Source organism: Saccopteryx leptura, chromosome 1, assembly GCF_036850995.1.
Source record: "Saccopteryx leptura isolate mSacLep1 chromosome 1, mSacLep1_pri_phased_curated, whole genome shotgun sequence".
Taxonomy (NCBI): domain Eukaryota; kingdom Metazoa; phylum Chordata; class Mammalia; order Chiroptera; family Emballonuridae; genus Saccopteryx; species Saccopteryx leptura.
The window spans coordinates 91689068-91761156 of NC_089503.1; positions in this window are offsets into that span (position 1 = coordinate 91689068).

Below are 72089 nucleotides of genomic sequence, written 5' to 3' on the forward strand. Positions count from 1 at the left end.
TTAGTATTTCGCTTCTCCCTTAGGCTAATTGAGTTATAAAAATGGGATTCTTAGAGCTACAATGCCTTAATCTCAAGAGAAAAATCCCAAATGATTGAAATTTGGAGTACCTGAGGAGACTTGTTCTTGTAGGACAGGAGATATTTTAGTAGAAAGCAGTCATCAAATGAAGGCCAGGCCTGATTGTATAAATACATCAATATATTTTGTTTTATTGTCTCATTCACTGAATCTTCTATGTTCCCCTCACTTTTGTATCACTAGTGATAACTCTTAATATTTGTTCCCATTTTATAGCTATAGAATCAAAGACTTGCAGAAGTAATGCTTTGCCCTAAGTCTCTTGGAGAGTAATGGAAAGGGCTGAGATGAATGATTGCTGCTTACAGCTCAATAGCTGCCCCGTAACCAATAGAGCTGCCCTGCTGTTCTTCCCACTTCTGTCAAAAACCAATGTTTCTCATCAGTCTGCTTTATGGAGGCTCAGCACACTTCAGCAGGATCTGAAGGTATTATGTTCCGATTAATGACATTTGCTTTTCAAACCAACAGTGACTCTTTAGTGGATAAATACTATATTCATTTTAAACTCCTACCCTTTATTTAGTCTTAGACAAAGCTTCCTTGCAGCATGAAGACGTGGGATTAAAATATAACCACTTCTCTGGTAATACGGAACACAGAGTACAAGCGAACAGCACTGTGGTACCCTGTCAATGATGTGAGCTCTGTTTAGATCCAGTTGGTGGTCCTGGGAAATACCACACACTCCTGCATCTGTCTGGGGTGAAGATGTGCTTTCCTCAGGAATCACAGACCTTGAGGTAATATCAAATATTATAGCTACGGTTCCACATATCACAAAAGCCTTTTTTTTCATGGAAGACATTATGGGAATGGGGTAAGATCTGTTAATACTAAATGTTTACAATTCATGTAAGGAGTACATCTAGAACCAAAAGATGTCACTTGGTACTGACGAGGAGGTAAATAAATAAGCAACTGTGTAGTGTCTTTAGTTGGTATTAGAGACCCCCAAGTAATCATATTTAATATGAGTCTTTTTCCATATGCCAGACTCAGTGATAGAAACCATTTATTAGATACACATATTTCTAATTCAGACAGCAACACATCACAAGTTAGATATACTATATCTGTTTAAAAGATAAGGAATCCAAAGCTTAAGGATGTTATATTTATCAAGGTTGCCTGTCACCCATCAAAGATAGATTTAAGATTTGAATTCTGTTCTCTCTGACCCAAAAGTCCCTGATTTCTTTTTCTAAACCAATCTAACGCCTACAATCTGTATGTAATATATATAATCTCAACCTGTTAAGAGACTAAAACAAATGCTAGAGAGTATCCTGTATTACATTTTAAAGAATTAATTCATATTCTACAGCAGTATATGGGCCAGCTGAGCTATGAAACATAGATAGGAGTTTGCAGGCCTGAACTAAGAAGAAAATTTAAAAAAAAAGTGAATCTGTGTATAATACAATTTGAGAAACAATGGGAAGGTCACTCTTGCTTCAAAATAACACATCCTGTCACATGGCCTGGGACTTTCACAGAATTTATTGATTATCAGAACTAAAAGAAACCTCAGATATCATCCATTATAATAAGTAAAAAAATACTATTATTTATTGTAATAGCAAAAAGTCATGGCCTAATGCATACAAAGTTTTTAGGTATCTCAGGGTCCTGATTAAAAATACAAGTACCTAAAGTAGGCATTGACAATAGACTTTATCAGCCAACTCAGATTCACAGGTAGTAGCTATTTGATTTATTATGTTGACAAGGATTTGGAGGCTGCATCTAGAATCAGTGGGAGAGAATGCCATGATTCATTATTGATGTTTGTTCTATCTACAGGTAGTGAAATTTAATAACACATGTGCTATATATTATATTTTTTCTGATGTATGGGATAAAAAATTCTCCCTAATTCCTTGCCAGCAGAGTGAAGAAAGTCTAACTCTAGCAAACCTGCTTTCATGTCCTGACTGAGATGAGTCCTTGGATGAATCACAATGTCCCTAAACCTTAGTTTTGCTGCTATTTATAAAAAGGACTAGTTATAGCTGCCCTGTCTACATTCTATGATATCTGTGACAATTAAAAATAGGTAGTACTTGTACCTGCAGATGTATGTTGTAATTTTAAGAACTACTCTTTATAGTTGAAAGCCCAAGAAATTAGCAGAACCAGAAGGAGGAAAAAGGAGCTCAAACCTGAAGCAGGAAGATCTCACTTTCAATTTTTACTGAAGCTAGTCACGCTGCCAAGACTGACCTGAAATACAGAATTCTCCTAGAAGGAATAGGATCATGTCTGGGTGTTAGAGCAAAGAATTTAACCCTATTGACAATGCTCTGAGTTTGATCTCACTGAACAGTGGGAGAAAAAGGGTAATGTTTTGAGAGCCTTCACTAACTTTTCAGGTTCTAGGGGTTCTTTTCAATATAGGCTCTCATTTCCTTAGAAAACAAATATTTTCACTCTTTTCTGACACCAAGGGTGGGTGGCTCTGATTCTTTCCAATAATGTTTTCATTTGAAATAATGCATACTTTGCTCTGGCCTGGATTTCTAAGCCCTCTGGTCTAGCTTTGGCCTTTTTTGTACTTCTCTCCTCTAGTCTCTTACTCTCCAGGCAGACACTTCATTTAAGAGGCTTTCCCCTCTTCCCTAACTCCCTCCCTTTCTCTCCATGGAAACCAGCTTTGATGGCATGTTTTTCAGAAACCTCAAAATCAATCTATTCAAATCAAAGTTCAGCATGGTTTTCCCACAAGCTTCTGACTCCAGTAGTTTTTCCCATCTTTCTCGGGAACTTGAGAAAACTGTATTCTCGACACTTCCACATTCCACCCATTTTGCTCATGTTGCAATTCACACCACAGGCATTCTTGTGCAAGGAATGAGGCACATTATACAAACGAATTATAGTAACAGTACAAGCCATACAATTTTAACAATTACAAAGGTGTCCCTCACAATGTCTCTCTGAGCACTTTGCCCAAAGTGTAAAATGTCCTTGGTGCTTCTCTCCACCTGGATGGAAATCTTCCTGGTGCAGGAGGGCCTCCACTAGAGGCCCCACCCCCATCAGGGTCTTTCATATTATCCAAAAGTCATCTGTTCATCCAACAAGGGAGCTGGTGTCCCCTTTGGTCGCAATCCAAGGGTCAGTCCATGCACATGGGGCCTCAGGCTTCCCCCTCATCCCTGCCATCATGGCAGTTCTGAAGATGCTTCCCCAAGGAGAAGCACATGGCAGTGGTGGCCAACATTTCCACTTCTGCTCCAGAGATCATGCTGCCATCCACCCCTATATCCCAGAATCACATACCTACTAAGGGCTTAGTAGGTACTCCTTGCTTCCAGGCTTTTACTTTCTGGAGTTTGCAGATGGCAGTTTCAGCCCAAGTCTCTTCATTCTCAGATGAGGAGCTGGAAATGCTTGCTTCCCCAGACTCAGAGCCACTCCACCACACGGTTTCATCTTAGGCTCCAGTGGCTGCCAGCTCCCAGCAACTTGCAGGGAAAACTGCAACTCATGAACCCGTGCAACCTCCTTCTTCACAGACTACTCCAGTTCCAGGATCTGCATCTCTTTCTCCTGTGGCCATTCCAACTCTTTCCATTGCTGCTGCTCAGTTTGCAGGCCTCAGGCAGCCTCTTGCATAGCACTCTCGGTTCCTCTCGCAGGGCGGTAAAAAAGAGCCAGCCTATAGTCCTCAAAAGTACAGCCACGGGGAATCATAACAACAGCCAGTCCTCTACTCCACCCCTCAGGTGTGGTAGCAGCTCCATACCGATCTGATCTGAGTCCTGCCACAGACTATACCAGATGTAGAGCCAGGGGCCACCACCATCAGGGCCATGCACATGTAGGTTCCCATTGAATTCAGACAGATGGTGAAGAAACAGTGGAGCCAAAAAATGGTAGGCCATTCCTTTATTAAGGTCCTGCACCAGCCGATGAGCAAATAGGCAGGGAAAACTCTCCCCTTTCATTCAGGGCTCCCAAAGCCACTGACATATTCTTCAGTTCCACAACCGAGAGAATCTTCTCTGATTTCTCTTAGAATCAAAGACTCCACCAGTCTTAGTGGAGCTCACAAAGCCCTTCAGCTCTGGTTCCCCATCTGCATACCTTCTCTTTCCCTGCCAACATGGCTTCTCCTTCCACACTCTGCATTCTCTCTTCTCTCATTCTGCAAATATGGTTTCTTTCTCCTTCACCTTCTTCTCTCTCTTCAAAACTTTCTGGTGTGAAAACCTCTTCTCCAGCAAACATTAGCAAAACAATGGCTCCTCCCAAGGAGTAATGCAATCCACAATTTACAATCAACAGCTTTGCTCTGAGAGCAAGCACACATGTGGCTGCCCAGTGCCATTTTAACAATAAAAGTGAGCAAACTCAAAAAATACAAATTTTACAAACTCATTTGAGCAACATTCACACCCCTCACCTTCTATTAATTACCATTAGCATCTCCTGAATCAATTCACTTCCTTCCACCACCACTAATATCACCTTGGCCACCATTATTTGTCATCTAGACTCCTTCATAAGTTTCTTCATTAGTGTCTTTACTTCTCAAAGCTGGAATGTTCCTTCCCAAATACACATCCGACTGTATTACATCTCCATTTATATTCCTTCAATGGTTCCATTGCTATCTGGAAATAGAGCTTACAAACCCACCCAAGGTCTGTGTCCAGTGACATCTCTTGGTACTCCCTTCTGCTCTTCAGCTAACATTCTGAGTTTAGTTCAGTTTCTGTAAGTCACATGGTATTTTACTCTGGGGTCTTTGAATTCACTGTTTCTTTAGTCTGGAATAGTTTGTCTGCTTCTCTTCACCTAGCTAACTTCTTATTAATCTTCAGGTTTTAGCTTAAATCTTAAGCCTTACCCGAAGCTCTGAAATAGATTTCATCCCCCTCCTTCCACCTTTCCCAAAACAGCATTTATTTCACTGTTACCATATTTTATAATAATTATACATTAATCATTTACCTTTGTTACTAGTCCATAATTCTATTAGGGTAGGGAGTTATGTGTGTGCGTATCACAGTATCCATGATTTCCAGTTGCGTGTGTGGATAAAAAAAGAGCTACATGCTGAACCTGACAAGCTCAGGGAAAGCCTGCAAGTTGGCTTACAGACTTAGAGACCTAAAGTAACCGCACACAATGGTCTAAAATGAAAACTTTCTAACTAAAAGCCGTTCATGATGGGTAGTCATGTTCGAAGGAGGTACTTTTCTCTAACAAAGGTCAATACTTACCTTAATCAAGCTTGCCTGTTGTCTTTTGCATCTACAATAATGTACCTGATAACATGCAGGTAATCTTCTTTTCCCACCCCCTTCTCAGGGCCGGTATTTCACCAACAAATTTCCCCATTGTTTGTTATTATCATGTTAATTAATTATTAACCATCTTATTCCTACCTATGTAAAAAAAAGGTTCAGTATATACATTTTTACTTTTTATCCAATCCCAGAGATTTTCCCTGTTTTGTTGTTTCCTGCCTCCCTAATCTATCACCAATCAATTTCATGTAACCTCCTGCCATCTTCCCCTTTGATTCTAATGTATAAAGTAAGTCAACCTGGTCCTTACCGCCCACTAGAGGGTGTTTTAGCTTTCATGGTAGGTGGTAGCGGAGCAACCAAAGTATAAATAAAAAGATAGATTTAACTATAGTAAGTTGTTTTATAAAGATTTATTCTGCCAAATTTAGCAAAAATCTGACATAAAGTACTTGGTAAGTAATTATTATATGCTTTAACTTGCTGTAACTCTGCTTTATAAATTTTATAAAGTAAAATTAGTTCCCTACTTTATAAGTCACCATTACAGTGGAACCGGTGGGCGGTTAGAAAATTTTACTACTAACAGAGATACAAAAGAGGGCAGTAGATATAAAAAGGTTGACTACCCCTGAAGTAAATGGTGAAACCACCATTTTCTGAAGCACTTCCTGGCAATTGTCAACAGTTTGGTTCAAATAAACTCATAAAAAATACTTACAGGTTTGGAAATTTCTTAAGTTGACACTTGTCAGTGCTCAACAAGTACTTATTAAGTGAATGAGTAAATGAATGATTGAATGAATGGATTTTTTTCTCATTTCAGTGAGTCTTGATCTTACTCATTCTTCAAAGCCCACCCTGTAAAGCCAGTAGCCATGGCCACCATCACAGCCGCCTGGCCCATGTGGGTTCGCATTTGATGCGGACAAATGGTAGTGAAACAATGAAGCCAAGAACTGGTGAGCCATTACCTTTAATCCTAGCTTACACCCAGTGGGCAAGAAATGTACACAGTGGGAAAACACTTTCCTTTCCATTCAGGGCTCCCAAAGCCACTGACTTATCCGAGTTTCCTAGAATCAAAGGTTTCTACCTCACCAGCCTTATTCACCTCTGTTCCCCATCTTCTCTCTGCACAAACTGGCTTTTCTTTTAGCACTCCACCATCTTGGCTGCTTCTTCTCTGCAATACTAAATTCAGAAACCGTGTGAGAAAGACCCTGGTCTGTTGGGCAGATAAAATATATTATGCTCACTTTGTTAAAGATGACGCTGCCCCCGTGAGGCCATCGCCCAGGTGATATTAATGTGTTTTGAGAATCCTTGTAGCCTGGGGCTTGGTTTTGGGATTAAGCCTTTCCCACCCTTTTTGATGTAGGGTGGTACAATCCAATCATGCCTCAGAGAAGTGACTTTGTATCAGAGACTTCCTTGTTTGTATATTGGATTAAGGGATTTTGGTTTTCTACAGTATAAAATAGGGGCAGAACGAGAGTTTGCTCTGTTGGTTCCTGGGATCATTAGAGGAGAGAGCAGAGCAGAGAGCAGAGAAAGGCCACGTGGAGTAGGCCAGGAGAAGCAGCCAAGATGGCGGAGTGCTGAGTGAGATGCCAGTTTGTGCAGTTTGATGCTGGAGAAGGAAGGAGATGGGGAACTGAGGAGAATAAGGCTGGTGAGCTAGAAACCTTTGATTCTAGGAAACTCGGATAAGTCAGTAGCATTGTGAGCACTGAATGTGAGTGGGTTTTGGAGCCCAGTGTGTATTTTTACTTGCCCGCCGGGTGCAAGCTAGAATTAAAGACTATGGCCCATCAGTTTTTGGCTCCACTGTTTCTTTACCGACTGTCCGAATCCAATGCGAACCTGCATGGGCCAGGCTGCTGTGATAGTGGCCCTGCCTACTGGCTTTACACTGGTCTATCTCATTTTATAGTGTAGAAATCAAAACCTTTAAGCCAATATACAAATAAAAAAGTCTCTGATATAAAGTCACTTACCTGAGGCATAAATGGGATTCCTCATAAGAGTACACCACCCCACATCATGCAACAGTCAAGGGTGTGGGGAAAAGCTTAGTGTTGGGAAGATTTTAGGATTAAAAGGATGGTCCTTAATACAGTCCTTAAGCCTTAGGCAATAAGGATCCTGCCTGCTTACAGCCTGTCTCCCACACCCAATTGAAACTATAAGTGAGCAAACATATACATTATATTTGCAAACTTATTTGACCCACACACCTTAAGAACCTAATCTATAAATATTTTCTGTAATTTTTATCCTTATGTGATATTTACTTAGAATTCTTTTTTTTTTTTTAATATTTTTTTTTTTTTTTTTTTTTTTTTTTACAGAGACAGAGAGAGGGATAGACAGGAATGGAGAGAGATGAGAAGCATCAATCATTAGTTTTTCATTGCGCGTTGCACCACCTTAGTTGTTCATTGATTGCTTTCTCATATGTGCCTTGACCGTGGGCCTTCAGCAGACCAAGTAACCCCTTGCTGGAGCCAGCAACCTTGGGTTCAAGCTAGTGGGATTTTGCTCAAACCAGATGAGCCCGCGCTCAAGCTGGTGACCTTGGGGTCTCGAACCTGAGTCCTCTGCATTCCAGTCTGATGCTCTATCCACTGCGCCACCGCCTGGTCAGGCTAGAATTCTTAAGTACATCATTGATTTTACTTATATGATACTGCCTTCTTCCCCTTTTTTTCTGTTTTGGGTTGTAGTTTTTGTATGGCCAGTGGCCTATGCTGTCATGGCCATGCAGGTTCTCATTGGATTTGGGCAGACAAATGTAAAAAAACAGTGGAGCCCAAAAATGGTGGGCCATTCCTTTTTTAAAGTCTTAAACTGACTGATGAGTGAACACACAGGGAAAACACTTTTCTTTCATTCAGGGCTCCCAAAGCCCTGATGCATTCTCCAGTTCCACAACCAGGAGAATCTTCTCCAGTTCCTTCTAGAATCAAAGGCCCCACCAATCTCAGTCGACCTCGCAAAACCCCTCAGCTCTGGTTCCCCCGCTGCACTTCTCTCTCTGCCAAACTGGCTTCTTCTTCAGCATTCTGCATGGGCTCACAAAGACCGCTCCTCCAGAAAATATTAGCAAAACAATGGCCCCTCCCAAGCAGGAATTCAATCGGCAATTTGCAATCAGCTGCCCCACTCTGAGGGCAAGCACACACATGGCTGCCCAGCACCATTTTTAATAAAAGTGAACAAACTCAAAAAATACAAAATTTGCAAACTCATTTGCCCAACATTTTTGTTATTTGTTGTCACCCACTTCAGTCTATTGTAAGAGTAATTTACCTTGAATTACCCTCCCAGTGTCTAGCCCAGAGCCTCATATACTGCTCACAAAAATTAGAGGATATTTCAAAATGAATATGAAGTGATTAAAAAAAAGCATTTGATTTTTTTATTAAAAAACAACATCATAAAAGCAAATGACAAGTCAAAGAAAGTTGTTTGATTATGCAAATGAGATGCAAACCCAACTTTTATTTTATTGGTGAAAATGCACTATACAAAAGGCTGTAAATACTGGAGTATCCCCTAATTTTTGTGAGCAATAATAAGATATTTAAGCAATATATATTGTTACAGAAGAATGGAACACAGAAAGCCAAATGACACACAGAGAGGTGGAGAATCAGTTTATTACGTCAGCAGGCTCAGAGGAGTTGATTCTTCAAAGTCTGAGCCCTGACTGGCAGGATCTTTGGGGTTTTAAGATAACATGGTTGGGCGGGGTTATAAGGTATGTGGAATGTGGAAGCTGGTGTACAGAAGAAGCTTAAAAGGCAGAATTAGTTAAAGAAGAACAAAGAAGTAGTAGCAGCCACATTAAGGTGAAGGATTTTGCTTTGTCATCATGGAGTCAGCTATATCAATATAATTGCTTAAATCAGGCCCTGGCCGGTTGGCTCAGCGGTAGAGCGTTGGCCTAGCGTGCGGAGGACCCGGGTTCGATTCCGGCCAGGGCACATAGGAGAAGCGCCCATTTGCTTCTCCACCCCTCCGCCGCGCCTTCCTCTCTGTCTCTCTCTTCCCCTCCCACAGCCAAGGCTCCATTGGAGCAAAGATGGCCCGGGCACTGGGTATGGCTCTGTGGCCTCTGCCCCAGGTGCTAGAGTGGCTCTGGTCGCAACATGGCGATGCCCAGGATGGGCAGAGCATCGCCCCCTGGTGGGCAGAGCGTCGCCCCATGGTGGGCGTGCTGGGTGGATCCCAGTCGGGCGCATGCAGGAGTCTGTCTGACTGTCTCTCCCTGTTTCCAGCTTCAGAAAAATGCACAAAAAAAACAAAACAAAAAACAAAAACAAAAACAAAAACAAATAATTGCTTAAATCAGCCAGAACTGCTCAGGTCGAACTGATAATAAACTGCAGGTGTTTTACAGAAGTTGGGGTTAGATAAGCACTTTTCAGTATATAAACATGACTTAAATGAAGATGATATAGCTAAAGCTTTTTTTTCTCAGATTTTGGCATTTTCATAAATGTTTTAAATCATACAAAAAAAGAGATAATAATTTATACTTTGAAAATATACCTTCCAATATGCAACAGTTTCCCAGGTCATAGAAATCATAAGAATCAGCAAGTACCATTTATCTATGTACAGGTTTATTCCAAAGATACCATTTCTGATCATTTTTTTTCCACCTGAAAATAGCAATGAACCTTTGTGCATATAAAGATAATTCTATACAGACTATTTTATTTCTTATATTAATGTTTATCTGGAAACTCTATGTGCTCTAAGATCCCTTCTAATTCTAAAAGTTTAGATTTTTTTTGTTATGAAACAGTGAAAAAGCTTTTATTTTCACTTCAAATCTTTGTCAAGAATGGGAATATACCTATGTTAAGATAATTACAGAGCCTGACCAGGCGGTGGCGCAGTGGATAGAGCGTCAGACTGGGATGTGGAGGACCCGGGCTCAAGACCCCCAGGTCACCAGCTTAAGTGCGGGCTCATCTGGTTTAAGGAAAGCTCACCACCTTGGACCCAAGGTCGCTGGCTCAAGCAAGGGGTTACTCGATCTGCTGAAGGCCTGTGGTCAAGGCACATATGAGAAAGCAATCAATGAACAACTAAGGTGTTGAAATGAAAAACTGATGATTGATGCTTCTCATCTCTCTTCATTCCTGTCTGTCCCTATCTATCCCTCTCTCTAACTCTCTCTCTGTCCCTGTAAAAAAAATAAAATAATTACAGAGTAAAAATTAAGAATTTCACACAACTCTCTACTCCAAAACTATTTTGTGTACTCTAGTCTATGAAGAAATAAATGTAGAAGTTTTTTTTTTGTTAGTTTGCTTTTTGGAGGTTCTTTTTGCAATGAAACTTTTAAAAAACAGTGTGTTAAGTCCTTAGCCTGATAGCTTGATTGGTTAGAACATTGTCTCAAAGCTCAGAGGTTGCTGATTTGATCCCCAGTCAGGGCACACACAGGAGCAGATTGATCTTCCTGTTCCTCTATCTCTCCCTTCCTCTCTCTCTAAAATCCATACAATAAACATTAAAAAAAAAATAGTGTATTAGATTCCTAGTACTACTGTAAGAAATTACAATAATCTTGGTGGTTTAAAACAACAGAAAACTATTCTCTCTTAAGTTCTGGAGGCTAGAAATTTGAAATCAATATCTTGGCAAACTTTATTTCTGTGAAGTCGCTGAGGGAGGATCTCCTTTTCTCTTCCAGCTCTGTGACACCTGGTGTTCCTTAGCTTGTGCCTACATCTTCACATAAGTGTCTTTTCTTGTGAGTCTGTCTTCAAATGGCATTCTCCTGTCAGTGTGTTTCTGAAATTTTCCTTTTCTTTTAAGTACCCTAGTCATATTGGATTAAGACTCATCCTAATAACCTCATCTTATGTTGATTACATTTGCAAAGACACTGTTCCAAAATATGGTCACATTCAAGGTTCCTGTGGTTAGGACTTCAACATATCTTTTCAGGGAACACAATTGATTTCATAATAATTAGCATTCCTTTCCTTTGTCTTATGAAGTCCTTTTTTAAAATTAATTTAAATGGAGTGGCATTGATAAATCAGGGTACCTATGTTCAGAAAAAACATCTCTAGGTTGTTTTGACATTTGATTATGTTGCATACTCATCACCCAAAGTCAAATTGTCTTCCATCACCTTCTATCTGGTTTTCTTTGTGCCCCCCCTTCCCCCACCCCTCCTTCTCCTTCTCCCCCCCACCAGTAACCACCTCACTCTTGTCTGTGTCTCTGAGTCTCATTTTTATGTCCCACCTATACATGGAATCATATAGTTCTTAGTTTTTTCTGATTTAGTTATTTCACTCAGCATACTGTTATCAAGGTCCATCCATGTTGTTGTAAATGATCTGATGTCATCATTTCTTACAGCTGAGTAGTATTCCATAGTATATATGTACCACATCTTCTTTATCCAGTCTTCTATTGAGGCTTTTTGGTTGTTTCTATGCCTTGGCCACTGTAAACAATGCTGCAATGAACACGGGGCTGCATGTGTCTTTATGTACCAATGTTTTTGATTTTGGGAGTACATACCCAGTAGAGGGATTGCTGGGTCATATGGTAGCTCTATTTTTAATTTTTTGAGGAACCACCATACTTTCTTCCATAATGGTTGTACTATTTTACATTCCCACCAACAGTAGATGAGGGTTCCTTTCTCTCCACAGCCTCTCCAACATTTGTTATTACCTGTCTTGTTGATAATAGCCAATCTAACAGGCATGAGTTAGTATCTCATTGCAGTTTTGATTTGCATTTCTCTAATAGCTAATGAAGATGAGCATCTTTTCATATATCTGTTGACCATTTGTATTTCTTCCTGGGAGAAGTGTCTGTTCATGTCCTCTTCCCATTTTTTATTGGATTGTTTGTTTGTTATTGAGTTTTATGAGTTCTTTGTATATTTTGGATATTATGCACTTATCTGAGCTGTTGTTTGAAAATATCATCTCCCATGTAGTTGGCTCTCTGTTTTGTTGTCAGTTTCTCTTGCTGTGCAAAAGCTTCTTAGTCTGATGTAGTCCCATTCATTTATCTTTGCCTTCACTTCCCTTGCCTTTGGAGTCAAATTCATAAAATGCTCTTTAAAACCAAGGTCCATGAGTTTAGTACCTATGTTTTCTTCTATGTATTTTATTGTTTCAGGTCTTATATTTAGGTCTTTGATTCATTCTGAATTAATTTTTAGTACAAGGGGACAAACTGTAGTCGAGTTTCATTCTTTTGCATGTGGATTTCCAGTTTTCCCAGCACCATTTGTTGAAGAGACTTTCTAAAAGTTTAGAATTCTATACACTAATTTATTCAAACAGAAAGCTACCCTAGAGTTTTGGAACACATACCAGAATCAGGAGACATGAATTCAACCCCTGACGTGACTGCTGTACTGTCATCTTAGTCTTGGCTAAGTTCACACACTTGATTTTTTTTTTTGGGGGGGGGGCACACATACTCTTTTCTTAGAATTGGGGATACAATATTGTACCATAAATTCCATTAAGAAAATAACCTAGCCTCTCTGACCTTTAGTTTTCTCATTTGTAAAACAGGGTTAAAATGAGATGTTGGTTGCCCTACTAGACAGGTGACTAACACAAGGCTTTTAGGATAGGCTTGTTTGGGAACTAAAATAGAGGCTTTCTAAGTTATAAAACACTAAGCTTGGTTCTGTTAGTGCTTGAGAGTAATATAACAATGTTAAGCTATTGAATTATTTTCCTCCCTTTATAAAGAATGGTCTTCTCAACCACATATGTGAGCTCCTTAAGATAAGGACTTTTTTTATTTTTCTGACCCTTCCTTATACCCAATGTTTAGTATATTACCCTATAGACAGTAGGCATCTAGTACTTGCTGGGGAAGGAGAGTTCAGTCCCAGCACCTGTGCAGCCAGTGCAATAGACATATCTTCTCTAACTCTGCTGTGAGCCTGACCTTGAGGATATTTGGAAGCCTGAATATTTTTCAAAAACTGAATTGCTTCCTAATCTTTTACTTCTTTTTTCCCAAAGAGCAGCACTCTAAGTAGCATCTACTCTCCCACATAACTGGGAAGCAACACAAATTAAAATAGCTTCAACTTAAAGAGCTCTGGCCAGGGGATACTCTTCCATGAATGTAACACCAGGGAGTGGCCACCTATGCCTTGGAAACTAGCACTATAGGCAATGCTGTTGCCCTTATACCCTGCTCTCGGGAGACTTTGCCCAGACTCTTGCTTTGAACAACGTTCTTGCCTAATTGAACTTCCAGAAATCAGTACCCCTCAGCCATGATCAGTTTCTTGACATGCTGCGATTGCACTTGAAAGTCCTCATGGACCTGACCAGGTAGTAGTACAGTGGATAGAACATCAGACTGGGATGTAGGGGACCCAGGTTCGAAACTCCAAGGTTGCCGGCTTGAGCATGGGCTCATCTGGCTTGAGTGCGGGCTCACCAACTTGAACACATAGGTCACTGGCTTGAAGCCCAAGGTCACTGGCTTGAGCAAGGGGTCATTCACTCTGCTGTAGCCCCCCACCCTAGGTCAAGGCACATATGAGAAAGCAATCAATGAACAACTAAGGTGCCGCAACAAAGAACTGATGTTTCTTATTTCTCTCCCTTCCTGTCTGTCTGTCCCTACCTGTCCCTCTCCCTGTTTCTCTCTCTGTCTGTCACAACATAAAAAAAAAAAAATGAAAAGAAAAAAAAATGAAATCCCCCTGGATCTCTAGACAAAATAACAGAAAGAGTGGCTTTCATGGAGGTGGATAGATTGGACTTTTAGTTTCTAGCCAGTTTTAGAGGTTCAGAATTTGTGATTGTGATGCTGTGGCTTACTTGGGGCACTTTTTTTAGACACATAACTATATAAAATGACTCTGAGGGAAGGAACAATGAATAACAAAGCTATAAAGTAGCCTGCAAATATATGATTAACTTGTGATTCATTTAATAGTGACATAGTTATCAATAGTTTTATCCTGCTAACACAGCCTCATCATGCCAGTTCATCTCCTTCACCCCTCAGAGCGTAACAGTCCTGATGCACAGACAGACTAAAAAGATATGACACAGGACTGGTGAAGGACTAAAACCATTTATCTCCTTTTCATGTAATTACTTTAACTTACTCTTTTGTTTTTTCCTTAAAGTGCACAAAACTTTAGTGCCCCTGAATGTTCAGGCTATCCTGAAAGGTTTAACTTTTGTTTTAGTTCATCCCAGTTGATTTTAGCTTTAAGAAAGTGTGTTGTCCTATATCTTATTAAATGGTAAACTAAAAGGAGGAATTGGGAAAATGCTCACATTTAGAAGTTAAGTTTATATATCTCCTGTGCCTTTCTTTCTTTCTCTCTCTCTCTCCTTCCTCTCCTCTGTTCTCTTCTCCCTCTGTCCTTCACTTCTTTCCTTCCTTCCTTCCTTTTTCTTCTTTCTTTTTCTTTTTTTCTCATCCTTTCTTCCTTCCTTTTCCTTCTTCCTTCCTTTCTTCCATTTTTCTTTTCCTTTCTTTCTGTTTCTCTTTCTTTCTTTCTCTTTTCTTTTTCTTCCTTCCTTCCATCCATCTTTCTTTCTTTTTTCTTTCCTTTTCTTTCTCTTCTTTCTCTCTTTCTTTCATTTTTTCCTTCTTTTTCTTTTTTTCTTTCTTTCTTTCATTTTTCTTTTTTCTTCCTCCTTTTCTCTTTCATTCTTTTTTCTTCTTTCTTTTTTCTTTGTTTCTTTCTCTTTCTTTTTTCTTTTTCATTCCTTCTTTTCTGTTTCTTTATTCTTTCTCTCTTTTATCTTTCTTCTTTCTTTCATTTCATTTTTTCCTTCCTCTCATCCATCCATCTTTCTTTCTTTCCTTTTCTTTATCTTTCTTCTTTCTCGTTTTCTTTCATTTTTTCCTTCTTTCTTTTCTTTGTCTTTCTTTCTTCTTTCTCTCTCTTTCATTTTTTTCTATCTTCTTTTCTCTTTCATTCTTTTTTCTTTGTTTCTGTCTTTCTCTTTCTTTATTCTTTTTTCTTTTTTTCTGTCTTTATTCTTTCTTTCTTTCTTTTCTTTTTTCTTCCTTCCTTTCTTCTTTCTTTCCTTCCTTTTTTCTCTCCTTCATTTTTCTTTTTCCTTCTTTCTTTTTCTTTCTTTCTGTCTTTTTCCTTCTTTCTTTCTTCTTTCTTTTTTCTTCTTCTTTCTTTTCTTCCTTTCTTCTTTCTCTCTTTTATTTTTCTTTTTTCTTTCTTCTTTTCTCTTTCTTTTTTCTTTTTCCTTCTTTCTTTCTTCTTTCTATCTTTTTTATACCTTCCTTCTTTTCTTCCTTCCTTCTTCTCTTTCTTTCTTTCATTCTTTCTTTCTCTCTTTCTTTAATTTTTCCTTCTTTCTTTCTTTCAGCAGTCCTGCCACATAAGTATTATCTAGTTTATTTCACAAAAGGTTAAACAAACATACTGAAAGGTGGCTTACTCTTTAATACATGCTAAGACACAGAAATAGAGACAGCCCCAGTCACTGTGAGTTCATGGTTTGTTTGAACATACAGCTGTTTATGGCACTTGTTCACCATAAATTTACATCAGCCAAAGGCAGATGCTCCATTTTCTTTTTGCCTTAACCATCAGTCTTATAGGATATGAGGACTTTGGCCATGAGGAAAGAGAAAGGAGAAACCCTGTGGCTACTGAACCCCAGTTGACCTGAAAGTCTAAAGAGAAAAGTCAGAGGCAAAGTCCTCAGTGATGGTAGCTGTCAGCAGTCTGAAAAGGAAATTTAGGTGCCAGGGTCTTACAGCAACCAGAGAATCAGCAACTTCCCATGTTCAGCAGGAACATGTACCATTCTGTGACAGACATTGTGTCATTAAATTTCTCTGAAGAGCCTGCAACAGATTAGACATGTCAGAAAACAGGAATATTTTAAGTCAAATAAAAGGACCTAGAAAGTTGATGGACATTTATAATTAAAAGAAACAAAGCAACTATGAAATCATCTTAATGAGAATCAGGCCATTTTGGAGGAGCGCTGTGTCCTGAGCCCAATGATTAGAGCTGTAAAATATATTCTCTGCCTCAAGAACATTGGAATTGTCGTTCTTTTGAAAATGACAGTAAATTAATTTAGGTAAAAAACCAAAACAAATAATCTTTCTTTTAGTCCCTTTTTATTCAAAATAATTTCATGCATCATGAAAATAAAACAGATGCTCAATTTTAAGCCTCCTCATCATTTTAAACATCCTTTTTGAGAAGCTTTTTTGTATCTTTAATGACCCAGTTTTGACATTGGTTATTTAAAAGATAGAAAAAGAAAACTAGCATCCTTAAATATCAGTAAATATAGACAAAGTGAGAAGGCACATTTTAAGAAGTGGGAAATCTATTTATAGAAAATCTTCATCAAGGTCAATTTAATAGAAGTAAGTTCTATTCTAAAACTTAGAGGAAACTTCCTGAAGTCTGGTACTGTTGATCCTATGGATGACATGGAAGAAAATGCGATATAATACCTGCCATTTGGCAGTTTATGATCTATTGATATACACACTGAAATAATTAAAAAGTAATACCCTACAGAATTTGATTAAATTTTTGAGAAATTATTTAAGGTAATCAGCCAGAGACTGGAGAAGTAGCCATCATCTGAAGCAGAGGACAACGGCCTCATGGAACAGAGTAGTTTCAGAGGAATCTTGAAGGAAAGGTAAGATGAAGACAAAGAAAGAGGATGACTTTTCAGTCAAGAGGATAGAGGATAAGAAAAAAGAATGTTATAGAAGGGGTGGTAAGACCAATTTGATTGGTTGTATTTATTAATTCAAAAGATATTTATTCACTCTATAATATTCCAGGCTCTTTGCAAGCATTAATATGCACAATGAGAGAGAGGAGGGCCTGGAATAGAATGTTGAGGGTTACAAGCTCTTAAAGAAAGTGATGTTTGGAAGAACTGGAGAACTAATATTTTGTCTTTAAGATAAGAAAAGAGAGCTTGCTCAGTAATGAGCAGACTGTTGTATCAGATTCTATATAAGAAAAGAGGAGAACTTGAACTGAAAAGTACAACTGTAGAGGAGCAACGTGGAGTTTCTTGGCAAAATAAGTAAGCTTTTAACCACGTATTTTTTGGTCTTACAAAAGAAAAGCTGTAGCTAGAATATTGAAGCAGTTCAGATGACCAATTCTGAAGAGATAAGAAATTGAAATTTTTTATCTAATAGTAAATTAATCACAAACCTTTAAAATCACTTCTTAAGGAGTTTGTTGCTCTGTTGCAACCAGAGCCATTTTTTGGCATCTGAGGCAGAGGCCACGAAGCCATCCTCAGCACCCCGGGCCAAATCGCTTCAATTGAGCCTTGGCTGCAGGAGAGGAGAAGAGAGTGAAAGAGGAAAAGAGAAGTGAGAGGGGAAGGGGTGGAGAAACAGATGGGCACTTCTCCTCTGTGCCCTGACTGGGAATCAAACCTGGGACATCCACATGCTGGTTGATGCTCTACCACTGAGCAAACCAGCCAGGACCTAAACTATGTAATTCTTGATATTCACCAACATTTGTCTGTTTTCCATGTAACCATTCCCCTATTCTAATCTGGCTTTCTTTAAGAAAGTGTTCCATGGATGTTATGAAAACAGCCCTGTTAGTGACCACACCAGTTTTTATTCCAATTTATGGTTAAATTCTTCCTTTAAACCTAACCTGGTTTTTTTTCCAATACATTTTAAACCAATTTCCACTGGAGATATGTAGTTTCTTTGCTTATTTATTCTCTTTCTTGATTTTCATAGTTTCTCTCTCATCTTAGTATGCTATGTGAATTTAATGAGCTGTTCACTCTAATCCCATAAACATACTTTTCTCAGATCAGATGCCTGGGCACCCACTGCCTGCTCTGTTTACTACAATTTTGAGAGCACAGTTCTTTGAAGGGTGCCAGAAATGAATTGTTCTTACAGTTTATTTATGTCCATTAGCATTACAACAGCAAGAAGCACACATACTACTCAGCAGGGTGGTCTCAGCAGCATATCTCAGTTAAAGTGATTTGGAAATGCCCTCTCACCTTACTGAGTTTCACTCTTGTGCAAGCATTCAGATATAGAGTTGTCCCCCACAGAGTATACAATAATTATTTTTTCCAGTATTGTTTGCACTGATCCATCCATGTTCTCCCTCACTATAACTCCTCTTTTCTGCACTATCTCTGATGCCACCAGGAAGTAGTTGGCCTAAGTTTAACAATGAGCAAATAGTAAATCATTAAGTGGAGGGCTCCAGATGAAGAGGAGTGGGGGAACTCTGAATATCAGTGAACCAAAGAGTGGCTGAATGTTTGATTGTGTACTTTCCTTTTTTTCTTCTTTTTTTTTTTCTAAGTGAGAGGAAGGGAGATAGAGATACAGACTCCCACATGTGCCCCAACTGGAGTCCACCTAGCACCCCTCGTTTGGAGCCGATGCTCTGCCCATCTGAGGCCATGCTCACAACTGAGTGCTTGAGGCAGAAGCTCCACGGAGTCACCCTCCATGCTCGGACCAACGCTCAAACCAATAGAGCCATGGCTGTGAGAGGGGAAAAGAGAGAGAGAGAGAGAGAGAAGTGGGAGAGAGAGAGAGAAGCAGGAAAGGAAGGGGTGGAGAAGCAGATAGTCACTTCTCCTCTGTGCCCTGACTGGGAACTGAATCCGGGACATACACATGCCTGGCTGATGCTCTACCACTGAGACACCCAGCCAGGGCCTGTGTACTTTCATTTTCCCTGTCTATGATCATATTTTTCCCCCTGAACTTCATTAGAGTCTTGTGTAATTGGTCTCCATGCTTTTTTAGTTCACTATCTCTTAATTCACACTCTATTTAGAAAGATTCACCCTTCCAAGTGACTATAATCACAACTCTCTCTTGCTTATCATTCTTAATGGCCATTATGAACTGAAGATATCCAGCTGCAGCTCAAACCATTCTCACTTTCTTTCTATTTCAGGGGAAGTAGAAGCTCTAAGATGGAGGCTTTCTCCCCTGGCGGAGAAAGCCTACCAGATTACTTATATTTGTATCCATCCTCTTTATTTTTTCTTCCTTCTCCCTGCAGTGAAAAAGCTATCCCTCTTTATCTCTCCATCTGTTTTGTATTACATTCACTTTCATTTGCATAAGGAGACATTCAATATTTGAAGGAAGATGATAACATTTAATGGGACAGATGAGGTCCAGAAAACAAATAAACAAACACATGAGAAAGATGATTTCAGAGTGACAAGTGCTATAAAGAAAGTGAGTGTGCTGCCCTGAAACAGAATGATGATTGCAGGCTAGGGTAAGCCTTTTCTTAGAAAGTGACCCTGAAGTGAAAACTGTAAGATGCAAATGTGCAAGCCAGGATGTCTTTGAGCAGAGCTCTGCTAGTAGAGAAAGAAGAGACCAGAGTAAGTCAGGAATGAGCCTCACATATGTGGCTGGAGCTTACAATGCAAGGGGAAGAGTAGTAAGCAGTGAGCTTGAATGTGTAGGCAATGAAGCCTGGATCATTCATATGGGATTTTTTTAGACCATGGTAAAAAGAATATTTTTATTTGAAATACAATGGAAAACCATGGAAAGTTTTAAGCAAAGGAGTAACACTATCTAATTTTTGTTGTAAAAAAAAAAAAGTCACTCTGTGGCCCTGGCCGGTTGGCTCAGTGGTAGAGTGTCAGTCTGGTGTGTGGAAGTTCCAGGTTTGATTCCCGGTCAGGACACACAGGAGAAACCCCATCTGCTTATTTACCATTCCCCCTCACCTCTCTCTCTCTCTCTCTCTTTTCTCCTTACCTCCTGCAACCATGGCTTGATTAGAGTGAGTTGGCTGCAGGTGCTGAGAATGGCTACATGGCTTGTGCCTCATGCTAAAAAATGGCTCCAGTTGCAAAGGACCATGGACCCAGATGGGCAGAGTATTGCCCCCTAGTGGGCTTGGCAGGTGGATCCCGGTAAGGGCGCATGTGGGAGTTTGTCTCTGTCTACCCTCTGCTTACTAAAAAATATATATATATATATATCTATATATATCACTCTGGCTTTGTGAGGAGAATGGATTGTGGGAGTCAAGAAAAGAATTGGGGTAATCCTGTGGGAGACTACTACACTAGTGCAGGTAATGGCGGCGTGGATAGGGTAGTTGCTTGGATGTCAAACTTACAAAATTTTTAAATGGAAAAGATATTGTAAGGGAGATGGAAGAGGAAGAGAAATCAAGAGTGCTGTAAAGTTGGCTTTGGGAAATGTTCAGTGGTGAGGGTGTTGGTGTCATAATGAAAATCATTTCAGAGGAGTAACAGGAGCAGAATCAGAGTTAAGGAACCAACATGAAGTAAAAAGTGGAAACAATGATTACAGATTCCTGCTGTGAGAATTTTTGTTGTGTAAAGGAGTAGACAGATAAAATGGTAGCTATAGAGACATGAGGGGGGTTCAAGGAGATTTTTTTTTTAACATTTGAGAGATCTTAGAATATGTTGTGCACTAAGAAATGGAGACATGAAGAAGTTGATGATGCAGATATTCTCGACTTCTGAGGTTTTCTTCTCTCATCTATATTCAGTTTCATTTCCCCCCTGCTCTGGCAACTTTCTATCAGAACTTATTCAACTCTTTTTTTCTGTTAAAAAAAAATCAAACTTGCCCAAAGCACAGATTATACTGCAGGCTCCATCTCAGCAGCCTCTTCACTTGCCCAATCCACTGTCATCCGGCTCAGCCCCTGACCCAGCACTGGAATTAGTTGTTGCTGAGTCTCATGGAAACTTTTTGGTCCTTATCTTACTTAATATCTCAATATTGTAATCTTTCTCCCCACAAAACACCCTCCTCTCTCTGCTTCCATGTAACCTACCTCTCTGTTTCCCTTTACCAGCCTTCCTTGTAGGGTTTCTCTTCTTTTTCTTATTTTTTTTTTCTGAAGTTGGAAATGGGAGGCAGTCAAACAGACTCCCTCATGTGCCCTACCGGGATCCACCCAGCATGCCCACCAGGGGGCGATGTTTTGCCCATCTGGGACGTCACTCTGTTGAGACCAGAGCCACTCTAGCTCCTGAGGCAGTGGCCATGGAGCCATCCCCAGCGCCCGGGCCATCTTTGCTCCAGTGGAGCCTTGGCTACAGGAGGGGAAGAGAGAGACAGAGAGGAAAGAGAGGGGGAGGGGTGGAGAAGCAGATGGGTGCTTCTCCTCTGTGCCCTGGCCAGGAATCGAACCCAGGACTTCCGCAAGCCAGGCCGATGCTCTACCACTGAGCCAACCGGCCAGGGCCCAGGGTTTCTCTTCTTTATCTGTACTGTTCCTCAGACCCCTTTTTCCCAGTTTCACACATGGACAGAAATGACTTCAAAGATCATCAGTAAGCTGGGGGCCCCTAGACCTATATTTCAAGCACAGATATATTTTGTAAATAGAAACACATAAATTCATTTTCTTACTTGACCATTCTATTTCAATTTTATATAAGTTCTTCAAATTTAATACATACAAGGCAACTCATCTTTCTACCTATCATGTTGTTTCTCCTCTAGTCACTATTTGAGAGAATGATAGCATGATCTAAATAGTTGCTCTACTCAGAAATCTGTGCATCTTCTTGTCTCTTTGTTACCAGAACAGGCTGGGATTCATGTTGTCTGTTGCCTGGTTTTTGCCAATTTCATGAGAGACTGTGACTGAGTAGGTCTTTAATTCAAATTGCAGCAACTTGAGAAGGTAGGGGACCCAGTCCAAAAGAACTGCCTTAACAGTCTTGGTTTAATAGCCAGTTTACATACCTTTTGGGAGGTTAGTAAACTCATTATAGAGCATGCAGTTAGTCACGTAGCAGTGTGTAGGAGGTGGGTGTCCAGTTTGCAGGAATGCCTCCCGGAATGTCCTTGTGACACTGGCACAGGTCTATTTGGTGTCCTTAGTGTTATTCCAGAATGACAGAGGTCTCGTGCCTCTGGGAACTATCTGCAAGGGAACTCCTTGTATTGATATTTCTCAGGCAACAAAGACTAAGATTTGTAAACTAAGCTTCTAATTAATCTAGAGGTCTTAACTTTTCACAGTAAATCCTGTGGCTAGGTTTTTTCAAACAACTATTGTGATTTAAATTCCCTTAACTGTGAGATTTCCTCCCCAGTGTAAGCTTTCCCTAACATTCTTGTAAAGGTAAACTTTTTGCTACATTTCAGATTAAAGGGCAGGGAGCCATTAAGAGAGAAAAGCAGGCAGATTAACTATTTCCTAACCATTACATATCTCCTATTCATTACAAGTAAAAAGCTACTTACCAAAGCCAAATTTCTCATCTCGGGGCTCCTCTGTCATCTTCTTTCTTCACCCCACACATATACTCAGCCACAAAGTTTTGTTTAAGATATTTCCCATATGTCTCTTAAATTTGTCTATTGCTCTCTCTGAAGTAAAATGCAGAGGACAAAGGTTATGATATGCTTTCCTCATGTATTTCTTTTTGTTCTGGATTATTGGATTTAAATTCTTTTATAAATGTTGATTGGGCTACATTCTCTGTGCTTCTAACTGACAGAAGGATAATAGTACAGTGTAAAGCCAGCAGCCATGGCCAGGGCCACTATCACAGCAGCCACCTGGCCTATGCAGGTTCGCATTGGATTCGGACAGTCGGTAAAGAAACGAAGGAGCCAAAAACTGATGGGCCATAGTCTTTAATTCTAGCTTGCACCTGGCGGGCAAGTAAAAACACACACTGGGCTCCAAAACCCAATCACATTCAGTGCTCACAAAGCTACTGATTTATCCGAGTTTCCTAGAATCAAAGGTTTCTAGCTCACCAGCCTTATTCTCCTCAGTTCCCCATCTCCCTCCTTATCCCAAATACAAACACTACACAAACTGGCATCTCACTCAGCACTCTGCCATCTTGGCTGCTTTTCCTGGCCTACTCCACATGGCCTCCTTCTGCTCTCTGCTCTGCTTTCTCCTCTAATGATCCCAGGAACCAAGAGGGCAAGCTCCTGTTCGCCCCTATTTTATAGTGTAGAAATCCAAACCTTTAATCCAATATACAAAACAGGGAAGTCTCTAATACAAAGTCACTTCTCTGAGGCATGATTGGATTGTACTGCCCCACATCAAAAAGGGTGGGAAAGGCTTAATCCCAAAACCAAGCCTCAGGCTACAATGATCCTGCCTGCCCCCAACACACATTAATATCACCTGGGCAATGGCCTCCACGTGGGTAACGTCATCTTTAACAAAGTGAGCATAATACATTTTATCTGCCCAACATACAGAAATGGGAAAGAGGTAGACTTATGTATATACACTGTAGCATATTTTGAAATAAATAATAGACTACAGCTTTTTAAAAAAAAATCTTTAAATTAATGGGAAACCAAAGAAAGTTTAAAATGTGAAATGATACTTGGATTTTGAACACTAAGAATGTTATTGAGTAAAGAATAGATTGGAGTAAAGGTTCAGGGGAGAAAAGTTATTTTGCAAAAGGACAGCAGAGTAAGAGAGACCCCCTTAAGACAAAAGCAAGATGATATTTAGATATATATGTAATAGAAATTATCCTGTCTCTCATATGAATATACTTATTAAGTGACATAGAGCTTTAGAATTTACCTTTCATTCTAAAATACATTTTTGATTGTTTGTCTCTCTTCACTAGCTTCTAAAGAGATGAGTAGATTTTTATCTTTAAAAATCTAAGATTTTTATTTTTATTTTAGCAGGTTCACATTAGATTCAGACAGTCGGTAATGAAACAATAGAGCCAAGAACTGGTGGGCCATTATCTTTAATCCTAGCTTGCACCTGGCATGCAAGTAAAAACATACACTGGGCTCCAAAACCCGCTTATTCACCTCTGTTTCCTATCTCCTTCTCTCTGCACAAACTCTGCACTAACTGGCTTCTCTTTCAGCACTCTGCCAGCTTGACTGCTTCTCCTCTCCCCTGCGTGGTCTTACATTGCTCTCCTCTAGCATGGGCTCCTCCTAGAATGTAATCACTCTTCTCTTGGAACAATGTGATCTCTCCTCCTTTTAAAACCTTTTAGCATGAAAGGCCCCCCCCCCCCAACACACATTAGTACAATCACGCCCATCCCAAGTAGGAAGGGCAACGAATGTTATCACGTGGACAACGGGCTTCCACATGGGCAGCGCCATCTTTAACAAAGTGAACATAATAAATTTTATCTGCCCAACACCAACCCACACACATTTTCAGTGACTATTGAATGACTATATTTTAATTTTCTCCAGAAAATCAGAGAACATAATTAGAAACCCATCACTACAATGCAGACTTTTGACACTGTCTCAAATAAATCTCAAATAAATGATAAAAAACATAAGTATATTTTCACCTGAAGTAAAACTATACTCTAGAATTTTCTAAGTATTATGCTTAACCCAGAAGTTTAAATAAGACTTTCTCAGCATCAATACAAACCTCCTAGTAATAAAAGTGAAGAGCTTTATTAAAAAGTTGATTTCTTAAGAACTAACTCCTATCCTTCTCAAGCTATTTCAAAAAATTTAAGAGGAGGGAAAACTTCCAAGCTCCTTTTATGAGGCGAGCATAATTCTGATTCTAAAACCAGGCAAAGACAACACAAAGAAAGAAAACTATAAGCCAATATCCCTGATGAATTTAGATGCTAAAATTCTCAACAAAATATTAGCAAACTGGATCCAGCAATACATGAAAAAACATCATACACCATGATCAAGTGGGATTTATTCTGGGGAGGCAAGGCTGGTACAATATTCGCAAATCAATCAATGTGATTTATCACATAAACAAAAGGAAGGACAAAAACCACATGATAATATCAATAGATGCAGAAAAAGCATTCAATAAAATCCAGCACCCATTTATGATAAAACTCTCAGCAAAGTGGGAATATAGGGAACATACCTCAACATGATAAAGGCCATCTATGACAGGCCCACAGCCAACATCATACTCAATGGGCAAAAGTTAAAAAACATTCCCCTTAAAATCAAGAACAAGGCAAGGGTGCCCCCTTTTACCACTCTTATTCAATATAGTTCTGGAAGTCCTAGCCACAGCAATCAGACAAGAAGAAGAAATAAAAGTCATTCAAGTTGAAAAAGAAGAAGTAAAACTATCATTATTTGCTAATGATATGATACTGTACCTAGAAAACACTCAAGTTGCAGTCAAAAAACTACTGGAACTGATAAATGAATTCAGCAAGGTGTCAGGATATAAAATTAATACTCAGAAGTCAGAGGCATTTTTATACACCAACAATGATCTGTCTGAAAGAGAAATTAAGAAAACAATCCCCTTCACTATTGCAACAAAAAAATCAAATAAAATACCTAAGAGTAAATTTAACCAAGGAGGTTAAAGACTTGTACTCAGAAAATTATAAAACATTGATAGAAGAAATCAAGAAAGATACAAACAAGTGAAAGCATATACCATGTTCATGGCTAGGAAGAATAAACATCATTAAAATGTCCATATTACCCAAAGCAATTTATAAATTCAGTGGAATTCCTATGAAAATTCCAAGGACATACTTCAAAGATATAGAACAAATATTCCAAAAATTCATATGGAACCAAAAAAGAACACAAATAGCCTCAGCAATCTTGAAAAAGAAGAATAAAGTGGGTGGTATCACACTTCTGGACATCAAGTTGTACTACAAGGCCATTGTACTCAAAACAGCTTGGTACTGGCATAAGAACAGGCCTATAGATCAATGGAACAGAACAGAGAACCCAGAAATAAACCTGCACCTTTATGAATAATTGATATTTGACAAGGGTGGTGATAACATACAATGGAGTAAAGACAGTTTCTTTAACAAATGGTGTTGGGAAAATTGGTCAGCTACCTGCAAAAAATGAAACTAGACCACCAACTCACACCAATCACAAAAATAAACTCAAAATGGATAAAAGACTTAAATGTAAGTCATGAAACCATAAGCATCCTAGAGGAAAACACAGGCAATAAGCTCTCCGACATCACTCACAGCAATATATTTGCGATTTATATAACTCCACAGGCAAATGAAATAAAAGACAGGATAAACAAATGGGACTATATCAAACTAAAAAGCTTTTGCATAGCTAAAGACAATATAAGCAAAATAAAAAGACAAACCACACAATGAGAGAACATACTCAACAATATGTCTGATAAGGGGTTAATAACCAAAATTTATAAAGAACTTGTAAAACTCAACACCAGGAAGATAATCCATCAAAAAATGGTCCAAAGAGATGAATAGACATTTCTCCAAAGAGGACATACAGATGACCAATAGGCATATGAAACAATGCTCAATATCACTAATCATTAGAGAAATGCAAATTAAAACCACAATGAGATATCACCTCACACCAGTAAGAATGGTGCTCATCAACAAAACAACACAGAGTAAGTGCTGGCGAGGATGTGGAGAAAAGGGAACCCTCCTGCACTGCTGGTGGGAATGCAGACTGCTGCAGCCACTGTGGAAAACAGTATGGAGATTCCTCAAAAAATTAAAAATCAAACTGCCTTTTGATCCAGCCATCCCACTTTTAGGAATATACCCCAAGAATACCAGAGCACAGTTTGAAAAGGTGAAATGCACCCCCATGTTTATGGCAGCATTGTTTACAATAGCCAAGACCTGGAAACAGCCCAAGTGTCCATCAATGGACGAGTGAATTAAAAAGCAGTGGTACATATATACAATGGAATACTATGGGACCATGGAAAAGAAGGAAATATTATTTTTTGTGACAACATGTTAGAACTGGAAACTATTATGTTAAGTGAAATAAGTCAGTCAGAGAAAGAAAAATGTCATATGACCTCACTCATATGAGGAATCCGACGAACAATATGAACTGAGGAGCAGAATAGAGACAGAGGCAGGATCAAAGGATCCAGAAGGAAAGCGGACAGAGGGAAAGGGAATGATAGGCTGATAGGATGGGACAAGAGCAGAAAAGCAAAACCTGAAGGGAAGGGGGGAGGGCATTACAGGAAGGAAACAGGGGGGATGTACTGGGGAACACGGGTGACATTAGAATCTATGTAAACACAATAAATTAATTTTAAAAAATGTTGAGTTCTTGTCTTATGAGCTGAGTACAATAGTGCCCAATTGTTTAAAATTTTTAAATAAAGCTTGAGAAAATAGGCACAATAGAGTGTACATTACTCCTACGTGTAGCATTACAAGACCCAAGAGTAGAAAAGAACTGTCAGTGTGTGGGTGGGAAAATATGAAACAAATGAGCAAAAAGCCCAGAAGAATCCAGTTATCTGAATGATATTCTGAGTTTTATGCAGGAAATAATTACTTTCCATAACTCAATATTAAATCTGGACACCCTTCATGAGCTCAAAATTATTGAATATATTTCACAATGAGCATTCTATGGGACCTGAGAAAGTAATACAGTCAGTTCATAGTAATGCCTTATTAATATTTTTGGAATTCAAACATGAAAATTTACAAAGGACTACTCTAAGTCAACCCAGGGCATTGGAAGTTGGCCCACATTGGGTCTTACTGCATGAGAACTGAGGACAATTGACACTTGTCCACTCCTCTAGAGTCCACAGATTCAAGGAGGCTGTAGGCTTGAGTGGAAGATATGGAAGAGGGGAGATTCAGAGCAGTGTGATCTTGAGAGGCTGATATTATTACAGAAACATGGCCAGACCTTGAGTGATGACTCAACTGCTAAAATAATGGTTGGAAATAGCAGCAGTTAGCTTTATAATTAAAGAGGTGTTGTGAAGTAAATAACATAAGAAAGTATAACACTTTATATATTTTATACTCTTCAACACATTTTATTATTGAATTTTACTTGTATATTTGAATTATATAAACCATTACTTTTAAACCTGAGACACTCCCTTCTGGACAGTGATGCTTAGTAAATGTTGATTGCTTGAACAGATCATGTATATAAAAAAGCACAATTATGTGTTTGCACTTGCCTTTTGTACTGGGCAGGGTCCAGTCAGGAAGACAAAAAGTACATTAAGCATTTCCAAGAGAGGGGAGAATTTGCTACATAGACTTTATCTGGAAGGCTCAAAGGGAAAGGGGGAACCCTGGGGTAAGGCAGAGAAAATAGCTGCAGGACAAGGGATGAATTGGAGTTACTGGAACCTAGATCTTCTGATCTCTGAGGAAGGGGCATCACTAGCTCTTGCTGAGGCCTCTGATGGTAAGCCCAGTGCCCAGGGAAGCTGAAGGCTGGAACCAGCTGACAGAAACAAGAAAATCCTCATCCTTCTTCCCTACTTCCTTCTTCCAGCCCCACCCTAATGTTTTCTATTAGCAGTAAACAATAAGAAAGCAGCTAACTTTAAAGCATGTGAAATTCAGAGTAGAGGACAAAGGATGAGTTTACAGATGAAAAACGATATGTAAAATTCTGCACAACTATTGTGTAAAGGGAAAATGCCTGCTTTGAAACACACCAGCAATAAATTACATACAAATCTGTCTAAGGGCTATTATTAATATTTTTTGAGGGGTTGATAAATGATTACAACTTTTATTGAGTTCAGTTATCTGTGTTAGTAGAGACCCCAAGATTAATTCTTTAAGTCACACCAACTTGTTCCCCAGGTAAAACAGCTCTCTCTGCAGACACAGTGGTCTTTTTCTTCTTAAATGCTACCATCTTCCTATAGCCACAACACTGAAGTTTAGACGGTTCTTTTTAGAAAGACTTACTTCTGATTGCAGCGCCCTTAGAAAAAGATTCCCTGCTCTTCTGGTCACCAATAGAGAGATAACACTCCTCCTCGAATTTGCTGCACTGCCCATGCCACTGTCTCCTCTTGATTTTGCAGCAGTGTTCTCTCTGGGTCCAGCCTTTGCCTGTTCCAGCCTACCTATGTGTATATAATATATGACTATTTGCTAGCAGCTCCCTCAAATTTGGAAGAAATGTCCAGCTGAACAGATGGGTTTAACAAACAGAGATTATTTTACTTTCCATATTTCCATATTATCTTATGTTACTGTTTTGGGGCCTCTAAATACTATTATGCCCTGCATAAGTACACCAACACATGTCTTCTAAGGAAAAGACTGTCTTGCTGTGGCCCAATTGCTCGGTTGGTTAGAGCATTGTCCTGAAGCTCAGAGGTTGCTGGTTCAAACCCTGGTCAGGGCACATATAGGAGCAGACCAATGTTGTTGTCTCCCTTCTTCTCTCTCTCTAAAATCAATACAATAAACTTTTTTTTTTTTCAAAAGACAAGATTAAGCTAAGATTAGATTTAGAGAAGAAAGGCTTATGGGAAAGACTGTCTTGTCAAACAGCACACAGTTGTGCAGCTTTACGCTGTTAGAAATGGACCAGCAGGACAGATAAAATCCAGAGAGATCTCTAGCCCCGTTTCACCTGATATGTAATTTTATCCCATACAGAGTAACTCTGGCACTTGTTTTAGGATTGTTAATCCTTGACAAAATGGTCCGTTGGTCTTATTTAATATATACGTTGATTAACTGGCTAAAAATAAAGTTCTAGAACTTTTAGATTTTAGAATTTCTTTGTGCTAAAACTTTTCAGGAAAAGAATACTTTCCCAAGCCCATCTAGTTCCCATGTTCAAAACCAGCGGTTTCAAATGTTGGCTCAGCATTAGAATCTTACATGTAGCTTTAAAAAATACAGATGGTCAGTCCTCATCCCAGACCCACTAACAAGAAGAATATCTGAGTGTTGGGTCCAAGTATATTCCTAAAGATCTATTTGTTTTGATGTGTAGTCAGAATTGAGAATTGTGGATTTCTTTCTCATGGGAAAGCATAAACATTATTTAACTAGTATTGGCTGCTTTGTATTGTTGGCCTCAGAGGATTTATTCCATAAATATTAGCGAGAGGATCTTAACAGCATTTATGACAGTTTTAAGTATCAAAGACTATCTTCCTTATTGGTTTATTTGTTTTTTCCTGCTGGTGTTGCTGTTTGCTTTCATTCTCTCAGATGACTGGGAATTAGGTCCTGTTGTAAAATGTATGTCACTTGGTCTGGTGTGTGCATGAAAGCTTCCCTCTGGCGGGTAAGTTGGATGATAAAGTGTATTTAGGTAGCAGCTCTGACTCCCTGATATAAACTGTAATCTAGACTGCATTGCTCAGTGTGTGGTTGATGGCTGCACTTACAGAGCTCAGCAAAAGCTCCAAGCTTAAGTAGAGAGCCCTAAAATCCCCGAAGGAAAAGCCACATCTTTTCTGGGAGACTGTACTGGACGTAGGTGTTGTAGGGGTCTACTCAGTAAAGAAAAAAATGAAGGACAAACAACCATTTTAAGGAGTTGAAGACATTGGTATACTATGAAAATAGTCACTTGACAGAGAAATATACACAAGTACTTGAGATAATGAGGAAAAATATGCAGGAGTAAGAATGAGAAAACAAACATCTATTGAAAGACCAGGTTTTGGGAGGAATGGGGACTTGGGAGTCAGCTGACAAAGCTATGAATAGCCATTACCAACCACTGGGCCAGCTGTGCCAGCAAGTATTTGAAATTATACAGTCCATTTAGAAATGTAAAGATGGCTTAATATAAGGAAATCAACGCATATAATACACTATATCAATAGATAAAACCATGTTTGTAAGACTTTAATAGCTGCTGAAAGACATTGCTAAAAGCAATTTACTATATTTAAAAATCTAAATAATAATAGAATAAATATGTCATAATATAATAAAGAGAACTTAAAGTTACATTAGTCAGTGCTGACCACTTACAGTGGAACATGTACTTTCACTCATTGTGGCAAGGTACATGGGTTCAACAACTTTGTTTTGTTTTGTTTTTTTAAGCAAGAGTGGGGGGCGGACAGACAGTGACAGAGAGATAGGAAGAGAGAGAGAGATGAGAAGCATCTACTCATAGTTGTGGTACCTTAGTTTGGTCATTACTTTCTCATACGTGCCTTGACTGGAGGGCTCCAGCTGAACCAGTAACTACTAGCTCAAGCCAGAGACATTGGGCTCAAGCCAGCAACCACGGAGTCATGTCTCTGATCCCACACTCAAGCTGGTGAACCTGCGTTCAAGCCAGTGATCGCGGGGTTTCATATCTGGGTCTTCAGTGTCCCAGGCTGACCTTCCATCCACTGTGCCGCCGCCTGGTCAGGCAGTTCAACAACTTTGTAAACAGTTGAATATGTAAGTTTCATAATTTTAAAAATGCATTTATTAAAGTAAATTATGTCACTCTTCTTTCAAAAGAGGGAAATCCAAAATGAAAAAGAAAAAGCTCTAAGTACAGAGATATAAGCTTGAGAATTATTTATTGTAATAATGAAAAATTGGGAGAAACCTAAATCAGTGATATCCAAATATTTGAGTGTTCATGCTTTAGGGTAAATTAAAATGTAAACATGCATCTCCTTTTCATATCTAGTTATTTATTTATAAATTATACATATGTACCTATGTTAATATTTTTATAGGTAGCATGTAGGCATACACAAAAAGAAATTAAAATTCAATGAGTTAAAAATGTCATTATCAATATTATTTTATTTTAGTAAGGACATTGTGACTGAATATATCTTGTACTTTTAAAAATATTTGTTTAATGTTTTATTTTTCAGCAAGTTCATGGTCTGCTCTATTTTATTTATTTTTTGAATGAGAGTAAGGGAGATAGACAGACTATCGCATGCACTCCAACCAGGATCTACCCAGCAACCTCCATCTCGGGCCAATGCTGAGACCAACCGAGCTATCCTCAGCACCTGAGGCTGTTGCTTGGACCAATTGACCCACTGGCTGTGACAGTGGCAGAGGGAGAGGAAGGGGAGAGGGAAGGGAATAGAAGCAGATGATCGTTTCTCCTGTGTGCCCTGACCGGGAATTGAATTTATGACATCCACACCTGGGCTGATGCTCTATCCACTGAGCAAATTGTCCAGGGTCTCCATGGTCTTTTCTTAAGCTTACTATTTTTGATATATTTTTTAAAATAGTCAAGCTTATTCAGGCAAATTTTGTATATAGTAAAATTTACTTTCTTTAAGAGCAAAGTTTGAATTTTGAAAAATGTATACAATTATGTAGCCACTACTATAATTAAGAACATTTTCCTCACCTCATAAACTACACCCTCTAAAACTAAGCCTCTTTGCAGCCAACTCCCTTCCCCCATCCTAGCCCCTGACAATCACTGATCTATTTTTTTCCCTATAATTTTTCCTTTTCCAAAGTCATATAAATTGTACCATTTTTGTGTCTGCCTTCTTTCACTTAGCCTTTTGTGGCTTGCTATTTTTTAAAAAAGCACAATGCTTTTGAGATTATCCAAGCAGCTTAATGTTTCAGTGGTTTATTCCTTTTTATATATGGTTAGAATTTTTTGTATGGATATACAATTTATTCATTTATTCACCAGTTGATACATATTTTGGGGCTATTATTAATAAAACTGTTGTAAACATTTATATACAATCTCTGTGTGAACATATGCTTTAATATCTTTTGGGTAAATGCCTAAGAATGATATTGCTGGCTGATAAAATAAATGCATGATCTCCATGGGCATACCATTTTGTATTCTTTCCAGGAATAAATGAATCTTATTCTCCACATCCTCACGAGCTCTTTGAATGTAACATACAAATATTTTTAAGTTGTTTTGTCATTCAGGTATGTATGTGTTATGGGCTGATTTGTGTGCTCCCCTCCATTCATTTGTTGAAATCTTAACCTCTAGTACCTTAGAATGTATAAATATATTTGGAAATAAGAACTTTAAAGAGGTCTTATATGTGGGCCTTCATCCAATATGATTCTTGTCCTCATAAGAAGAGATTAAGACACAGACATGCAGAGAGAAGACCAGGTACAGGGAGAAGACAGCTATCAATAAGCCAAGAAGAATCATGAGCAAATAAATTTCTGTTGTTTATGCCACTGTAAGAAAGCAAAATTTACCATCACCAGATTAATATCTTTGGCACGAGGATTATTTTATTTTTAAGAAACAGAGTACTCAAGCAGAATCTTTGACTTTACTTCTAATTGCCAAAAAGAATTTAGATTGAAATAGAGCTATCACCAGAAATATGTATGAAGACTATGGGTTTGGTGCATGGCGAACACTTGACAAGACCTAGAGATCTGACTCCATTCTGTGTCCCATTGTCTCTGCCCAGAGACATTTGTTACCAAACACTTGCATGCACCGAACATTGCTTTACCAAACAAGTAAGCATTTGTTTAGTAAACATTTACTTTTCCATATGAATTACTTTCTCCCCTTTGATGTTCCAAACCATTAACTCCTTCCCCTCCGTTCCAGTTGGCATATGTGCCTCAAGTTCCCATATCTTTATGGAAACCCTGCACATATGCAAGCAATTAAATGTAGTTACTGTTTTCTTGTTAATCTGTCTACTATCAACTTAATTCTTAGACTAGCCAAAAGAACCTAGAAGGAAAGAGAAAGCTTTTCTCATCAATACGACCTATCCTGTGGTACTTTGTTATGAGTCCTATTGCAATGTATTGTGTTATATTATTGCTCTTTTATTTAAATGTTTTTAATGACTAATACTATTAAGCATACATTTTTTGTGTGTGTTCCTTTGAGTCTTTATTTCTTCATTGGTAATGTATCTGTTCAAATCTTTTGTCCATTTATTTTCTTATTATTGATTTTTAAAAGTTCTTTACATATTCCAACAAGTCCTTTATTAGATATCTAATTTACAAAGTGACTCCCAGTTTGTGGCCTGTCCTTTGAATTTCTAAATACAGTGGTCCCTCATCTATTGTGGGGGTTAGGTTCCAGAATCCCCCCAGGATAGGCAAAAATCCACAAAGTAGTGACCTTATATTTATTTTAGTATTTTATATATTTTAAGGCTTTATAAATCCTCCCACACTCTTACAAACCTTTTCCCACAGTGTTATTAAACTTTTCCACATGTATTTTGATTATTTAATTGCAAAAATAATTAAAATAATAAATATGTAAAAATAACTATATACTGCAAAATCCTGCAATATAACAATAAAGCAATACAAAATTAGACATATACAATTTAAAAATCTATGATACAGTGGACCGCAAAAAGTGAATCTCAATATGGTGAGGGACAACTGTAGGGGGTTTTAAAAAGTAGAGGTACAGTTTTAAGTTCAAATGATTATGTATTTTTTCATTTATGATTCTTGCTTTTTATTGTTTTGATTTTTTTACAACTTTAATTGAAGATAAACTGCACATTTAAGTTGTACATTTGATTATTTGTGACATTTGTATATACACTTACTTGAAACCATCTTCACTGTCAAGATAATAAACATTTCAATTACTCCCTCCAAAACAACTTCCTTTTCACCCCTTTAGAACCTTCCCTAATTCTATTCCATCTCTAGACAACCAATGGCCTACATTTTGTCACTATAGTTTGAATATCCTAGTTTTTGTAAAAATAAATCAGACAGTATCTACCTTTTTCTTGCATGGTTCCTTTTACTCAGATCAGTTGTTTTGGGATTAATCCATGTTGATGCATGTATTAATAATTCATTCCTTTTATTCCACTCATTACCATAAATTGTTAATCCTTTCATGTGTTGATTGACATTTGGTTTAATGCTTATTGTATTTGAAAAAGTTATCTCACCAAGATAACTTGACTGAAAAGGCATGTAATATTTACTCCATTTGCTGACTCACTCTACTAGTTTTCCAAACTGTCCACAAAATAAAGAATTGGTTTTGTTGAGATTTCTATTTACCTTCATGTCAATCTGTTGACATTACAAAAAATTAGAATTCCTCAATTAATTACATTTGTAATAAGCATGTTAAATCCACTGAAACTTTTTATTAAGAAAGAGTTTTTACTGAAAGATTTTTAAGCAGATTAGAAAATTCTGTCTCTGTATTTAAAGCACATAGATAAGAGAGGGCTTATAGTTAACACAATGTTTTAGGCATTAAAATCACCTAATGATGGAAACATTTCCAAATATCCTTATAAAATGTTCCCTCTTTCATGCAAATTTCTTTTGAATAGCAGCTACTTTTTTATTTATTGATAAAATGTCATCTGGAAATAAATATTTAGTGTTTGTTTTTCTGAAAATATTTGTTGACTACCATTTTATATACTTCATTTTTTATTCTAGAAATCTCTAAACTTGTATCTTTCTTAATAAAAACAATAAGCAATGCACCTTTATGTTTGCTTGACAAATCTCTTTTTTTTTTCAAATTTCAAGAAGCTTTAGTGTTTTACTATGATTTTGATATTTTTCCCCAAAAGAACAAAATTTACAGCATAAAAATTCAGGTATCAGAAAGACTCAAAAAGCTGCTTTTTATTTTGTCCAAGTTTTGTTTCTAGGCATTAATGTGTCATGCCGTTGTTGCCATTGCAGATTTCCAAATGTTTGATGTATGCTTTGACTGATAACTTTTCTCTGGGTCTTTCATTTTTGCCATCTTTATTATCTTCCTTCAGACATACATCACAGGTTTTAATAATTCCAGCTAAATCTACATGAAGTCTACCTTCTGAGTTCTTTTCTGAAATGCCAGCTCTTTTAGATTTCAGATAAACTCCAGGCTTGGAAGCCTGATCTTTCTCACTGATCTCGCTGATGTCATGGTGAAGAAAGGCATGGCGGAAGCTTCACTGGCCAGTGACCCACTAGGATAGGGAGCTAACATGCTCGTGGCTTGACAAATGTAAGTAGTTGACACAAAATGTCCAGAAAAATTTCTTTATGTTATAAAAGATTTTTAAGTTTATTTTGTATTTATTTATCATTGTATACACTCTACTATAACTTGAAGACATTGTGAAAAACAAAATTAACCACAGTCACACTAGTAACTCTGATAGCACTTTATAAATGTATGGTTTCAACTTCTGTGTAAAAAAATAATGATACAATAAATTAATTTAAAATATTCTATTACACCTACAATTTTATCTGCAACAATTTTTTAAAGAAAATGTGTATACTTAAATTGGCTGTACCACTAGAGCAGGGGTCAGGAACTTTTTGGCTAAGAGAGCCATGAACGCCACATATTTTAAAATGTAATTCCATGAGAGCCATACAACGATCCGTGTATGTTACACATTATCCAATAAAAATTTGGTGTTGTCCCGGAGTACAGCTGTGATTGGCTCCAGCCACCCACAACCATGAACATGAGTGGTAGGAAATGAATGGATTGTAATACATGAGACTGTTTTATATCTTTAACATTATTGTTTTTTTATTAAAGATTTGTCTGTGAGCCAGATGCAGCCATCAAAAGAGCCATATCTGGCTCACGAGCCATAGGTTCCCGACCCCTGTGACTAGAGGTCACAGGTTCAAAACCCCACCCCAGTCATGGCACATACCAGAAACAACTAGTAGTTGATGCTTCCTGCTCCTCCTCCCATGCCTTTCTCTCTCTCTCTCTCTCCTCTCTCTAAAATCAATAAATAATATTTAACAAAATAATACATCTTAAGTCTATCTTTTCTGTAATAGCTCAGAAAAGCTACTGCATTCTTAAAACAGAATCTAACAAATATCATAAGCTGAGACATAATTTTTAACTTTCAGCCAACTCTACAGCAAACCTCCTACACTGTGTAAATGTTCTAAGACTCATTTGTTCAAGTTTTTAGCAGTATTTATTATGACTCTTCCAACAGTAATTGACAATAAAAAATGTTTCACTATTATATTATTTATTTCAATCATTTTTTGAAATCTTGACATGACAAGAAAATATACTCTTCCTCTGTGGTATGTAAATTTTGTCTTTGTAAGTAGGACACCCAAAAGATGGTTCTAAATTTTATTTTTTAATTTAACATTATTTTGTAAATACCGAACTGCAATTTACATGACAATATACAATGGTGGGAAAAAGATATTTTTTTCTTTCAAATTACAATTACCTTTTATTAAGAGAGTGTTGATTTTTATGTGTGGAATGAAACTGGTAAAGAGCTTATATTAAGAGTAGATATTTTAGTTTTGCCACTAGCAGTTCAACAGGGAGGAAATGTGTACATATTCACTGGCATTTGACTCAGCCAATAAAATAATAAGTATAAGCTAAGTAAAAAAAATGTGTAACATAATTGCTAGGTCAAAAAACTAATCTATAAAACTTCATGTGCTCCATAATGATAACTATCTTAAGAGGTATAGACTATAGAAAATTTTAAAAGCTCTACAAGGGTTTTAAGATTAATAATATAGGCCCTGGATGGTTGGCTCAGCCAGTTAAGAGTGTCCCCAAAACAATAAGTTTGCGAGTTTGATCCAGTCAGGGCACACGTGGAAAGCAACCAATGAATGCACGATGGAGTGAAAGAAAAATGAGTACTTCCCTTCCCCCTCCCTTCTCTTTCCCTCCTCTCTCTGTCTCTAAAATATTAATAATAATAAAATTAAGCTCTGGCCAGATAACTCAGTTAGGTGGAGCCCCTCCTGGAGTGCAGAGGTTGCCGGCTCTATCCCCCAGTCACACAGGAGCAGCTTGATGTCCCTGCCTTTCTAGCTAAAAAAATAAATAAATAAGATTAAGAGTATTTTTTTTTCTTTCTTGCCAAACTTTTCATATTTTTTTACTGTTTAGAATTTTAAAGAGAGACATTTACATCACATTTTCTATTTTTTCTTACAATAGTTTTTGAAAGTGTGAAAGTTAATTTACCTTCCATATACAAGTGTTCCCTTACACCATGGTCATTATTGGATTTTATAATTCAGTGATTGAAACTAATATGACCAGGGAGGAAATGATATTGTAATGTTTTCTTTTATACTTCTATGAATACCAGTAATGTGTTTATAAGCTTTTTGATTTCATCTTTTGTTAATTACCAGGGTATGAGAAGCATTCTTTGACTGCCTTGTACAAAATATAGTACTTTTCACTTCATATCAGTGTCAGGCTCAGTTTTCATTTCCCATAAAACTCCCTTGACTTATTATGGGTTTATTTTTACTATATGCTTGTATTTTCTTCTGTGCTGTCAAATTTGGTTAACAGCTGGCACATAGTAGATGCTAGATGCATAGCAAATAATTGTTGAATGAATAAATAAATGTTCTTCACACATTTTTCTAGTGGAGTATTTAGGTTGTGTTTGTGAATCTGTAAGGAAGGCCTCTTTCCACATTAGAGACAAACTCTTGAGCATATGTTGCAAAATGTTTTACTCCTTATTTATTATTTTTTTTATTATTTTTTTTAATTTGTTTGAGAAACAAAAAAGTTTAATGTAGTTATATAGTCAAATGCATTATGTTTATGGCTCTGCATTTGGTGTTTTGCCGAGGAACTCTTTCCTCTCCTTCCTGTCCCTGCCTTTCTCGTCCTTGCCTTTCCTTCTCTCTGTGTGTGAGTGTGTGTACTCAAGCATATGGAGCTCAGTGTGACAAAGGTAAGTATAAGAACCCAAATTCTCTCCAACATGGAGACCATGGCTGTACCAGCACCACTGACTGGATCGTTATGCCTTGATCTGAAACACTGCCTTGATGGAATATCAAGTGTTTACATAGACTTGGATCTATTTCTGGGCTTTCCCTACTCTTCCATGGAGCTATCTAACTACAGCAGTAGTTTTGCTTTTCTTTGATGTAGCTAAGTATCTGCTGTATTTTTAAATACTCGAATAAATTCCCATCTCATTTCTTAATTTTTCTATTGAATTATTTTTATTTTTTATGATGAGTTTTGGGAACTTTTCTTTTTATGAAAACATACATGTAAATGGAAATAAAATCTGAATGTCTGAGATGTTTGAGCCCTTGGCAGAGATTGTACCCTCTGCTCGTAAGCTTTCAGACTAAAGACCATCTCCTAAGACCATTCCCTAAGAAACATGTTAAGGAACACTGCAGGCTCATTCTTTGATACGTAATATATTGTGGGCTTTTCATTTTTGTTTTTTTGATTTTTTTAAACTGATGAACTTTCAGAGTTCTCTGAGGGTTTTCAGTTGAGATTTTAATGATATTTTTGGTAGTTGCTTATTCTCAGTTTTATGAAGGATTTTGAATACTTCTATTGTACATAAATTATAGATGATGGTTAAGCAAGAAGATACAGTCATGGGGATGGTATATGCTAATGGAAAAGAAGGAGGAATCCTGATTGTTTGTTTGTTTTTGATACTTCTGACTGGGTACTTCTAATACCCAGAATAAATTTCCAAGGCTTGTCCTGAATGAAGGCTTTAATGCTAAATGCAGTCAGACAGGAATAGTTGAAAAGGACACAATAAAAGCACTCACTGGTTTATTGCTGTAGACTTGCAGAAAAAATAGTCCCAATGTAGTCTGGGAAATTTCTTTTATAACATGTTGTCTTGCTTCCACTTTAAAGGTTCAATCCTAAAACTACAAGAGCATATGCTAGAATAATACTCTCCTGTCTCTGAAACCATCTGACAGGGAGAAGGGGTGTAAACATATGTTCATCAGTATTGTAAGTGATTTTAAGTCACCTTTATTCAAAATCTTAACATATTTTGACCTTTCAAAAGAGGAGAAATGCCTGCCATTGGTCAATATATCTTTGGTACTAGGTCTCATTAAATATGACATAGAAATTTCTTTTGTTATGATCTCTCTCTGAGATGGAGGTTCATAAATATGACATAAATCCCACAAATGTACCCACAGTTTTGTTTTATATTTCTCTACATGTCCCCTGAGGCTCTAAGTGACATCCTGCAGATTCCAAATCAAATGGGCCCTGTGTGTGTTGCTTTGATTTTCACACTGACTGAGTGACCTAAAACACTTTGCCATAAAGGGATTTTTAAAATGTCTTAGATAATCATCTTTTGCTAATTTTTTTTATTTATGCAAAGGCTCGAGAGACACAGCAGTGACTGTAAATAAATGAATCTAAATGCTCTGCTTCCATAGTTAAAAATTATTGCCTTGAAAAGAAATCACATTCAATTAAATGGACTAGTGTTTAGTAGGCTCCCATGTTATTATTTGCAGATTATTTGTCACCAGTCTGTCACTGATTACCATTTCATACTGGCAGACGCAGCTTGATGTGCCTTGGCAACCCATCGGGATGCCCTGTTGCAGCTTGCTGAGCTAGGACTGTGGCTCAAAGGGACTCGGACGCTTGTCCTTGCAGGTTTTTATTTTTATTTTATTTTATTTTATTTTATTTTGTATTTTTCTGAAGCTAGAAACGGGGAGAGACAGTCAGACAGACTCCCGCATGTGCCCGACTGGGATCCACCCGGCACGCCCACCAGGGGCGACGCTCTGCCCACCAGGGGATGATGCTCTGCCCCTCCGGGGCATCGCTCTGCCGCAACCAGAGCCACTCTAGCGCCTGGGGCAGAGACCAAGGAGCCATCCCCAGCGCCCGGGCTATCTTTGCTCCAATGGAGCCTTGGCTGCAGGAGGGGAAGAGAGAGACAGAGAGGAAGGAGGGGGCGGGGGTGGAGAAGCAAATGGGCACTTCTCCTATGTGCCCTGGCCGGGAATCAAACCCGGGTCCCCCGCACGCCAGGCTGACGCTCTACCGCTGAGCCAACCAGCCAGGGCCCTGCAGGTAAGGTTTTATAAAACAAATTGGTGCAAATTGTTTTTTACTGTTTTTCTTTCTATTCCACCTAATTTAATTTCTCTGCAGTGTACACCTTGGTTTGAACTACTTCTGTTATCCAACTTAATCTGTGGTTTGTTACAACATTCTGGCTCTGCTGTGGTCAGGACAATCCAGAGTCCAAAATGAAATGGCATGGTCTCCTGAATTCAACTGAGCAGCAAATGTTCAAGAGATATTTAAGTACAAGATAACATAGAAAAAAAATCACTAAATTAAAAAGTCAATTAATATAATTTGTTCTTTAAAATCCACACTTTTAGCAGCTTAGTAAGTATATGAGTGTTTACTGGCTGCCAATCATTTTCCAGGCATAATTTTTTATAACTCAAAAGTTAGAAGGAGATAATGAACAACAAATTATTCTTCCACAATTTGCTCCCTAGAAAATGAGAAAAAACTCCTTTCTGTTATTTATTACAAATCTTCTCAAATACTTCATTAAAGTCAGTGGAGTATAAAAATATTCTATACAAATAGTATTTGGCATTTTATGAATTCCTTCAAAACCCAAGTCAGAAAAAGACACCCTTATGCTCATGTCCTTTTGGGACATCCTATCTCATTCAAATGGAAAACCAACAGGTATACCATAAGGCCATTTTATCACATTCCTTCCATGAGCTGAGCTCTCCTACTCCTTCTCCCACACTTGAATTTGGCCACACTGACTGCCTTACTTTTCCTAGAACCTACTCAGAAATGCTCTGCTTCAAGGTATTTGCACTTGTTGTCCCTTTTCTCTAGAACAGTGGTAGTCAACCTGGTCCCTACCGCCCACTAGTGAGCGTTCCAGTTTTCATGGTGGGCGGTAGCAGAGCAACCAAAGTATAAATAAAAAGATAGATTTAACTATAAAAAGTTGTTTTATAAAGATTTATTCTGCCAAACTTAGCGAAAATCCAACATAAAGTATTTGGTAAGTAATTATTATTATACACTTTAACTTGCTGTAACTCTGCTTTATAAATTTTATAAAGTAAAGTTACTTCAAAAAAAAATAAAGAAAAGTTACTTTCGTACTTTATAAATCACCATTACTGTGGAACCGGTGGGCGGTTAGAAAATTTTACTACTAACAGAGATACAAAAGTGGGCGGTAGGTATAAAAAGGTTGACTACCCCTGGTCTAGAAAATTCTTCCTGCATGTGTCTCAGAGAGTTTCCTCCTTCCCTTTCTTCAGAGAGGCTCTCATGACCACCTTATTTAAACTCACAACCCTGATATCACTCCCCACATCAGACACACACTGTCCAACACTCTCTCCTGCTTTTCTTTCCATGATTGCCCTTATCACCACTGGGCATGATTTAGCATTTATTTGTTTATTTGCTCACTGAATTGACTCTTTTATGAGCATGTAAACTCAATGAGGGGGAGATTTTGTTGTTTTCTTCACTGTGGTTTCTCCAATGCCTACAACAGTGTCTAGTCATGATCAGCATTAAACTTTAATATTTTTTAAAAACATTGAGGAGCAATTTAGATGCCACTGTTGTTTTTAAATAATTCTATTTTTGCTATATATATTTAGGATGGGTTATGATTTTAATAATAAAACAATCAGAATCAAGTAAACAAATATATATTTTTCTGAGCTAGGCCTTGTAATAGGAGATACCAGGGTGAATTCATTCTACTTCTGTTTATAGCTTGGATAAAGTATAAGACATTTGTTAGCGGGAGCAGTGTCAGGTAATAGATAGCTATGACTTAATGTGGCAGAAGCAGAAGGAATGAAAAATCATCCTGGGTATTTTTCACATTGACCTGGGCAGATCTTTGTAAGCACAGAGAGAAAGTTGATAGAACAAGAATGGAGATAATATTTATGTTTGCTTAATTAATTAATTAATTAATTGTTAATACATGCCCTTACTAAATTCTAAAAATGATAAAATATTTGAAATAACTATATGAAATAATACTAGAATGAGAAAACAACAATACTTTTGATGATGAAGGCTATAGACCCTCTCTCCAGAACAATGCACATTAACACATATTACAAAAAATAAAGCTATTCTAAGGGTTTTATAAAATTTTAAAAGTCCATTCATGGGTCCCAGTTTAAAATTTTCTGGTAAAGAGGCATGGAGAAATATAACCCATGGCAAAATTAATAAAATTGCTGTGATTCACCATTGAATTTTACTGGAAGCTTACTGACAAATATTTAAAAATGTAAAAAGTAAAAAGGAACAACAATTAATTTCTTAAGAAAGAGGAGGAAGTCGGGAAAAATGACCATTATTACCCACCTGATTTGTGCTTCATCTTATGCTAGGCTTTTAAAATATATTCTCTTTTACTGAATTCCTATAACACACTCATTTGAGGAAGTTAAATCCACATTTTTTACATAATGGAAGAAAGAGCAAACATGGAATTTGAATTTAGGTCACTATAACTTGAAAAGGCTATAATCTTTTCAATCTTATAATGAAAATAAGTATGTTAGTTTGTCAATGAGAAAAAAAGAGAGAGAGAGTGTGTGTGCGTGTGTGTATGCCTAAATAATCTCAACAAGAAACTAGAATTCTCTGCAGGCTAGGAAAACAATGGCATTTTAAATTCCCACAGTCCTCCTTTACTGGGCAGCCTACGGACATAAGACTTGGGGGGACTGGGAAGTTTTATCTGACAATTATTTTGTGTCTGCTTTGATGATAGATGCTGTGTTCTTGCATTTTCCACTACATTAAACTATCCTGCTTTGTATATGGAGGCCACTTGGAAACAGTTGCTGACTGATTAGGTGGATAATTTAAGAGGTCTCAGAATTCAGTATATTTAACATGACCTAGAAGTCTCAGTTATGTTTGGAAAGGGTCTTGAGAAATCTAGATGTATAGCTGCCATCCATAGGGGCCAGCATGCATATTTATTGCTAATGTTAATTGAGCACTTACAAAGCTCCAGGCTGTGTTTTAAGGACTTTTCATAAATTCCTCTTTCAATTTCCAAACCATCTGTGAACTTCATCAAAACAGACTGGTCAGTTCTGTCAAACTTTATTTAAATTAGTTCAATCAAACAATCCAATCAAAATGGAAAATAGACATGCTCAAATTTATTTCCTGGAAGCCAGAATAGAACTCATTTATATAAATATAGTTTCAGCTATTTTTCTAAGGCCCCACTTTTGACAGATCTAGATGATGGTGAGACAATGTCATCCTGCCCTGCCAAGCTGTCCTGTCAACTTCTTTCCTTCTAGGAGTTTGGCATCGCTCTAAGCGGATTACCAATGATCAATCAAAAATAGAGCAACTGAGGGAAGAGGCTCCAGGAAGCATCTGAAATAACAGCTTTCATAAGCATAACCTGACAGGGGATGGCTTCCTCTGGAGATTTGGCAACCGTACTCCGAAAAGGGCAATTGCCATATTACATGGCTGATTTACAAGGATCTTGGCATTTTGTTATTATAGTAAGAGAAAATCATTAGTGAGAATAACCTTTTAATATTAACATATCTTACAAAACTAATTAATGCAGAAATTCAGCACTCTACATTGCAAAGATACGTGTCTAGGTTTCTGCTGAAAAAAATTATAAATGAAAGAGGGAGACAGAGTTCAACTATAACTGTGCTTGGATTCATGTGAGACTTGAGCTCTAGCTCTCGAAACCACCCACACATGCTCTATTTACATACAAAAATAACAATTTAAAATGAGAGATGCTTTTTCAGTATTTCTGACTCCTGAGAGATTGACCGGCAGACCCAGTACAGAGAAGCTCTGTAGTTTGTTAGTTTAGAGGCTTCTGGAATGATTTTGGAACAATTTTTACTATACCCAGTTTATCTAGCAAGCCTATGCAAAGTCAGCTTTGCCTCAATAAATACAACCTACCAGACCTCTCCTGACTCACTAGAATAATCACAGATGGAATCATAGAAGGAAGCCCAGTGATGGGTTGAGGGTGGTGGTAAGATGCACTGAGATGGGAGAAGGTGGAGCTAAATAGAGATGAATCCGCCTGTCACAGAAGGAGCAAGGACTAAGTGAGAAAAGATATGACAGAGAGCTTGCTGGTTACAGAGACCCCGGCATAACTCTAAAGCACATGGCATGCATAAATTACAGTATTCTAGCTTTTCAGTGAGACAAACTCAAACGGGTATTGTCAAGCTTCGAAATCATGTCAGCTTAAAGCACTGCTTAATAGTTAAGGATAGTCTATGATCACTTGTCTATGGCTGATCCAGTATTAGGAGAATAGGCTTTTACTTTCTTTAGATGTTTGTATCAAATTATAATTTGAATGTCTGAGCAGAAAGTTTCATTTTTAAGCCTAAGAATAATAAATTATTATTTTTAAAATGTACCTGAAGTTTTGTTTTTCTTTATGTTTATTTTATTAATTTTAGAGAAGAAGGGAGCGAGAAAGAGGAACATCAATGATCTGTTTCTGTATATGCCCCGACCAGGGATCAAACCGGCAATCTCTGTGGCTTTGTATGATGCTCTAACCAATTGGGCTATCTGGCCAGGGCTGGAATTTTGTTTTTATTCTGAAATGAGGAGGCCAACAAATCAGGAAATGAATACTGTTGAAAAGATACTCGTAGTTCCCGAGAGGAGAGGGACAGGCCACACCACACAGGGTCACCCTAGAGAACACTGATGTCAGGCAGAGGGAGCAAAGGGACTTTTGGGAAAAATTCTGATTTTCCAGAGAAAGAATGGGCTTGGCCCCATAAGCAGACTAAGCACATTTAGAATTAGCTAGTTTGAATATAACTTTAGAAGTAGGGGCCAGAAGGATGGTATAGATGTTGCCTTTAGTTGTCAGATGTTCAAACTTGAGGTGGTCAAGCAGAGGCGGATTAAGGTTGGTTGAGGCCCTGGGTGCAGAAGAAAATATTGGGCCCCTGACATTAGAAAAAAGTGCAAAGTTGAGGTTTTGCAGAGCCCTTCAGAAGTCGGGACCCAGGACATGCTCCTGGTGTGCCCGCTGTTAAATCTGCCTCTGTTCAGAGCTGAAAAATACTGTCTTCCAGTTTAAGAACAGGTGAGGGGGTGAGTAGTGGGGGTTAGTCTTTGGATTGGTTGGTTTGCGTATTAAAGGACTGCTGCAGGAAGAGATATTCTGCCATCTCTAAAATCTGATAACCTGGGGAGAGCAACTTTACCCTAACCAGCCAAGCCCTAGTTGTGTAACCATCAGCTATAGGAACTAAAAATCTTAGTTCATACATCTATAAGCAGGACTTCTTGTTCTCTCTCTCTCTTTAAACATGGAAAATAAGTGTGTTCCAGGAAAATAAATATCACTATTCTTATTTCCTGAGGACCTCTTTCGTGTCTCTGGAAGGAGAAAGCAAATGTTGCATGGTTGTGTGACAAAGGAGTAACAAATCCACTCTAACTTACCCAGCTTTTAGGTCAACCTTACCTAGTTTCTCTAGAGAGAAACTAGAGCTATACCTGGATGGGTTCTACTAGGTGATTCCTTTTTTAAAAAAGATTTTATTTATTCATTTTAGAGAGGAGAGAGAGAAAGATACACAGAGAGAGAGAGAGACCTAGAGAGAGAAGGAAGAAAGAAACAGGAAGCATCAACTCCCATATGTGCCTTGATGAGGGAAAGGCAGGGTTTTGAACTGGCCACCTCAGCATTCCAGGTCAATGGCTTGTCCACTGCACTACCACAGGTCAGGCTGGGTGATTCTTAGAGGAGAGATCTGCTCATGGTTGGGCTCTGATGTACTGCAGAAACAAGGTGTTTTATAGATGTGGCTTTGGGAGTAACATTGCCATTTCCTTCTCAGAACATTTCCATGAGACATAAAAAACAATTCTTATGTTTTCAACATTATAAAATTACCAAGAGGTAGTTGAAAGATACTCTTTGCTCAAGTCTTGCTTTTTTCTTGACCATCATTTCTCTCTGATGCTCATTCCCATTCCACCATCACATCTTTAAGTCATTTGTGTAATGTTTATATAAATATTTATATTTTTCAAATTGCTTTTATAGGTGCTGACATGGAGAAATAATGTGCTCCATCTAAATTCTATCTGCCTTTTCAGCCACTTTCAAGTCGTTCATTCATTCAATTAATACTAATTAAGCACCTAATTCTATGTCAGTGTTATTTTATGGTATAGCCAAGAAAAAAAGAGATAAAATACCTTCAAAGAAGATGCTGACATTCTAAGGTGGGGGCAGACAATTAAAAAATAAGCAGATATATTAGTTAGCAGATGGCTGTGTCATAGAGATAGAAAAATTGCTATTTTATGTAGTGTGGCAAGTGATGGCCTCACTCATAGAGTGAGCATGCCTGTGCTGTAATATGTTTTCTGTTTAGTGGGAACAGTGTATGTAAATTCTCTGAGATGGGAATGCATTTGGGTGTTCTGGGAAAAGCAAAGAGGCCAGTGTAGCTAAAACCAGGTGATAGAAAGAGAGAGAATCAGGAGATAAAACCGAACAGTCCTGGGCAGAGGACTGAGAAAAGATGTTGGGTCTTGCCAAGCATTGTAAGGACCCTCTTGAAATGGGAAACTACAGGCAGGTTTTATGCAGTGGAACAGCATGGAGAAATTTAGATTTCAACAGGGTCACCTGGCTTCAGAGAATAGTCTACAGTGTTTAAGGACCGAAGTTAGGGAACTTTTGCAATATTTCAGGTGAAAGATGATGGTTGTGTAGGTCAGTGGTAGAAACGGTGGAAAGGAAGAGAGTAAACACAGGCTATATTTTAAAGGTAGAACCAGCAGGGTCTGAATGGGATGTGGAATATAAAAGTCTAAAACAAGTCAAAGCTTTTTACAAAGTAAATATAAGAATAAGGTTTCCACGAATCGAGTTGGGTAAGTCTACCGAAGGAGCTAGATGTGATGGATTAGGTGGGTGGGTGGAGGTGGTAAGAAGACCAAGGAGTTCCAATTTTGAATTCCAAAAATTTGACATAGTGGTTTGACCTACAAATGAAAATGTTGACTAGGTAGTTAGACATAAAAATTTGGAGCTTTTAGGAGAAAATATAAATTTGGAAATCATATAAGAAATATTTATAGTGATGTGACTGAATAAGATCACCTATGTAGTTTAGACCTATGAGAACGTTGAAACCTGTAGAAAATTTTTATAAGAGTTTATTTGAGCCACAGTGAAGATGATGGGGGAACTCCAGAGTGACAATTATAGCTTGAGTAGTAGTACGTTTAGTTATAACCAATACTTAATGATTAAGGCAAGTAAAAGCTCTGTTCCAGGAACCGGGATACTTGAGAAAGCCTACAGGACTTCATGAAATATGCAGGCAATTCAACATTGTGCTCAAGGAGCTGCAAGCAAAGCCTTTGTACTCCAAGAACTGAACACCTGCAGAATATGACACAGATAAAGAATTACTAACAAGTCTCTGGACTGCAACTTTTATCTACTCAATTCTCCCTTGAATTCCAAAACCCTTTCCCTACCTTTAATCCCTTTATAAAAAGGCTAGCTTGGGAGGAGAATGGGGAGAAGATTTTGGGAACATACCCTCCATCTCCTCAGATCATTGACCAACTGAATAAAGTACCATCAAGATTCAATTTCTGTCTCTACTTATTTGACTGAGTGGTGACAGGCCACGTGAACACCAGTATTTCTAGTTTCATTTCTGGGTACTCTGGTAGGACAGCTTCAGGACTCCCTGGTAAGTCTGGGTATTTAGTGGGCAGTATCCCTGGCTGCCTGGACTCTCGGGTCCTGGGGTGTGAATTTGGAGATTCCTTAGCAGCTGCCAAGTAATTCACTTGAGGGCTCTCCTCCTGTAGCCCCAACACCCTACTCACTTTTGGTTGTCACTGAAAGTGAAGGTTTTGGAGACTCTAATTAATTGGAAAGAAAGTGCATGGTTTTGGTGATAAAAGATATAAGGTATGGAGATACTTTTTGAAGGAAAAGGAAGAAAGTCCAAATGCGGTTCCTAACCCTACTCAGGTTATACCCTTAACTGAGCCTGACTTGGACCCTAATGAGAACAGGCTTCCTCTCTTAGAGCATTATAAAAGGTGCAGCCCCAAGGGCCTGCAGAAAGGCATCTCTAAGCAGAAAAGTCTGAATACTGTACAGGCGGTACAACAAAAGTCCTCTGAAGACCCCTCTGAAGTTCTTGAAAGAATCTACCAGGTCTACAGAAAATACACTGATTTAGATCTACAAGCCCCTGAAAATCTTAAAATGATAAATATGACCTTTATCTCCCAGAGTGCACCAGATAGCAGAAAGAAACTTCAGAAGAAGAGGGAGGAACAGGCATGAATCTTCCCAATTAGTAGACATTGCCTTTCAAGTTTATAATAACAGAAAACAGAGAAGGCCCAAGCAGCCACGATTTTCTTGCTACATGCCTCCAGGCAACTTTGTTGGAGGGCACTAGGCACCGCGCCCCTGCCTGGCTCTCTCCCTGCTAATCAGTGCGCATACTGCAAGGGAAAAGGGCACTGGAAAAATGGGGGCCCCAAGTGAAGGAAAAGGAAGCCAAAGTTGGAAAACTCAAAAGTTATGCTGGGGAAAGGAAACAGCTTTGATAAAGAATGAAAGGGCCCAGGGGTTCAATTATTACAAAAACTTTAATAGGTCAACCCTACAGGCACCTCAGGCAAAACTAACAGTGGGGCAACAAATTGTAGACTTTTGACAGAGACAGAGTAAGTCAGAGAGAGGAACAGATAGGGACAGACAGGAAGGGAGAGAGATGAGAAGCATCAAGTCTTTGTGCAGCTCCTTAGTTGTTCATTGATTGCTTTCTCATATGTGCCTTGACAAGGAGGGGGGGACTACCGCAAAGCGAGTGACCCTTTGCTCACACCAACAACCTTGGGCTCCAAGCCAGTGACATTTAGGCTCAAGCCAGCAACCATGGGGTCATGTTTATGATCTCACGCTCAAGCACAGTGACGCTGTGCCCAAGCCAGGGAACCCATGCTCAAGTTGGTTGAGCCCATGCTCAGGCTGGCAACCTCAGGGTTTTGAACCTGGGTCCTCTGCGTCCCAGTCTGATGCTCTATCCACTGCACCACCACCTGGTCAGGCAAATTGTAGACTTTTTGATTGATTCCAGAGAGACATACTTTGGTTAATAGACCTCTGACTGAGTCCTCGCGGCTGGCAATAACCATAACTGGAATTTCTGTGATCCCTAAAAGCCAGTTTTTCTTAAAATCATTGTAATATTCTGTGAAAGTTATGGTTTTAACTCACAAACTTTTACATATTTCTGAGCATCCAATTCTTCTAGGAACGGATTTGCTGTCAAAGACTCAAAAACATACAGATCCCTCCAGAACATGCCTGGTAGTTCCTTATGAACCCATGGGAAGCAGAAGAAAAGTGACCCTGACTGGAAGAAATTAGAAAACACGTAGGTAGACCCATCATGTGTGCTGCTGGAAGACCCGGGAGGGCTGAGCGAGCCTCCTCCATTAAAGACCTCAAACCAGGGATAGGGACTCCAAAGAAGAAAAAATACCCCTTGCAGAAGGAGACCCTAGAAGGAATATACTCAATAATTCAGAAATTTCAGAAATATGGACTTATTTGGCCCTGCTACTCCCAGTATATACCCATATTGCCTGTTTAAAAAAAAACAAAACACAAAGCACTCAAATGAATAATGACTTGTATAAGATTTAAGGGCCATAAATAACATTGTACGGGACATTCACCCTACTCTTCCAAATACTTATACCTTGTGAACAATATACCTGGGGACAGCACTTAGTATTCAGTAATAGCTAGATGTGTTGAAATAAAATGTGAGTTCAAGACAAGAAACATTTTCAAAACCTTTTTTGAATATTCTGAACCATGTTTTTCTCTCTTGTTAACATAAGAGTGCTCAAATCTGTAAAAACAAACAACAAACAAACCCCACTTTTTTTACAGGGACAGAGAGAGAGTCAGAGAGAGGGATAGACAGGGACAGACAGACAGAAGCAGAGAGAGATGAGAAGAATCAATCATCAGTTTTTTGTTGTGATTCCTTAGTTGTTCATTGATTGCTTTCTCGTATGTGCCTTGACCACAGGCCTTCAGCAGACCCAGTAACCTCTTGCTTGAGCCAGTGACCTTAGGTTCAAGCTGGTGAGCTTTGCTCAAACCAGATAAGCCTGCGCTCAAGCTGGCAACCTCGGGGTCTCGAACCTCGGTCCTTCCACATCCCAGTCCAACGCTCTATCCACTGCGCCACCTCCTGGTCAGGCAAAAAGCCCCACTTTTTAATAAGAGTTTATTTGTGACAAAACAGAGCATATACTTGGAAGCAAGATCTTAACAGACTGAGAAAAATGCTTCCCAGAATGATAGTTTGCAGTTTCTTTTATGCATTTGTGATTAAAGATGGAATGTAAGGAAAATGACATGAAGGTGGAGAAAGCAAAGAGGTCATTGGATTACAGGTCCACGATATCATGTGCTTTCTTGAGGGTGGTTGTCTTCCTGAGGGTTCTGACCAAGAGGCATTTTAAAGATATGTTATCTTAAATTTATAGAAATAGTGTACTACAGGGCTTGCTAAGGCAAAGATCAATCTTTTTATAAAGAAGTTATATGCCTGGGACTTGACTTCCCAGGATGACCTGCCCAGTTAGGAATTTATGATCAGATTACTCTGTGAGGTTAATTTCTGTTAGATTTATTATAGCACTCTTTTATTTTTTCCCACACCCTTTACAACTGACCTAGCATAGATGCCCATTAAGTGTCCATTGTGAGAATGGGGAGGATACATTGTAAGATACATACCTGTGATATGTTGTATTGTACTTCTTTAATATTGTTTCATAGATAGCTTTCTTGTTTAATCAAGCTGGGTTGAGAACCACTAATCTGACATTTTGTATGAAAAATAAGGAAGATTGATTTGTTTGCCTGCTTGTCTTCCTTAGCCTGTGATTTCATGCTTCCAAAGACCGTGCTTATTTGGTATCTGTATTTTCAGTATACAAATAGCACCTGGAGATTAGAGGCATTTAAAAAGTGTTTATTGACAAACATGATTAATAAACAAATAGCAAGTAGTACAAAGGTTTGTGCTGAATCATTATCTGAAAGCATGCCAACTTCAGAAAGAATAGCTCCTTGAACTGTCAGAAACTTACTGCTAATGATACTACAGCAATGGCAGAATCTTGGAAGAAAACCATTCATGACACTTGAGTAGGTCTTGAAGACTTGAGCTGGTTATGAACATCTATAACTAAGAAAAATAATTTTAAAATACTGGGTGTCAGAGATTTCTTTTTAATTTGTCAAACTTTAAAAATTCTGCTAATATAGTGAGTACATTTTATTATAATTAATTTGTTCTTCACAATTCACTGATCATAATGATTTAATTTATTATTAACAGGAATATCACTCACTGTGATTCTATTATTGTCCAACACTAATAAATCATTTGGCATTAAAGTTAACTATTACCAAAACTTTAATTAAACAAAAACAGCACTCCTATCCGATCTTGGTCCCATAATGAGAGTGTGGCTTTGCAAGCTCGATTTTATGGTTTTGTGATCAGTTGACGTCCAATTTCAGAGGAAGAGCTCAAGATAAATGTGCACTTCTGAGGCTCTAACTAGGCATTCTGACTGCGCCAACACCTGATACCAAGTCAGAAGCTGTTTCTCAAAAGAAAAGTTATTATTGGCCAGTGAAGGCATGGCTTTGCCACAAAAACCTTAGGACACTGTACTGAGATATGTTAGTGACACCTGCTCCCTGTAGCATTTGAATCTGTTGCAGACATTTCAGGTCTCTTCAGGTCTGCAAGCTCCTGCATTCCTTGTGTTGGGATTGCTTGCTGCAGTCTAAAAGAGCAAGAATACTCCTCTTGCTCAGGGCCCACTGACCAAGACATTCCTTCAGCCTAACTAAATTTTAGACCAATTTCTTCCTGACTTCAGGCCCTTAACATCCCCTTTTTAATAGAACATTTGCTTGAGAAAACTAGCAATTATACATTTGTTCTCTGTCCCTTTAGGACAGGGGTCCCCAAACTTTTTACACAGGGGGCCAGTTCACTGTCCCTCAGACCATTGGAGGGCCGGACCATAAAAAAAACTACGAGCAAATCTCTATGCACACTGCACATATCTTATTTTAAAGTAAAAAAAACAAAACGGGAACAAATACAATATTTAAAATAAAGAACAAGTAAATTTAAATCAACAAACTGACCAGTATTTCAATGGGAACTATGGGCCTGCTTTTGGCTAATGAGATGGTCAATGTCCAGTTCCATATTTGTCACTGCTAGCCGTAACAAGTGATATGACACGCTTCCGGAGCCATGATGCATGTGTCCCACATCACCGGAAGTAATACTGTACGTGAGCGACGCCGTGCTTAGCGGCTCTCACTGACCACCAATGAAAGAGGTGCCCCTTCCAGAAGTGCGGCGGGGGCTGGATAAATGGCCTCAGGGGGCTGCATGCGGCCCTCGGGCTGTAGTTTGGGGACCCCTGCTTTAGGATATAAGTCTTCTCCCAGACTCCTACCAGCTTTACATTCTATGGATGCCTTTGTTAAGGACCTGGACCCATCACTTTGAAATGTGATCACTACAGGAGATAACACCCTTATCTCCAGTCTCTGTGGAGAGTAGGAGCTGAACTTCTATATGCAACAATTAGCAGATACAGATGGCCTAATCATATTGATCAATTTCCCTCTTGTCTCTTCTAGTACATTTTACCTGGTTCACCCCAGCTCTTAAAATTCCTTCCTCCTTTTGTTTCAGTAGAGTTGTGTTCGTTTTTTCTCCCCTATTGCAGTAGCCTTGAATAAAATCTTCCTTGCAGTTTTTCTTTGACCCTTCAGAGCTCATGGGTTATTTGGTAAATGGACTAAAGCAATATCACTGAATGTTGTATATGTTGCCTAGAAATAAAAAAAATAAAAAAGTTTAAAAAGCTCATCAATTATTGTAACATTATTCTCAGTTGTTTCAGCAAGCACATGAATGTGGAATCTGTGTAAGTACATCCACACTGATAAACTCTGCCCAATGTAAGATTATGTTTCTTCTTCCTTTGTCTAATATCCTCAGGATCCAGCCACACAATTTTCTAAGTTTCTACTGATAAAAATTAGCAAAATTTTACAATTATTTTGTTATGTATATCTTCTTCTTATAGCAGAAACTCTCTCTGTATTTGTTCCTCCTTGATCTAACTGTGGACTTAAGACTTGGGACAAGAGAGGATGGCAGTTTTTAGGCATAAGGGCACTGAATCTCTGGGCATGACAATTATTTCAGATGAAGTAGAGAGTTTTCAAACAAGACAAGGCCATACCATTCACACGGGGAAGGGGTTTCTCTTGCTGACAGGGGAGGAGAGCTTTTGTTTGGGGTTTTCAGGAATTCAGATTCATCTGGATTAACCCAGATCACAGGGATTCACTTTTCACAACTGTGTCACCAGGAAGGCAGTGAATTCTACTTCCATTGTAGTAAAGCAACTCCAGATACAACTTTTTATCTAATTTCCAAATTATATCAGCCTTTTAACTGTATAAAATCAGAGGTTTTTTTTAAGGTAATGCTAAAACCTCCCAGTATTTCTGACTACGTCTTGAAGCAAGAATTGTAAATGTTACGATTGCTATTTTCTTTACCCTCAGTGTGGTATGAAGGAACTATCTCACCTCACATTTATATATCACATGATAATTGTTTATTCATTACCATGTTTAAGAGTACATTTAATTCACAGGACTACAGGGCAGAATTTTAAAAACTGTTTTTGCCACTTTAGAGCTTACACTGCTTTTGCCCTCTTATCTGTTGATAACTAGATTGTCACTGTTGTCAAATTCAGTTAAATGAGTAACCAAACAACAACCTAAAGCATTTATTACCAAAACTTTATTTAAAAAAAGTCTTTAAAAAATATATTTTAAAAATAAGAAAAGTAATCTCAGAAGGAGGTCTGAATACAAAAGGAAATAGTGAGCAAATAGTATTATTAAATTTTCAGGTAAATTTTAACAATTATTGTGTAAAAAACAATAATGGTAGCAATAATAAGGATAATTTGAAAGACTAAAAATTAGAAACAAAATACCAGGCAACAATACCATGTAAGTCATAAGGAGGGTAATTAGAATTCTATGTTCTAATGTGCTTGCATTGTGTGGGAGGGTTAGATATTAATTACCTTCAGACTTCATTAATTATGCAGGATAACTTTTGAAGGATAACTACTAAAACAATGGAAATAGACTATATAACTTCCAAACCAGAAAAGGAAATAAATAAAATATGAAATAAAACAGAAGTATGTTTTAATTAATCCAATAAATCCAAGAAAAGAAGAAAGAGAAACAAACAATAAGGAAGATAGAACATGCAAAAGTAGTAGAAACCCCAAAATATGTATCACTTTGAGGCTGTATCACTTCTAATCATTAAATATCATTAAATATCGTGAATGTTAAATTTAATGTATTATTAAATTTTCAGGTAAATTTTAACAATTATTGTGTAAAAAACAATAATGGTAGCAATAATAAGGATAATTTGAAAGACTAAAAATTAGAAACAAAATACCAGGCAACAATACCATGTAAGTATTAAATACTTCTATCATTAAATATCGTGAATGTTGAGGTACTAAACTCTCTACTTTAGAGAGATTCTCAGACTGATTTCAAAATTAAGTAGCTATGCTCCATTTAAGAAGTGAGGGGAAATTGGATGAAAGTGGTCAAAAGGTACAAACTTTTAATTATAAGATTAAAAAGTACTAAGGATATAATATACAACACAATGACAATATTTGACATCATCGTATCATATATTTGAAAGTTGTTAAGAGAGAAAATGCCAAGAGTTCTTACTACATGGGAAATAACCTTTTTCTCCCTTCTCTTTTGTACCTATATGAAATAATGGATATTAATTAAATGTATTGTGCCATTCTTTTTACAATATAAGTCATTATGCTCTACTCTTTAGATGTATACAGTGCTATATGTTAATAAAACTGGGAAAAATAAAAAGAAATATGCAAAAACATAAAGACCCAGAAAAGCTGGAAGCAGAAGGAAGAAAACAAAGTAAGACTGACAAATACAGCTAAATGAAAGGTTCAGTGGCTATCTTAATATAGGACAATATAGACTCTAAGGAAATAAACATTAAAGAGAATTGCTACATAGTTTAAAATGGCTTCAACTCAACAGGAAGATATAACAATACTAAACAGGTATAATTAGAAGTGATACAGCCTCAAAATTTATAATGGAAAAGTTATAGGTCATTGAGATATCAAGGCTGGTACACACTGAGGTATTCCAGTGCACACTTCCTCCACTTCACAGAGCTGGGCTGGGTCTGGATTTAGGCTCCATTTTGAAGAGCAGGTATCACTTCTCTTTCAGAGAGCAAACTGTTCCTGACTCCACTGAGTTTGCTGTTTTTGACTCTCTTTCAATTTATATTTTAAATTTTCTCTTATTATCTTGTGATTCATTCTTTTAGGACATTGGTTCCTGTCTAGAATGTCTATTGAGATATTTGGTTCTTACAAAAAGATCTTTGGTGTTTATTTATTTAAAAATGTCTTATTGAATTTATAGAGGGATAATTTATTAGGATGACATTGCTTAATAAAATTTTGCAGGTTTCAGGTGCACAATTCTACAATAGATCATCTGTATATTGCATTATGTATTCACCATGCCAAAGCAAGTCTCCTTCCATCACCATTTATTCCCAGTGTCCTCTTTTACCTTCTCAACTCCTCTTTTCCTCCTGAAATCCCCACACTGTTGTCTGTGTCTATAAGTTATTTTCTTTGCTTAATCCTTTCATCTTTTTCACCCAGCCCCCAAACTCATCCCCTCTGACACTGTTCTCTGTATCTAGTAGTCTATTTCTATTTTGTTTGTTAATTTTGTTCATTACAGTCCACATTTCAGTAAAATGGTATAATACTTGTCTTTCTCTGACTGGCTTATTTTACTTATCATAATGATCTCCAGGTCCATTTATACTGTTGCAAAAGATAAGATTTTCTTCTTTTTTTATGGGTGAGTAGTATTCCATCATGAAAATGTACCATGCTTTTTTATCCACTCATCTACTGATGGACACCGGGCTGCATACAGATCTTGGCTATTGTAAGTAACACTGCAATGAACATAAGGGTGCAAATATTCTTTCCAATTAGTATTTAAGGTTTCTTTGAATATATTCCCAGAAGTGGAATTGCTGGGTCATAAGGCAGTTTCATTCTTATTTTTTTTTTGTATTTTTCTGGTTGAAAACGGGGATCATTCTTAAGTTTTTGAGGTAACTGCATACTGCTTTCCACAGTGGCTGCACCAGTCTGCATTCCCACCAACAGTGCAAAAGGATTTCCTATCCTCCACATCCTCATCAACACTTCTATGTTGATTTATTGATAATAGCCATTTTGACAGGTGTGAGTTGATATCTCATTATGGTTTTAATTGGCATTCCTTTCATGATTAGTAACACTGAGCATCTTTTTATATATCTATTGGTCATTTGTATGTCTTCTTTGAAGAAGTGTTTATTCATGTTCTTTGACCGTCTTTTTTTTTTTTTTTTTTTTTTTTTTCATTTTTCTGAAGCTGGAAACAGGGAGAGACAGTCAGACAGACTCCCGCATGCGCCCGACCGGGATCCACCCGGCACGCCCACCATGGGGTGGCGCTCTGCCCACCAGGGGGCGATGCTCTGCCCATCCTGGGCGTCGCCATATTGCGACCAGAGCCACTCTAGCGCCTGGGGCAGAGGCCGAGGAGCCATCCCCAGCGCCCGGGCCATCTTTGCTCCAATGGAGCCTTGGCTGCGGGAGGGGAAGAGAGAGACAGAGAGGAAAGCGCGGCGGAGGGGTGGAGAAGCAAATGGGCGCTTCTCCTATGTGCCCTGGCCGGGAATCGAACCCGGGTCCTCCGCACGCTAGGCCGACGCTCTACCGCTGAGCCAACCGGCCAGGGCTTTTGACCGTCTTTTAATTGAATTGTTTGGTTTTTGGTGTTGAGTTTTATAAGTTCCTTATAAATTTTGCATATTAAGCCCTTAACAGATGTATTGGTAAATATGTTCTCCCATTCAGTGCATTGTCTTTTCATTTAGTTGATAGTTTCCTTTGCTGTGCAAAAACTTTTTAGTTTGAGGTAGTCCCACTTATTTATTTTTTCTTTTATTTCCATTGTCATGATGATATATCAGAAAAAATATTGCTACAAACTCAAAATGGATTAAAAACTTAAATGTTAGACTTGAAACCATCAAAACTGTAAAAAGTCCTTGATATTTAAATCCTGTTCGTCTATAAGATTCAAACCCTGACCCATCTACCTAAGCCCGTGTGCTATTTAGACTACCAATGCAAGAAGGTTTATTATTGGCCACAACACAATTATTATACCAATAAAATGTGATAGTATCTTTTATCTATTAATCTTGTAAACCAAAAGTATCAATAAATGTTGTGTGTTCTTTGAACTAAAGCCTTGTTCTGAGTATGGACATTTTTCACAGGACCAAATATTAAAGATTATTTGGTGTGGACCAAATATGCTCATTGACATTTTTGATAGAACCAAATTATCTTTTGGCATGGACCAAATGTCTCTACAGATGTTTTGGACAGGACCAAGTGTCTGTTAATCATAATCTAATAATGTATTAAAAATATAAATGCTATAATTCATTCAGTTTCTACTTGTATTGAAACAAGCAGGGGTTTTAGAGAATCAAGTGTGCCATGATGCTGGAAGCAGATGTCTTCAATTATTTCTTTACTGCATCTCTTTGCTTTTGGTCACATCTCCTTACTAATTTTATTTTCATTCTGAGGCCAAAGTGATCTTTCTAAAATGTGAATCTGATCAGGTCACAACCTTGCATAAAAGTCTTCTATGTCTTACCATCACATTGAAAATGTTCAGTCACCTTTGTTTGGAGAAAAGGATTTTAGGAACTGGCCTGTTTGCCTGTTTTACCAGCAACATCTCCTTTGGGCTCAGTGCAGCCAGGTTTAGACGTGGAACACCTTGGGACCCTCCATGGTCTCTTAGCATCTGGGTCTGCAGATGGTTTTCTCTGCCTCTAAAGTTCTCCCCCTACTCAACAGGGATGTTTAGTGAATATATTCAGCATGGCCATGCTGGTTGTTAAGATAACAAAATGTCTTCATATAGCTGTGTGAATGATCACTACTCTGTTTTCTTCCAAAAGATTCTACATTAATTGCTGCCCTTTCCATACCACAGTCTAACAAATGGAACACTTGGCACAGTAAGGGCAGGGGCAGATTTCCTAGATCCTGCTCCGGAGCTAAGGTCTGAGGAGGTAGAGGTCATAAATAAACTGTTTTTCCAAGTGGCCTGGTCATTGTGAAAAGAGGAGTAAAGAAGTGATATACATAATTATGGAAGTGTCTGTCTCAGAGCCAACAAAATGTATTTATGTGTGTGTTTATTTATTTATAATTTAGGAGATGATTTTGTCTGGTTTATGTGAAGAACCTGAGAGGGAGAGAAAGACTATAAGAGGAAAGAGGAAAAAATATTGAAATGGATATAGATGGAATGGAGATTAGCTTTGAAAAAGTGAAGGGGCATTCCTTCATATAAAATCACAGAGAAAGTGTTGGTATAAAAACTATATGTATGAATTTATAATTGTTTAACATCATTTGATTTGCAGTAAGGTGAAATGTTGTATATTTTATTTGCTATCTTTTGGAGGAAGTATAAAAGAGGTTAGATACAGACTCACGTTTTCATTTTCTTTTTCAAAGACACAGGTTGATTAATCTCTTCTCTAACAGCAAGTCAAGTGTTATTTCTTTGACAACTCCCACTTGTTTTCTCATCGGTTACACAATCCGAAGAGGTGAGGTGAGTTATATCTTTGTTGATGTCAGTCAGCAAAGATTAAAGTTTGTTGCAAACCTCTTTGAGCTTTGCTAGGTAATGCCCTCAAATCTCAGGCTTGTAACTTGAATTTATGTATCAGATTTCCAAAGGAATGACTCAACCAGCAAATGCATATCATTTTCTCTTCAGTTTTCCAAAGAAAGAGTTTAGGAATTGTATTCAGGGATACTTGATAGTACCTATCCTCTTCTTCAGCCTTAATAATCTATCTGGTTTTTAGACAATTATTATATGCTGAAAAATATGAACAGAGGGACTGTCGCAACTGAAATGGAGGTAAACAATGGGAATTTGGGCAACGGCAAAGGCAGAACCCACAGAAAACTTAACAGTTAAGATTTCATCTAATTCTCACAATATCTCTGAGAAAGAGGGGGTGTTATCATTATTGCTGGAGCCGAGCACCAGCTGCTAGGATCAGAGTGATGCAGGTACAGGTTGAGGTTTCAGGGGAGAGGGAAGGACAGGCATATGCTTGGCGTGAGTTGGTTCACATTTAGGGAGTGATGCACGTTAGAAGACAGTGTATTGATATTACAGGAGGACCTAATAATGTTTATTAGAGAAGTTCAAAAGAAATGCAGATGTGTAAAGTCATATTTAGTAATTTGGTGTGCGAAATACGATATTTTAGACTCAGCAGCCAAATAATGAAAAGGTAATTTCCCACTTCCTTATCCAGAGGTGAGACACTTAGGGCCTGTCTTCTGGCTTTTTTGAGTGCTCTTGCCCCAGAGGAACATTAAACAGTTCTTTGTTTCAGAGTTGAAAATTGCCAGATATTGCAAGACTGCTAAAGACAACATTGTTATACAGTCTTTATTGTATAACAATGTTGTCTTTAGCAGTCTTTCAAAAGTCGAGAACAGAATATAAAAGTCTTTCAATAAGACTGCTAAAGGTAAGGTCCAGGCTAGGGGTTGCAAAGCCTAATGACTGCAATGGCCAACCAGGTAGATAAAAGAGCAAAGAGAGTTCATGTGAAACAGCGGGCAGTGGTGAGCACTTTGGAAACCTGGAGCCTATGTGTCCTGATCTACAGTGCTGCTCAGTTACCACTCATTCCACATGCAGAATGTGAGTCCAACCTGTGAGATGTTTTGATTTCTTGTTAGAGTCACTATTGGAATCACTTGTTGAAATCACATTCAAAGAGAGACAGGAAACCACACTGCATAGAGATAACGTTAGTGGAAAAGCATTCTTCTCAATTCCACTTATGATGCCCTCACTGATGCTTGGCTACTCAATTCCAGAGAATGATACACTGGCACTTGATACTCTGGACACTCTGGCAGCTTTAGAGGTAGCAGTTTTTGAGATTAGGAGGGAGAATCTTTGGAATGGTCATGAGAGTTTCATTTGTAGACCCTGGCAGCAGTGAATGTGGGGAGGATTCAGGAGGCTGGAATGACAAAGCAAGATACCATTAGGTGTACCACAGTCCGTAGACTGGTTTTAATCTTATTTAAGACATAGCCAAGAAGGTCCACAAATAACTGGATGAGACTTTGATGAGGACTTACAAAACATGAAAGCAAAATTAATGATGTTTAACCATTAGTGTCCATGCAGACATAGTGTCTTACACATGAGTCACACCAGAGGACACTATACTTCTATTTTATGGTTGAAACAACATGGTTATTACAGTTAAGAAAGTAGTCCAAAGTGGCCTCATATTTTGTGATGAAACTAAATTTTATATTCTGTTCTCTCGACTTCAAGTTCACCACTTAATTATTATTATTATTATTATTATTATTATGGTTGCTTTTACCTACATTTATCCACTTATGTTTTTTTATCTCAATATAATGTTTCTTAGGAAATATCTTATAAAAAAGGTATGATCATATATATTTTGAAATTACTTAAAAACCTGTTGACTATATCTATTGCAATATATGTTGATACAGTTTGAATACTTTAAACAAGATGGTTTATTTACAATTTAACAAAAAGAAAAAGTAACCAAATGGAGAGTCAGAAAGGGATAAGCCTTGTTCCAGTAAAATAATTGTAATAATCATGAAATGCCGCATTAGCATAAATAAGGTGAAATGCAGGAAATGTAGATTCTTAAACATCTCAAAAGGTGAGCAGTTGTGATAAGTATGCAAATCTAGGTTCATCCTTCTTACAGAAAGAGAAACACTATAATTCCTTTCTTCCAGGGAACCTAGCTATAGCTTGCACATTGATACAATCTCAAGTAGCACATTCTTTCTCTTAAAAATTAAAAAATGTCTATTTTTTCATGTTTGCTATTCTTTGCCTGCTCTCTGCCTCAGTACTTCCCAGTATCAATAACCCCGCCTCTGTGAGCCCCCAGTGAACCATTTTATTGTTGCTGATGTTCTGCTCGCCACCTGCTTTCATGCCTAAATAATTATGATGCTCTACTCTGCGTTGACTATAGATAATCAACATCATATGTTTGGGAGAATGAAAACAAAAATCTCATTCGAAAGACTTAACTTCTCTGGAACTCAGTCTTTTTATCCACTGAAGTATAATGACTGGCATGCAGTAGTCTCTCAATAAACATTTCTTGAATGAATAAATAAATGTGTGTATGTATGTATGAATGCACAAATACAACTATGATCACTCTGATAATTTCAGGGCTGTAATAAATATAAGCTGAAATTAAAATTACACATTAAAAAATATATTTATTATCAGACAAATGTGGATTCAGATCCTGTCTGACATTTACAAATTATACCCTTATATATGCAAAGGCAAGTCACTCAGCCTTTGCACAGGACATCACCCATGAGTTCTCACAAGGTGTTATCTCTTGTAAAGGAAGTGATGTGTAATGCAAGGTGTTCTTTTCAATATTTGTCATCTGGAACCATTGAGATCTACTAAGTGTGTCTCTGTAGGTCTAGCAATCCATATTCCACACAGTCCTTTTTAAGTGATGAAGAAATAATGTATTTTGTGTTATCAATGTTGTTCCCAACACAAAAGTGAAACATTCCAAAAACTAAGATAATAACTAGGAGGTGCAAGCCACTGATGATCTGGTGTCATATGCTGGCTCTTTGGATTTAGTAATTTTTTTTTTATGAAGCTCATTATGAACAGGGAGGTACCAGTCATCTTTATAGCCCTAGTATCTGTAGACCTGAGTCTGGTGATTTAGCACCAGACATTCAGGATAGGGCTGGCTAGAGGACAGCACAGTTCTATAGTCATAAATGTCCAATATTTATTATCAGGTGTTGTTGAGCAGAATGTCATTCACATGAAATTACTTGTTATTTCACAGAGTTTCTAAGACAAGGATAAGATTTCTACCTAATCCATGGAGTTATTTATTTTTAACCACAAAGGGTATTTAAGACAAAATGAAGCAGCTTGTACACATTTATGGAGATAAACACTGTGCTTTTCTGTCTTTCTCCAATGTTCCATTAACTCTTCAATTCTTAGTGAGGGGTCTTTAATCTTAAAAGACATTCTTTCTACTTTATTATTACAGTGCTGCTCTGGTTGCCTGGTGATGTCAGCAAATACATTGCGTTCTGAATCATCTTTTCCATGTGTCTGAAATGAAGCCTTTTGGAGACCAGTGTACGGAGAGGAGAAAATAGTAAACCTGGATGCCTGTGACATTTCCATATCCTGCACCATAGGAAATCCTTCTCCCACATTCTGAGCATAATTTCTGGTAGGAATAATTGTACTAGGTTCGGTTGTTTTCCTCATGCTAAAATAATCAAGCATACCAAAACCCCGAACAATCCAACTGCTATTATTATTTTAGAATTATTATTTTTGTTTTTTTGTTTTTTTTTTCTGGTTGCTCTTTTAATATGGGGCTATAATTTCTCACTGTTTGCTTTTACTAGGCCATTTGACCCTTGCCCTAAGTACCTTCTTTTTTCTAATTTATGCTTCTTGTTTCTTTCTTTCTTTCTCTCTCTTCTTCCCTTCCTCCCTCTCTCCTTCCCTTCCTCCCTCCCTCCCTCTCACCCTTCTTCCCTCCCTCTGTCTCCCCTTCCTTCCTTCCTTCCTTCCTTCCTTCCTTCCTTCCTTCCTTCCTTCCTTCCTTCCTTCCTTCTTTTTTTCCTCAATTTTTTGCTTCTTGAACAAAATATTGTTGAATACTTACTATGGGTATAGGCTATGCACCTGGCCAATGACACAGTGATGCATTACACAACATTCCTTTCTCCTGGGGTACAGAGTCTTGAGGGTTACATACTTGTAATGGAGATTTAACATATGATGTGTTAATTGATTCTAGAGGCAGTCTAGTGGAGAAGGCTCAATAAATAATTAAAATTCCATAAATTAATTGACTTTAGAAGTGTATATTAATGCAGCATATAGAAGAAAATATATTTGGACAATCTGTCAAACAGGAATACAGAGGTTTAAGTAAAGAGCTAAGAGATTCTTTTCAGATTAAAATATCACCTTTAGCAAGTATGTGTTGGAAGAGCTATTTTGTCTGCTTCATCTATTTTGTTTTGCTAATTTCCTGAGTTTGCTAGGTTTTGTGTGGTTCAGCAATTGTGGTGTGATGTTGCACTATTATTTTTGTAATAAAGATGGATTCTAGGCCTCACTTTTGTTTCCCATCGCCTACCCAAAACGATGAGCCCTGTTAGAGAGCATGCCTAACTTAGGGGATAATGTGTTTTGAAGATAGAAAGTCACATATTTGGTATCTTTTTTTACTTTGCTGGGACAGAAAATGTAGAGTAATTGAGAATTCTGATAATTTCTCATGACTCTTAGCAATTATAAAAAGCCTAATATAAATTTCACTTCCATCCAAATATTTTGCATTTTAGATGTGGTCTGAAAGGTTATTTTAATTTTACATTCCTGTCTCTGGGTAGTTTTACATTTGAAAGTACAGTTATAATTGACTTTTGAAGGGAAACTAGTATGGAACACCATTCTGATAAGAAAGTATTTAATTGCGCCATCCAATTTCAGTACTTGAGATTTCTTCTTCCAAATTATGTTGAAAGTTTATAAAGCATATGTCCTAGAAAGTTGGTGTTCTTTTTTTTTTCTTTTTTTTTTAACAGGGACAGAGAGAGAGTCAGAGAGAGGGATAGAAAGGGACAGACAGGAACTGAGAGAGAGATGAGAAGCATCAATCATCAGTTTTTCGTAGCGACACCTTAGTTGCTCATTGATTGCTTTCTCATATGTGCCTTGACAATGGGCCTTCAGCATTCCGAGTAACCCCTTGCTCGAGCCAGCAATCTTAGGTCCAAGCTGGTTAGCTTTTTTTTTTGCTCAAGCCAGATGAGCCCGCGCTCAAGCTGGAGACCTCGGGGTCTCGAACCTGGGTCCTCCACATCCTAGTCCGATGCTCTATCCACTACGCCACTGCCTGATCAGGTGAAAGTTGGTGTTCTTGCAAAGAAATTCTGGGTTCCCTGTTGTTGAACTCATTTCCTATTCCTGATATTCCACCTTCCCAAATAGGAGATGGGTAGATGAAAGAGTAGAATGGTTATCTACTTTTAGTATTTCTTCCTTATACTTTTTGGTTTCAATCTGTTATTCATATTCTGACCCAGCCAATCACTTTTCAATCATTTTTGTATTTTAAGGTGATATTTTCCTTTACTTTTTTACCTATGTTCTCCAAGTTTTGATGTTTATTGTTATCATTGTAATTTAATTCTAAATATTATAATTTCCAATCTGATTTCTTTGATAAAATTTTTTTCAAAGAAGTACTCTAAAATTAGTATTTGGACCTACCTCTTTGTTTTTGATTTCTAATTTTATTCCATTTTGTTTAGATAACATGATTCCATTGTATATATTCTTTAGTATTCCTTGAGAATTTATTTTGTGTTTGAACTAAACACTTACTAATAAATGTCCCATGTATGTGTGAAATGAATATGTATTTTCTATTTGGGCTACAAGTTTTCATATATATCTAGTGTGCTCAAATACTTTCTACACTTACTATTATCAAGATCTTTAAATTTATTAGGCATAGTCTTTATTAGGTTATATTATTGAATCATTATGCCATAAAAAGTAGGTCTGATCAATGTGAAATAGAAAGTTTGAATAAAAGAGAAGTCCTTTTGTAGGATAAGAGTAGCATCCTGGACAAGAGACCTGGTTTTAGCGCCTTCTCAGATTCTATGACTTGAGGGTAAGGCTTCTCTGAAGTTTATGTCCAAAATAGGAATAATGACATTTGCCCTACCTTCTTTAAAGAATTGCAAAGTGAAAGGCAAAATCCCTACGCCCATTTCTATGAGGATTACTTACAAAACAAGGATTGTTTGGGGATACTTTATTTATTTTATATGCTTTATTTATGAAAAATGTGCTACTACTAAATTTTGTGTAGATATTTTTCTTAGGAAGTTTCATATGATGTTTTTGACTTTGTTTAGTGAAGAACAGTACAATTAGAAAATCATAATGATGCAAGCAGCATTAAAATCAGCTATTTCCATAAGGGATTAGTGATAAGACATCACTGTGTTACAGTGAAGGTGGAGGGCATCACAACAGTCTATGAATGACTTTATTTGTAATTAGGGTCTTTGCAGATATAATCAAGTTAAGATAAGGTCATAATGGATTATAGTGAATTTAGAGTTATTTGCCCCAGACCCACATATGCTAAGGATTGCCAGCAACCACCAGAATTTGGAAGAGGCAAGGACAGATTTCTCCCTACAGCTTTTGGAGAGAGCATGACCCTGCTGATACTTTTATTTCAGATTTCTAGCCTAAATTACCCAGTTGTGGTCATTTGTCATTGTAGCCCTAGGAAACTATTACACCAGAGACCTGCCTTAAACATCTCTTCTTCCTCCTCACTTCCCTTCCTCGGCAATCTAATCCTGTCTTATGAATTCCTCCTATGTCTCCATTGTGTTGGTAACCTCTGAATCCTGATTTATGTACTGAGTTCCAGTTCCATATTTCTGTCTTCTTGACATCTTCACCTGAATTTCTTACTGGAACATCATATTCAATATATGAAATCCATCATCTTGTTGTTACACCTGAATCTGTTACCTATTTCTTTTTGTGGTCTCACTGTCCTTCCAATTACTCATACTTAAAGTGGAATGGTTAGTCTTTATTCTTCTGTTTTCTTTCATCCATCCAATTCACCTCTATCCCACAGATACAGTTTGCTTTCAAGTCCTAATGAACAATAATACATTTCAGCTCATTCTTTGTTTTTTTATTACCCTTTTCATTGGACTAATGGTTTCACTCTGTTAGTCTCTCACACTTAGTATCCATCCTTGAAAACTAATGCTGCATTGCAGTTCTTGTTGCATTACACCCTTGCTTAAATAACTTCAATGCCTCATCTCTGTCTTCAAAATATAATTAAAACTAACATTAAGGTTCTCCCTGATATGTCTCCACTTCTTTTTAACACATTTTTTCTGATCCCTTTTGAATACACTATTTACCTAAATCAATATTATTTTTCTGACTTGTCTAAGTTTTTATTCTTTAGTGTTTTTCTTCTTACACCTCTCTATCTAAATAGTTCTTTGCTTCATTACCCACACAAGTTAAAAACTGACCTATCATTTAAGTTCAAGGATCACTTCCTCTGATCTTTCTCAAGGTTGTTTCTGGTATATGTTCTATGGGCATGTTTTGTGCACTCTTCTGGACTATACACTCACTGAATGAAAGGGCGTCATTTACTTAATAGAGCACTTAATTCAGTGCCTTGGACATAGCAGACTCTATATAAATATCATTTAAATGAATTAGTGCTTATTTAAAAATGAAAGCATCATCAATTAAAAAAGTATCACAGCTCTAATTATTTAACTCTGGTTATTCCACCCTTAATGACTTTCAATGTTTTTTACAACCTAAATATTTTTAGCAAGTACCTCTCCAAAAAACAAAACAAAAAATCTCCCCCAGAAATGCCCTCCAGATCATCTAATATTCTTGTTTTCAATTATTACAATAAAACAAATTAAGGAGGGTTCCCTCCCACTCAGTTAAAGTGTGTTACTGTTTGGGACATTAAACATACATTGTGCTTATTAAATATTCTTGGAAAATTCTGTCCTTATGTCAAATTGTTGGACAACATACAGGCCATAAAATGGATTAAGTTCCAGTGCATTTGATGAACTGAGTATGCTTAGCAGTAGACCAAATATATTTTTTTAAGAAGCTACTCTTTATTTTAGACAACACTATACAGTTCTTTTTACATCTTCCTACTTATGGCCCTTAAGCTTCATCGTTTAGTTGAAAACCAAATATTCTTGAAGAATAACTTATCAAATGTTTTAGAATAGGTGCTGGTGCTTCTTTGTAGATACAAACAACAGGGTAATGTCTGATGTATCCCAGATTTGGAAGAACCCATTGCACCTGGCCAGGCTTCCAACCCTTTGTACTCATGGACACATAACTTAGGAAAAGCTAAACCAGGAAGTGCCAGGTATTGTCTTGGAGCTGCCCAAAGAAAGATGTCTTCACATCAGATCCTTCCTAAGAACCCCTAAATTGCTCAGCATCCTTTTCTGTAATTAAAAAAAAATTGGGGGGGGGGCTGACTAGGCAGTGTAGCAATGGATAGAGCGTCAGACTGGGATGTGGATGACCCAGGTTTAAAACTCCAAGGTCGCTGGCTTGAGGGCTCGACCAGCTTGATTGGGGGTTCACCAGCTTGAGTGTGGGGTTGCTGGCTTGAGCATGGATCATAGACATGACTCCATGGTCGCTGGCTTGAGCCCGAAGGTCGCTGGCTTGAAGCCCAAGGTGACAGGCTTGAGCCCAAGGTTGCTGGCTTGAAGAAGGGGTCACTTCCTCTGCTGTAGCCCCCAGTCAAGGCACATATGAGAAAGCAATCAATAAACAACTAAGGAGATGCAACAAAGAATTAATCCTTCTCATCTCTATCCTTTATTGTCTGTCTATATCTGCCCCTCTCTCTGACTCTCTATCTCTGTCAAAAGAAATTATTTTTCCCTGGCCAGTTGGCTCAACAAGTAGAGCATTGACCTGGTATCTGGATGTCCTGGGGTCAATTCTCAGTCAGGGCACACAGGAGAAGAGATCATCTGCTTCTCTACTCCTCCCCCTTCTCTCTCTCTCTCTCTCTCTCTGTCCTCCCACAGCCATGGCTTGAATGGTTTGAGTAAGGTTGTTCCTGAGTACTGAGGCTGGCTCCATGTCCTTGCCACAGGTGCTAAAATAGCTTGGTTGTTGAACAATGGAGCAGCGGCCCCAGATGGGCAGATCATTGCCTGGTAGGGAGCTTGCTGGGTAGATCACAGTCAGAGCACATGCGGGAGTCTGTCTCTCTGTCTTCCCACCTCTCATTTAGTAAATGTATATATTTCAATTATAGTTTGCATTCCTTATTATTTTGTAATTCTTCAAGCATGTATTACAGCATAGTGGTTAGAGAATCATTTACTTTAAAATGTGATACTCATGGTATTTCCAGTACCCAACTGGCACCATATACTGTTATTCACTATTATTGACTCTATTTCCTATGCTGTACTTTATATCTCCAAACTGTTTTGAAACCAGCAATCTATATTTTTCAATCCCTTCATCTTTTTCACCCAGTTCCTTAAACTTGCTTTCCTCTGCCAATTATCAGTCAGTTCCCTGTATCTATGAGTCTGTGTCTGTTTTGTGTGTTCATTTATATTCTTTAGCTTCTATCATATAAGTGAAATCACATGGTATTTGTCTTTCCTTGACTGACTTATTTCACTTAGCAATGTGGTTTATTCTTTATATCTTTAGTTGTAGGCCTCCTGTTCAGCTAGATTTCAGGCAGTTGTGAATTATGGTTGTTTTGTAGTTTAGCTGTAATTTTGATGTGGTTATAGGAAGGAAGCTCTGAGTACTGTTTTTACCTATGCTCCATCTTGTCCAGGACTCAGCATTCTTAAAAATAATGTCAGCCCTAATGTAACTTAAAGAAGCATTGAATATTATGTATACAGTACTCAGAAACTCAAAGGTCTGATATCCTGAACTTAACACAGTGTATACTGCTTAATGTCAGGAACCAGTGGACTTTAAAGAAATGCATATTGATGTAGTAGGTCGTTTCATGTCATATTTTTTCACTCATCTGAACTTCCTTCCAATGAAAAGAAACACTTCTTATGAAACTAGTACATATTCATTAGAAAACCCCAAACTAAATGAAATAATACTCTTTATGATGCTTCTTCAAAGATAATTCTTCAAGCATGAAATGACATTAGAGAAGCCATCAGTAAAAGAATTAAATTATGTTAAAGTAGATGTTTACATAGAAAAGGCTCAGGCTACCAGAAGCAAAGAAGTGACTTAGGATGATTTTATGTCATATCAACTTTCAGAAATTGTGTTTTTATATGTCTCTTTATCTTATTGTTTTAAAGAGGCTTGTGGTTTAGTGGAAACAAACAAAAAACAAACAGTGGAGTAGGTGTCCTGACAGATTCTCCTTCCAGCAAGAGGATTGACATTTTGTGTCACCTTGGGAAAGTACATCACTTCTTGGACAGATCTGGATCTCCTCACTTGTGTGTCCAAGGCCAGTTGCAGATTTGGGTGTCTGTGGTGCATATTGAAGGGCAACAGCGGTCCCTCTCTAACTGAGTGTTCATGACGTGCCAAGCCCTGTGCTACACACTTCATATACATCATCAAACTTGGTCTTCCCAACAGCCCTGGGAGGTATTGACAGATAGAAGATGTGAATGAATTTCAACTATTTACCACTCTTCTGTGCTTCAAGGACAATGAGGGAGAAAGCTGAATTGAAGAGTTGGAAGGTTTTATTCTTTTTTTCTAAAAATAGGCTTCCATTCCCTCATTCTCTTACTAAAATAAAATATTGTAAAATATGTGTTATTCATGAAAAAAATGTATTCCTTGAGAGGTCTAAGAGAATGTATACATTAGACTCAATAGCCAAAAATTTATACTAGAGAAAGATTTAGAATGCCTGATGTCTACTCCCCAATCTGGCATTAAATAGGCCCTGGCCGGTTGGCTCAGTGGTAGAGCGTCGGCCTGGCGTGCAGAAGTCCCGGATTTGATTCCTGGCCAGGGCACACAGGAGAAGTGCCCATCTGCTTCTTCACCCCTCCCCCTCTCCTTCCTCTCTGTCTCTCTCTTCCCCTCCCGCAGCCAAGGCTCCACTGGAGCAAAGATGGCCCGGGCACTGGGAATGGCTCCTTGGCCTCTGCCCCTGGTGCTAGAGTGGCTCTGGTCGCAACAGAGCGACCCCCCGGAGGGGCAGAGCATCGACCCCTGGTGGGCGTGCCGGGTGGATCCCGGTCGGGCGCATGCGGGAGCCTGCCTGACTGTCTCTCCCCGTTTCCGGCTTCAGAAAATACAGAAAAACAAACAAACAAACAAACAAACAAAAAACAATCTGGCATTAACTAATGTCAGTACCTTGGCCAAGTCACTTATCTCCTCATGCCTCAGTTTCCTCATTTGCAAAATTGAAATGACAGCAATGTCCTGTTGAACTAAATAAGACAATGTACACAAAATAATGAAAGTATAAAGTAATAATAACAAGGTAAATTATTCTATACACATTCCCTTCTTTGCCAGCCTCTAATTCCTATCTTCCTCTGTGAGTTGCAAGGAAAGAATGGAGAATTTGTATCAGTGAGTGAGATAAATGGTGTGAATACCTGAGAAATTAACTCTAACTTTACCTGTGCCTCAATTGGATAGGAGTTTCAGGAGAGCTTTAGCTTTGGATCATAGTACCGTGATGAAATTAGCTGTCTAGTGACCCAATGTTTTGATAGGGAGTAATCTAATTTTGCTAAATAAGGGCTGGAATTACTAAAAATGTCAAAGAAAAACAGAAAATGATAACATCACTCCATTGCAAACATTCAGACAATTTCTCTATTTTCTTTCTTTTTTGTGCTTAATTGTCAAAGTGGGCATAATAGGCAGACCTAAAGTGATATGTGAAATTTTCCTAATACCTTTCTGCTATAAATGGAATGTTTGTGTCCTCTCCTCTTAAATTCCAATGATGAAGCCTAATCTCCAATGTGATGGCTTTTGGAAGTGAGGTTTTGGGAGGAAATTAGGTCATAATGATGGAGCCTTCTTGAATGAGATTAGTGCCATACAAAAGAGACCACAGAGAGCTCTCTTGCTCCTTTTCCATGTGAGGA